Source organism: Rhinolophus sinicus, chromosome 3, assembly GCF_057876585.1.
Source record: "Rhinolophus sinicus isolate RSI-liver-muscle chromosome 3, RSI-T2T, whole genome shotgun sequence".
Lineage (NCBI taxonomy): Eukaryota > Metazoa > Chordata > Mammalia > Chiroptera > Rhinolophidae > Rhinolophus > Rhinolophus sinicus.
In genome coordinates, this window is record NC_142503.1 from 202,011,065 (window position 1) to 202,083,153 (window position 72,089).

Genomic DNA, 72,089 nt, shown 5'->3' on the forward strand with positions numbered 1-72,089 from the left:
AAAATATTACAAAAATAGTTAATGAAAGCAGTCCCTTTGTCTTTATATCCATAAACCTAACTCAAATAGTGGCTGTGCCCAGCTGCCTCTGTCGTCTCCTCAGCCCCGCACAGCTGCCCTCTCCCTCAGGGTTTCTGACACTCTCAGGATGTGGGTCATCTCACTGTGTCCCCTGCACAGTAATACAAGGCTGTGTCGTCAGATCTCAGACTGCTCAGCTCCATGTAGGCTGTGCTGGTGGACGTGTCTGCGGTGATGGTGACTCTGCCCTGGAACTTCTGTGCGTAGCTTGTGCTACTATCTTCAGGGTCTATTAGTCCCATCCACTCAAGCCCTTGTCCCGGGGCCTGTCACACCCAGTTCATCCCGTAGTCAGTGAAGGTGTATCCGGAAGCCTTGCAGGACACCTTCACTGAGGCCCCAGGCTTCCTCACCTCAGCCCCAGGCTGCACCAGCTGGACCTCGGAGTGGACGCCTGTGCAGAGGAGACAGGAGTGGGTGGATCCCCCGAGACTAGCCCAGGTCCCCTCATCAGACAGGGACTGGGGAGCCCCTTACCTGTCGCCACTGCCACCAGGAAGAGGACTGTCCATCTCCAGTCCATGGTGAGGGCTGTGCTGTCAGGACGTCTGTAGGGGAGCGTGTGGCTGTGGGGCGATGCTCTCAGGGCACAGACATGTCCGTATTTAACCCCGCCCACCTGGGCTCATTTGCATATTCATGAGCAGAGGGTTTCATAGCTGAAGACTTGACCCACCTGAGAGAAGCTCAATGATAAAGGACCATGTTCACTTGGCGTCTGAGGGTCCAAGTCCTAGTCCTTGTTGGGGTATATGTGACCCCTGCAGGTCCCTGAATCTGTGCAGACAGAGCTCCTCACACTGAGGAACAAGATACAGAAAGTGGTCCTCACTGAGAACCCACCTTTGAATGACACGGAGACCACCTGAGCCTGTTCTGGACTTTGATCTGAATGTCTCAATCAGGGGGTCAGTGTGTGTCCCCAAATTTTGATATTTTCAAATTGGCAAAACCATCCTTTTCATTGAGATTGTTGGTCATAAGACATCTTGAAGTCCTAGAAAACCCATTTTGAATCGATTTTATTGCCCATCAGTTTGTTAAATTCTCCCAATAGAATAGGATATTTACAGACACTTCAGCAGTTTTTGGCCAAATCTTGTTTTAGATGTTTTTATAAAGAGGAAGGAAGCCCCAGGCCCTCAGAGGAAGCCCTTGCCCCGCTCTCTCCCCACCTGCCCCTGGGGCTGCAGCCCCTGCTGGGTGGGTCCTGAGTCCCCCTGCAGCCCAGCCTGTGCCCTGCAGGGGAGGGTCCTGTCTGGGATCACACACATGACCTCTAGCGTCTCTAGTCCAGTGTTAAATGTCTGTGCCCTGACCTCACAATGCTCCCTCAGGGACACCACAAGCTTTGACCTCAGCTCCAGAATAGTGAATTGGCCTCAGTAAACCCCAATGACTCTGCAGGTTGCCCCCATGGAAGGTCTGGATGAAAACCCCAGGGAGCCCCTTCCCTGGGTCTACTAGTAGCAGTGACACAGCCCTGAGTCCACAAGCTCAGGTGACTTTGGGGACTCTAATCTCTCTTAGGTTCATCTGGTTGACGGTCACGTCTGGCTATATCTGCAGGTGAAGACTCGGAGCTGAAAGGCCACTCTACATCTGGTCATCAGTAGGTCACACTCACACACACACTCACACACACAGACTCACACACACACTCACACACAGACTCACACGCGCACACACACACACACACACTCATATACTCTGTGTCAGATATTTGCAAAGTGGGCCCAATAATTTCCTCTTCCCTGTTCTTAGCACATGAGCAGAGCCCCCACACTGACCTTAGAATTGGGTGTGTGATTTGCTTTGAGAAACAGAACAGAAACAAAAGCACGTCGAAGCAGCAGCTGAAATGTGTCTGCACGTTGGTTTTCCCTGTTCTCCCAGCACTTGGAGCCTGTAGATGCCATTGTGAGAAGGGTTCAGGCTTTTCCTGGGGAGGATCCGACCCAGGTGACACTTGTCAGGTCAGTGCAGCCTACAATGACCTCTCACTGGCATGTGGGGGGGTCACACTAGACCTACAGCACACTGGTCCCCATTCTCAGAGTGCACAGACAGGAGCCCAATGTCAGGACCCTGGAGGGCACTGGACGTGTTGTCTCCCCAGGAGCCAATGCATGTGCTGCTTCAGGAGCAAGGACCTGGAGAAGCAAGCCTGGGGGTGGGGGGTCAGACGCTGTGCACCAGCGTCTGGGAAGCAACAAGTAATAAATGTGAGAAAAACAAATAAAAGCCTCGTATTTCAGATGTGACATGAAGAGTGCTGGTTTCTGGTCAGGTGTGTTGGAGACTTGGAGGTCACGACTCCCACCCACGCCACAAATAAGGAGCTGAAGCACTGAAAATCAGCAACTCTGCTTAGATCCATCAGAGAAGGTACATCACAGGATGTCTTAGTCTGTTCAGGCCGCTATAACAAAGTACCACTGACTGAGTGGCTTATTTCGATAGAAGTTCATTTCTCGTCCCACGTCCAGCCAGGGGCCCCGCTAGGGAGTGCCTGAGCAGAGCCCTGCTGTGAGGAGGACCTGGCCCGCTGGGCCCTATCTGAGACTGTTCTGGGAGGCAGGCTCTTCAGTCTGGCCTGTGATGGAAGGGGCAGCCCCGTGGCCCCCACATTCCTTCAGGGTCGTCCTTCCACTGCCGTGGACAAGAGGTCCTGCCTTCTTCTCAGATGGCTCAGTAATCTCCCCACTGTCTGGACGAACAGCTCTTTGGTCCTGTTGAGATGGCCCGTCCATACTAACGCCTGGTCAAGTTTGTCCACAAGTATAGCAGATACACTCATGCATAGCACATAATTCTTGATAATGATAATAAGTGACCCTGTTACAGGTTAATGTATTTAGTACAAATTTATCATTTTATTTTCAACTGATTTTAGTTGTGTCTTCATTCACCTTAGTTTGTTAAAAAATGTACTTTTTAAAAAAGATTCTATTAATAGAGTGACCACCCACTAATGTGACATATAAGTCACGCTTCTGACCTTTTATTATTTTTATTTTTTATATATTTATTTATTTTTCTATAATAAGTGTTGTTTCCTTCCCCCCCTTAATTTCTGACTGGAAAGATAACTCAACATTGGGCATCATCTTTGTTTTTTATTTATTTTTGCTTTTTTTAAAAGCAGAATTTATTATAGGAATGTGTAATTATTGAATGTCAGGTGTAAAAGCATGCGAGGTCTGACAATTAAGTTATGAACTCATCCTAGAAAAAGTGCTACATCCCTCATTGCTGAATATCACTACGGTCACCGTTGAAGTGCTCCCATTGGGAAGCTATGACCGATGCCAGCACCTCGTCCACCCTTCAAAGCAATTTTGGAACTCTTTTACTGGAATGGCCATCAGAGCTGTCATCGTATTACCCTTGATGTCCTAAATGTCACCATAATGTCTTCCTTTCAATATTTCCTTTCCCATGGGACTTGGTTATTAGAGCTGCTCCCGAGTCAGCTGCCCGACACCATGTACTGTGTGTGTGTGTGTGTGCGCACACGCATGCACGTGTGAACACCAAACATGTGGACTGCCTCGGCCAGGCAGCAGGACCCAGCTTTACAGCTGCCACAGGCCGACGACAGGCCCTCTTCAGCAGCTATTTCACCCCCATTCTGCTGTCACACACTGACACAGCACATGGAGGCTGGAGACACTGATATGACTCATGAAATACTTCAGATCCTGAGATCTACAGATTCCGTTGTGACCCTGTCTGTGAGCCAAGGACCTTTATTTTGTGTGTATGATTAAAGTATTAAAGGGATCCCACAGAAACGGTCAGGACGACGTGGACTTGGGTCTCTGGTTCTTTCTGTCCCTCCATACTCCACCCTAAAACCAGCCATATTACACATTTAGACCCTGTGTTCATATGTTGTGCCCCCTACACCTGCCAGGTGAGAATGGTAGGACGTCCACCTGTGTATCACAAGTCCAAGTTATTTTCAGCGCTGAAGGTCTGATTCCCACTCTTTGGAGACTATGAATTGGAAGAAGTGACCTTAAGTCTCTCCAGGGCAATGGAACGAGAGCTCCCCACCACTGTGCAAACTGCAGGACGTGAACCCCTGAGTCTCTGTGGTGCCTCAGGTACACTGACCACCCAGAGGAGGAGCCTGTGTCATCACTGATGAAAATGCTGCTTTTCTGTAAAGTGAACGACACACAGGGAAAGTCACTCAATCTATTAAAAGGACCGTTCACACTTTCCATCAGATCAATGACAGAGGTGTCATAGGACTGGCCTGTCCCCAGGGACAGGGACTGGTCTGATGGGTTTGCGGAAAGAGCTGCAAAGTGTCCTTTCCTGTTTGTCCATCCTGTTCTGTCTCCTTTCCTCCTTTGCAGATGTCTTAGCACTCAGCTTCCCACCCGTTCTCTCTCTCCACAGCCAGCAGTTCAGCCATCACTACATGACTCTTCCAGGGTTGTTCAAAGGAGGAAATGGTTGAAAGGTTGGGGCCCAGGGAAGGCTCCCCAGGATATCCCACAATGAGGTATAACTATTTAGAATGAGTGACTTGAAAGGCAGCCAGAGCAAGAAGGGCACATGAACCCTCCGTTTTGTCCTCAAATGAAGGAAATAAATCTCCCGTTTGTAAGGGGCTCTCTTTGCTCCATGGATCGTTCCTATGATATCAAGTTCTTGAATCCAAAATAGAAGAAATTCTGAAAATGTGATACATGATGAATCTTCAGATGGAGAGACGGACTGAACCTGTTACTGGACACTGATGCCCACACACCATCCTTGGAACAGCAAGGTAGGGGGGAGATTCTGCTCCAGGGACAAAAGCCACACAGGGATGGATGGGACATGTAGGGACCTGCCATGAGCCCCAAATACAAGGGATGCAGCTCTGATGGTGGAAGGAGCCCTGCAGCCTCTGGGAGACACACAGCCCTGGGGACACTGTGATTTAGACCCAGTTTAGCTCTTTTCTTGAACAGTAAGAGGATAAGTCTGCCTTTCAAACCCGTGTTGTGATGTTTTGGGACAGTTTCCAGAGACACCAACATGCAGGTCCTACACGTCCACACACGACTGTGGATGCCTGTGTTCTCATGACTATTAGGGGCGGGGACATATGTCAGGGCTTCTGTGTTCTCTGTCCTCCATTCTGCTTCCTGCTGTGACCTAGACTGTAATGCAGTTTATCTTCTCTGACCACAGAGAAGGAGCCGCCTGCGACTACTCAAAGGAGAAGGTTCTGGCATCTTTTGAGGACCCAGTTCAGGGACGTCATGTTCAAAACCACATTCATGGTCACATTTACACCATACAAATAAGAAAACACTACAGAAAGTTTAGTTATTTTTTCTCCTCCTGAAATTGGTTTGCCAACACTGAGTGAAAATATTTCATAGATGATTAATCAAAGCAGTTCCTTCATCTCTGTATCGTTAATCCTAAATCAAAGACAGGCTGTGTCCAGCTCTCACTGTTGTCTCCTCAGCCCCGCACAGCTGCCCTCTCCCTCAGGGTTTCTGACACTCTAAGGATGTGGGTCGTCTCACTGTGTCCCTCGCACAGTAATACACGGCTGTGTCCTCAGGTCTCAGACTGCTCAGCTCCATGTAGGCTGTGCTGGTGGACGTGTCCCTGGTCATGGTGACTCTGCCCTGGAACTTCTGTGCGTAGCCTGTGCCACCACTGTTAGGGTTGATCCCTCCCATCCACTCAAGCCCTTGTCCCGGGGCCTGTCGCACCCAGTGCATCCAGTAGCTGGTGAAGGTGTATCCGGAAGCCTTGCAGGACACCTTCACTGAGGCCCCAGGCTTCCTCACCTCAGCCCCAGGCTGCACCAGCTGGACCTCGGAGTGGACACCTGTGGGGAGGAGACAGGAGTGGGTGGAACCCCCGTGACTGGCCCAGGTCCCCTCATCAGCCAGGGACTGGGGAGCCCCTTACCTGTCGTCACTGCCACCAGGAAGAGGACTGTCCATCTCCAGTCCATGGTGAGGGCTGTGCTGTCAGGACGTCTGTAGGGGAGCGTGTGGTTGTGGGGCGATGCTCTCAGGGCACAGACATGTCCATATTTAACGCCGTCCACCTCGGCTCATTTGCATATTCATGAGCAGCGTGATTCATAGCTGAAGACTTGGCCCAACTGAGAAAAGCTTGATGACACAGGACTATGATCAGTGGGCGTCTGAGGGTCCAAGTCCTAATACTTGTTATAGGATATGTGTCCCCTGCCAGGTCCCTGAATCTGTGCTGACAGAGCTCCTCACACTGAGGAACAAACGCCCAGGATGCGATCGTCACTGAGAACCCCCTTTGAATGACACGGAGACCACCTGAGCCTGTTCTGGGCTTTAACCTAAGTGTCTCAAATCGGGGGTCAGGGTGTGTCCCCAAATTTTGAAAATTTCAAATTGGTAAAACCATCCTCATCATTCAGATTGTTGCTCTAAGACATCTTGAAGTCATGGAAACCCCATTTTAAACTTGATTTTATTGCTCATTGTGTTCGGTAAATTCTCCCAATAGGATATTTACAGACACTTCAGCGGTCCTTGCACAAACCTTGTTTTAGATGTTTTTATAAAGAGGAAGGAAGCCCTGGGCCCTCACAGGAAACCCCTTCCCCTCTCCCTCCCCACCTGCTCCTGGGGCTGCAGCCCCTGCTGGTGGGACCTGAGCGCCCCCTGCAGCCCAGCCCGTGTCCTGCAGGGGAGGGTCCTTTCAGAGCTCACAGGGCATGACCTCTAGCGTCTCTAGTCCAGTGTTAAATGTCTGTGCCCTGACCTCACAATGCTCCCTCAGGGACACCATAAGCTTTGACCTCATCTCCGAAAACAGTGAATTGTCCTCCCTAAACCCCAATGACTCTGAAGGTTGTGTCCATGCAAGGGCTTTATGAAACACCCAGGGAGCCCTTTCCCAGGGGCTGCCAGATGCACTGACATAGTCTTGAGTTCCGAAGCTCAGGGGACTTGGGGGCCTTTTATCGCCCTTGGGTTCCATTGGTTGAAGGTCACATCTGACATATATCTGCAGGTGCAGACTCATGGAGCTGATAGCCCATCCACATCTGGTCGTCAGTGGGATACACTCACACACACACCCTCACAGAATCACACACACACACTCACACTCACACACAGAGGCTGAATTTTGTGTTAAGGAACTCCAAATTTCCCTTACCTCTTTGTAGCTAGCACATGTGCTGTGTTCCCACACTGACACTCGGCCTGGGTGTGTGACCTGCCTTGACAAACAGAACAAAAGCAAACATGGCTGATACTGAGGGGACATGGATTGATCCCATTGAAATATGTTCAGGGAACCAGGGTCTGCTGGCTCCTGTCACCCTTCCATTCCTGGATTAAGTGAACCTGATAGGAGCTTAATGAACGATCGGATGCAGTGAAGGGCTAAGTGCACAGGCACCTACTGTGCGTGAGGCGTGTCGCCAACAGGTAAGAGGCGTAACCTCCCCGACCAGCAGGGCTTGCTGTCCATTTGAACTCAGGACCAGGTGTCCATCAAGACTTTAGAAGAAAACACACGGTCAGCTCCCTGGGAAAGACCTTCGAGGGGCTGCTGACCACCTGCACTGCCGTCCAAGGAACAGGGAAGGCCCCCTGCATCCATGCAGCCCACTCTAAATAGACCCAGGTCTTCACACCAAGACCACTGGAGGCTGTCCCTGCAGGTGACCTGAAACCTGGCATTGCCAGGCCCACTGGCCAGGCCACAGAGCAGATGGCTCCAGGTTGTGACAGCTTTCCCAAGGTCACAGGTCGGGAGACTTGCCTTTCATTTCTTCATTAAAATAACCATCATGTACACTTTGTGAAAATGTAGGAAGCAGTTCTCTTATGAGTTAACATTCCCGCACTTATGAGTCATTGGCTGTAAGGCTGCCTGGGGAGTGCGTGTCTCTTTCTATCCACCTTCATCTCTGCGTTTCCACTATGACTCCTTTTCAACCTGTGTCCCGCTTTTATTAACTGTCTATTTTTCAATAGGTTGTGACGACACCAAACGCCCTCTTATGCCAGTTTACCAAACCCTGGTGACATTAACTAACCAATGTGATTGCTGATTATGTCGGCACCTCAATAGTGCAAAAGCACCAGGCTTTGTTGCTGCCGATGTGAACACCTGGGGGACCGGGGACATACTGGTGACAGACAGGGTGTGGTATCCATGACAACACAGACATCACTAGGCCTCTTCTGCTGCTCAGTCACTCAGGCCCAGGGAATTCTACACAAGCTCAAGGACTGTAGCTACTCAGACAAAGACCCATAAGAAAAACGTTCCCTGAGCACTGGAAGCAGATATGACACTGGACGTTCCTGGTGACATATCAGGAAAGCATTGCACCAAACTCTGCGGTCTGAGTCCACAATAGGCATGTCCAAACCTCCCCAGGGGACTAAGTGACTGTAGCACCACCTTCTGGGCCCAGGTGCCTGCCAGCTCACCAGGTGTTTGGTGGCTCATCTGCTCCCCTAAATGACTCCTTATTCCCGCTGCTCCCGAGTCAGCTGCCTGTTACCATGTGCTGTGTGTGTGTGTGTGTGTGTGTGTGTGTGTGTGTGTGCACCAAACCTGTGCACTGGCTCAGCCAGGCGGCAGGACCCAGCCTTACAGCTGCCACAGGCCGACGACAGGCCGTCTACAGCAGCTATTTCACACCCGTTCTGCTCTCACACACTGACACAGTACGTGGAGGCTGGAGACACTGACATGACTCTTGTAAGACTTCAGATCCTGAGAACTACAGATTCTACTGTGACCCTGTCTGTGAGCCAAGGTCCTTATTTTTTGTGTGTGTGATTAAAGTATTAAAGGGATCCCAACAAAACAGAACAATGTGGACTTGGGTATCTGGTCCTTCTGTCCCTCCACACACCACCCTGAAAGCAGCCACATTACACATTTAGGCCCCTGTGTTCATATGTTGTGCCCCACACACCTGCCAGGTGAGAATGGCAGGACGTCCACCTGTGTATCCCAAGTCCAAGTTCTTTTCAGCGCTGAGGGTCTGATTCCCACAGTTTGGAGACTATGAATTGGAAGAAATGACCTTAATTCTCTCCAAGGCAATGAAACAAGAGCTCCCCACCACTGTGCAAACTGCAGGACGTGAACCCCTGAGTCTCCGTGGTGCCTCAGGTACACTGACCACCCAGGAGGAGGAGCCTGTGTGGTCACTGATGAAAATGCTGCTTTTCCGTAAAGTGAATGGGACACACGGAATCTCACTCAATCTGTTAAAAGGATCGTTCACACTTTCCATCAGATCAGTGACACAGAGGTGTCATTGGACTGGCCTGTCCCCAGGGACGGGGACTGGTCTGGTGGGTTTGTGGAAAGTGCTGCAAAGTGTCCTTTCTTGTTTGTCCATCCTCGTTCTGTCTCTTTGTCTCCTTTGCAGATGTATTTGCACTCAGCTTCCCACCCGTTCTCTCTCTCCACAGCCAGAAGTTCAGTTTTCACTACATAAGACTTCCAGGGACGTTCAGAGGAGAAAATTGTTGGGGCCAAGGGCAGGTCCCGAGGATACCCCACAATGGGGTGTAACTACTTAGAATGAGTTACTGAAAAGCAGGCAGAGTAAGAACAGCACCTGAACCCTCAGTATGTCCTCAAATGAAGGAAATAAATCTCCCCTGTAAACTGGGCCCTCCTTGCTCTAAGGGTGAGTGCTCCTAAGGGATCAAGGCCTAGAGCCCCAAAAATAGTGACTATCGCCTTATATGATAAAGGGATTTTGAATATGTGATGCATTACGAATCTTCAGATGCAGAAACCGAGTGGACCTCTTGTATGGACACTGATGCCCCCACACCTTCCTTGGGACAACAAGGTTGGGGTAGATTCTGCTCCAGGGACAAAAGCCACACAGGGATGGATGGGACGTGTAGGGACCTGCCATGAGCCCCAAATACAAGGGATGCAGCTCTGATGGTGGAACGAGCCCTGCAGCCTCTGGGAGACATACAGCCCTGGGGACCCTGTGATTTAGACCCAGTTTAGCTCGTTTCCTGAACAGTAAGAGGATAAGTCTGCCTTTCAAACCCGTGTGTGGTGTTTTGGGACAGTTTCCAGAGACACCAACATGTGTGTCCTACACGTCCACACACGACTGTGGATGCCTGTGTTCTCATGACTATTAGGAGCGGGGACATATGTCAGGGCTTCTGTGTTCTCTGTCCTCCATTCTGCTTCCTGCTGTGACCCTTAGACTGTAATGCAGTTTATCTTCTCTGACCACAGAGAGGGAGCTGCCAGCGAATGCCCAAAGGAGAAGATTCTGGCATCTTTTGAGGACTCAGTCCATGGATGTCATGTTTCAAGTCACCATGATGGTCACATTTACACCATGAAAATTAGAAAACACTACGGAAAGTTTAATACGTTTTCTCCTCTTGGGAGTTGGTTTCCCACACAGAACTGAAAATATTTCATAGATAATTAATGAGAGCACTTCCTTCATCTCTATGTCCATAAACCTAACTCAAATAGTGTCTGTGCCCAGCTGCCTCTGTCGCTTCCTCAGCCCCGCACAGCTGCCCTCTCCCTCAGGGTTTCTGACACTCTCAGGATGTGGGTCATCTCACTGTGTGTCTCGCACAGTAATACACGGCCGTGTCCTCAGATCTCAGACTGCTCAGCTCCATGTAGGCTGTGCTGGTGGATGTGTCCCTGGTCACAGTAACTCTGCCCTGGAACTTCTGTGCGTAGTTTGTGCCACCACTGCTAGGGTTGATCTCCCCTATCCACTCAAGCCCTTGTCCCGGGGCCTGTCGCACCCAGCTCATATAGTAGCTGGTGAAGGTGTATCCGGAAGCCTTGCAGGACACCTTCACTGAGGCCCCAGGCTTCCTCACCTCAGCCCCAGGCTGCACCAGCTGGACCTCGGAGTGGACACCTGTGGGGAGGAGACAGGAGTGGGTGGATCCACTGTGACTGGCCCAGGTCCCCTCATCAGCCAGGGACTGGGGAGCCCCTTACCTGTAGCCACTGCCACCAGGATGAGGACTGTCCATCTCCAGTCCATGGTGAGGGCTGTGCTGTCAGGACGTCTGTAGGGGAGCGTGTGGCTGTGGGGCGATGCTCTCAGGGCACAGACATGTCCGTATTTAACCCCGCCCACCGCATCTCATTTGCATATTCATGAGCAGAGGGTTTCATACCTGAAGACTTGGCCCACGTGAGAGAAGCTCAATGACACAGGACCATGTTCAGTGGGCGTCTGAGGGGCCAAGTCCTAATCCTTGTGGAGGATATGTGTCCCCTGCCAGGTCCCTGAATCTGTGCAGACAGAGCTCCTCCCACTGAGGAACAAGATCCAGAAAGTGATCCTCACTGAGAATCCACCTTTGAACGACACGGAGACAACCTGAGCCTGTTCTGGGCTTTGATCTGAATGTCTCACCCTATGTCTGTCTTCAAATTTTGAAAATTTCAAACTGGCAAATTCATCCTTTTCATCCAGGTTGTTTTTTTGTTTTGTTTTTTGCTAAAGCTCATTGGGGTGACAACTGTTAGGTTTTATTAAGACATAACTGTATTCTTAGAAACTTCAATTTCAGTTAGATTTTACTGCTCATTGTCTTTGGTACATTCTCCCGATAGAATAGGATATTTACAGACACTTCAGCAGTCTTTGCCCAAATCTCGCTTCAGAGGTTTCTAGAAAGAGGAAGGAAGCCCCAGGCCCTCAGAGGAAGCCCCTTCCTTTCCCCTCAACACCTGCTCCTGGGGCTGCAGCCCCTGCTGGGCGGGTCCTGAGCGCCCCCTGCAGGACAATCTGTGCCCTGCAGGGGAGGGACATATCTGGGCTCACAGAACATGACCTCTAGCGTCTCTTGTCCAGTGTTAAATGTCTGTGACCTGACCTCACAATGCTCCCTCAGGGACACTTAAGGTTTTAACATCATGGATGAAATAATGAATGGATATAACTAAACCCCAACGACTCTGCAGGGAGACGTTAAGCAAGTGTTTTATAAAAGACCCAGGGAGCCCCTTCCCTGTGGCTGCCAGATGCACTGACACTGTCCAGAGTCCAGCAGGTCTTGGGAACTTTGAGGGGGGAGGGAGGCTCTTATCTCCTTAACATTCCTCTTCTTGAAGGTGACATCTGGAAATTCCTGGATTGTCATACAGCCCACTCACCTCTGCTGGTCAATAAAATAGACACACACAGAGGGAATGATTTCAGGAGGAATGGACCACAAAGTGTCCTAGTCCCCTATACTTAATACATGGATTTGGGGGCAGAGACCAGAGAGCAGTTTCCAGGCTCTCGGCCTCCCGTGGAAAGGTGCTGGCTCGGGTAGTAGATGCCCGTCAGCTGTGGCTAGATGGCCGTCAGCTGTGGCCCTTGAGCCATTGGCCACTAATATAACTGCCGCGGCTGCATTAGGGAGGGAAGTCGAGGAGAGAGTCGGTCGGTTGGCAGAAAGCAGACAGCAGGTCGCACATCGTGTGAACCCAGCCTCCAGTGAGACTATAGCGGTGTGACTCCCCTGTCTGTGGCTCCGTGGGTGTTCCCCTTTGGCCTCACCATTATCCTGCGTTCTTATGTGGGGAGTGGGAGCAGAGGCCCCGTAGGCCTCCCCACGTGACAAAGGAGCGGGAGACCCCACAGGACACCCTGCATGACAATGGGCTGTCCCCCACTCTGATCCTAGGCCTGGGGTGTGACTCTCTTGTAAATAAAACCCCAGGAAATGTGACACATGCACAGACTTGGGGAGAACCTACATCCTGGCTCTGCTTTTTCTCACAGCCAATGGGCCCTGTGCAGAGGACCCATGAGATGGACCAATCTTGTCCCACAGATTGTTAGAATCAAGGCCCAATCACACTGTTGCCCACTCACAGCACCTGCAGTGGGCGTCCCTTGGAGAACCCATGTCTGCGGGAGGGGAGGCACCTGAGAATTTGGAGGAGGAGGAGGCAGCACTGTTGTCAGCTGACTCAGGTGAGGCTGCTCGTGTGTGTGTGTGTGTGTGTGTGATGTTATGTATCCTTAGGATTAAACACCTGTGAGGTGGTCCCCTGGGTCTGCCTGTGACCTCCTCAAAGGTTCTCCCATGGTCAGCTCACTTCCCTGTGACCCCTCCCTTCACGCCTGCAGCACCCACAGTCTCTTCCTGACTCTGTTACCCTGGTAACTGTGCCCCCTCCCTAGGTCTGACTCTTTGATTTCAAAGAATTAAATGATCTGTATTTCAAAAGGTGACACAACCATGAACCACAGCCTTGGGGTGGGACCCCCAAGGCAGATTCTGGTACGTGTGACCCCACATTCACAGCCGTGGTGAGACAGCCCTAGTCGGTCCATAAAGTGAGACACCACTTCAGTGGAGTCAGGACATGGGACCACGACCCCGTTGGGTACAGAATGAGGGGCATCAGCCAAAGAGGACTGTTTTTCAACCTTGATATCACATGGGATTTGCCCGGCAGGTTGTGGACCAGGTTGGGGCCATCACTCCTTCCTTCTTTCCTGTTCATCACTTTCAGAACGGGAATGTCACCCCTATGCCTGACCCACCATCACATTTTGGAATCATGTCACTTGTCTGGATTCATAGGTTCACAGCTGGAGAGGAATTTTGCCTCAGGATGAATCACAGGTCACGTCACCAGGATCTGATGAGACTGCACTTAAGTGAGACTTTGGACCTTAGCCTTAGAGCTGGTGCTGAAATGAGTACGAATTTTTGGATTGTTGGTTAAAGTTAATGTCTTTGGCATGTGGGGAGGACATATATTTTGGCGATCATACATTCTGGCATATAATTTGTAGGATATTATGGGTCGAATTGGGTCCTTCCAAATTTGTATGTTGGAGTCTTAATGCTCAATGGTGGTGTGTAAAATAGGGCTTTGAGTCGGCAAATAAGGTTACACGAGGTCAGAATGTGGTGGTAGAACTCCAATAGGATTGGAGCATTTTACAAAGAGGAAGAGAGAGATCTCCCTCCATCATAGAAGGCACGTAAGGACTCAGTGAGAACATGGTCAGCTGCGAGCCAGGTCAGACCTGTCACCAGGACCTAAATCAGCCGGGACCTTGATTTTGAACTTTCTAGACTCCACAGCAGTCATAATCAATAACTGTTGTTTAAGCACGTTGCCTGTGGTACTTTTTCCTGGCAGCCCAAGCTGAGTGAGCAACCTTCCTATTTGTAATTATATAAAAATATTTGATACTTTCGTGGAAGGGAACACATATGTAAGTGATTGGTAAATACCAAGTAAAGTGGAGATAAAATAGAGGTAGTAAATAAAGATAAACAACATTAGGAATTCTCTTAGGAAGAGAAAATGAAATATTGTGCTTCTGCATTTTTCTTCTTATAAGAATATATCTTCTAGTAACACGTACATTAAACACATCTGGGTGCCTGTGTGTGTGTGTGTGTGCCTGTGTGTGTGTGTGTGTGTGTGTGTGTGACTGTGTGTATGACAATAATAACATGGCATAAAATAAAGTCATTTATTTAGTCATTGTCTCGTAGGAATCCCAGGGACCTGGTCCTCGAGGCCACGTAAGATGGAGAGAATCAAACGAGGCACCAGCTGCTTCATCCACAGACACTTATGCTTTCCTCTCTTTCTTCTCTTTTCTCCTGAGGACACGAGACTCTACACAGGGTCGGGGACTCAGCCTGGGAACCAGCATTCCTGAAAGCTGCTGAGCGAAGAGGGATGTACCATGTTTTGCTGTGTATAATGTGCATCCATGTTTTGGTCCAAACTCTCAGGGAAAAATCTTTTGTTTTAATTTTTTAATTCACAGTTTTCTTTGTTTACTTACAGGTACTTGATTTTGTATTATAGAGGAATTTCAGCATTTTAAAAACATATTATGATACAAGACATTTTACATAACAAATAATTACAAAACACAGACCGGATACAAGGTACAAGAACTTTTATGTACTGGCAACAAATTTACGATATTTATGCATCACAGAAGGCCAGGATCTCTTCATCGTTGCAAGTTCATCATAAGTTCAACAACATTGACTATCCTATTCCAGGGTCTTATTTTCCATATGGATGGCTTTATTGATTTCTAGTGTTACACAATTAATTCACAAACATAAATAAAGGAATCAAAAACATTTATATAAATATGGAATTAGTACTATTCATGGATAATGCTCATCCTTATTTTTTCCTCACAAATTTGGGCAAAAAAGTGCACATTGTATATGGAAAAATGTAGTATATGTTCTCAGGTGCATTGAGAAAAGAATATTGGGGATTTAAACTCCAATTCAGATTAACTTTTTATGCCAAAAGTTAACTCTTCCTAATGTTATACAAATAAACGTGTGAAATTCATTATTATGCTATATTATTATTATTACTATTGTTATTTTTATTACTTTAGCTGAAGATTCCTAAAACTACCAAGACAGGGACCTGCATTCTGAGAATTTACTGCAGCGTCAGCTGTATGACTCCTGTTCTCAACACAGACCCAATTGAAGAGATGAAGCAAAAATACATATGTATGTATATATATGTTGCCACATGTAAATATCCATTGTGTTTGAATAGTTAATACACTATGTCATTGTTTAGAGTAGATGCAGTGGGGGGTTTCTGGTGGTACATATTTTTAATTAAGTTAAGGTGTGTCATGCAGGGTCTCACTTCGCGCTCCCCACACAAGAACGCAGGATACGGTGAGGCCAAAAAGGAACACCCACGGAGCCATAGGTAGGGGAGACATAGCGCTATATTTTTGCTGGTGGCTGCGTTGGAGACACAGGAGGCAGGAGCCACATGATCTGCAATCCCCCGTCCACTTCTCTGCCAAACAGCCAACCTCTTGCTAACTGCAATCTGCTTGCTAGCTCAGCCACGGCAGTTATATCAGTAGCCAATGGCTAACTGGTCACAGCTGATGGCCATCTACTACGCGAGCCACCACCTTTCCGCATGAGGCCAAGAGCCTGGAAACTGCTGTCTGGGACTCTGTCCCACAAGGTGACTACATGGTGACAGCACACTCCCTCCCTTTGTCCCTCGTTCCCTGTGACACCTGCCCTCAGGCTCCTTCCTGAGCTCAAATGTCACAAGTGCCCCAGGTGATAGGAGCACAGTCTTGTGGACCCCGAGCGCCCCCTGCAGCCCAGCCCTCCTGTCCCCTGCAGGGAGGTTTGTGTCTGGGCTCACACTGACTTCCCCTCACTGTGTGTCTCGCGCAGTAATACACGGCGGTGTCCTCAGCTGTCGGGCTCTTCAGTGTTAAATAAACTTGGCTCTTGGAGGTTTCCCTGGTGATGCTGAGCCGGGACTTAAGCGTTGGGTTATAGTCTGTGCTTCCATCATACCAAATAGCACCAACCCACTCCAGCCCCTTTCCTGGAGCCTGGCGTGTCCAGTGCACATTGTAGCTGGTTAAAGAGAATCCAGAGACAGTGCAGGTGAGGGACAGGGTCTGTGAGGGCTTCACCAGTCCTGGGCCCGACTCCTGCAGCTGCACCTGGGACAGGACACCTGGGGACAAGGAGAATCAGTCTGTCACTCACGTGCAGTCACATCCATCCCACAGACCCGTGTCTGACACCTGAGAGCCTCACCTTGGGGGGCTGTGACCAGGCACAGGAGAAGACCCAGCAGTGTCATCTTCTTCTAGACCACAGCTCTGCCTTCCCCAGAGACCTCAGCCTATGTGAGGAGAGAGCTGGGAGCTCACAGCCCCAGGAGGGTTTTACCCTGGAGCCTGAGGAGAAATTTGCATGTGGGACAGCCTGTTCCTGTAAGTGGGGAGGGACTGAGTCAGGTTCCCTGGTCCTTATGGGGCCCCGTAGGGTCTCTCGTTTGAATTCATACAGCCTCTGAGTCTGGGATGAAAGAGCATATGATCTATAAGATGCATTGAAAAATGTCAAAGTCAAGCCCTACTTCTCTGAGTATAAATTAAATGCTGGACTAGTTGAGTAGATCACCAGGTTTTAAAACTTATGGAGATTTGAAATAATCATTAACGTGATTAGCATTATGTGCAGACACATCCTGACAACAGACTAAATATACGCAGTTAGCAAGTATTTATAGACATCATTGAGATATAATAATATTTTAGTCAATTTTGGTGGAAACATAATCCTGAAATTAAAACCTGCCCTTTCCAAAGTCCTATTTCTTACCGCTTTTCTAAGGTCTGTACTGTCTGTGTCACATCAGGAAACACTTGGCTTATCCAAGGTCCCACGTATTCTGCTCCATTGATGTGTGTCTCTCCCTCCACCAAGCCACACAGTCTTGATTATTGTAGCCACATCACAAGTCTCTTCCCACTTTCAGAAACTCTTCAGTAGTAACTAAAATAACAGGACACTTGGCAGGGTTGGATTCTGGAGCATCCTGAGAAGGGCTGCAGACAGACCTTTGTCTCCATGTCAATCATCTGTAGGTCCCAGGAAGCCCACATCCTGGTCTGAGGACTGGGCCCCCCCCATCCCTTTCTGGTGGACGTCAGGGACATGTGGGTGCCGGCTGTGGGGTCACTGATGACTCAGGGATATGTGCTCATGACCTGCAGCTTCCTCGTTCCCCACTGTCTATTCTGATGCCCAGGGCTGGGGTGTGCTGACCGCTGACCCTTTGTAACATAGGTTAAAGGTCAATGAAGCCCGTCCCAGGACAGGGCTGAGCCTGCTCTCTCTCTTCTCTTCTCAAGGAGGTTCCCAGAGTCTAAGCTCAGCTCCAGAGGCCTATGGGCAGGTGCTCTGACCCCACAACACCCCTAACCTGACAGAAACACCTACCTTTGCCCACAGTTTAGGACAGGAGGTGCTGACTCTTTCCAAATGAAGCCACAGAGAGGCGCAGAGACACACAGGAAACCTACGTGACATCGAGGTTTCCAACTGATTGCTGTGCCCAACCGAGATACGCAATCATAAAGACAAGTAGTCACAGAACGTGTCTATAACCCCCTCTCAATACCAGACCTTCCTGCTTTAGTACCAATAGGCTGCATTCTTTCATGAGATGTCAGTCAGGCATGGCCTCCAGAGGACACACAGGAGGGGACCAGGGGCAAACCGAGTTTATCACACTCACAGGTCCTACAAACAGGAAGCTCGGGGCCATGTGAGACCACATGGAAGGACCAGGGTGGTCAGCAGGCAGGAGACAGGGAGCGAGGGGCAGCTGAGGACCTGGTCTCACTGGCCTTTCCCTGGGACAGGAGGGGCAGGCAGGTGACCAGCTTTGGATGGACCAGGTGAGTAATGACACTAGCTCAGAGATGAGGGGCGTCTCCCTGTGCCGGGCACCTGGGCCTGGGATGATGAAGGCAGAGGAAGTGTGTCCTGGTGTGCGGGCCAGAGCGAGCCGGTGCTCTGGGTGGGTTAGTGTGTGTGTGAAAGGCCTGCTCCAGCCTGGGCTGTGCTGCTCTGAGGACTGGGGACCCACGAGGGGCTGTCTCTCCCCAGCAGGAAAGGTCTGTAAAGATGTGGAAACATGATAAGTAGATAAGGTGATAAAATGCATGAACACACACGATGCAGGAGGTGCCTGTCTGCATTCCCAGCAGCTGCTCCTTGCTCTGTTCTGTCCCCATTTTATGTGGGAAAACCATGTGTCCTCTGTCCTGTACAGTGAACCATGAAGACAGGCCTGGGAAACAGATTCACACCCCCAGGAGTCTCCTGTTCAGAACCCTGAGCACCCGAAGTATCTGCACCCAAATTCCTCTCCAGACTAGGGGTTCAGCTCCCCTCTGCTTGTCAGCTCGGGCTCAGGCTTCATGTGGGCGTGTGGGTGGGGGCTGTAGGCTGGACACTGTGTGCTGGGCGGGGGCTCCTATAAACGCGTGGGTCTAGTGTGTGAGTTCTCTTCCCCTCCCCCATGATTCATTTCTATTTGATAAAGTGGATCAACCCATATTTATCCAGGACACAATGGGGTGCACGAGAGAAGGCTAGCTTCTATAAAAACAGATCTAACAGGTGGAACGGCCTACACGACACAGTGAATTAATCCTGTACACCTTGGATTAGGGATGCTGGGCCGTCCCCATGAGGAGTGGACACAGAAATGTTCTTCAGAGTAATGAGGGACCACTTCTGTGGGAATCTCAAATGCTCCTTAGTTTCTCGGACCAGGAAACTCAGACAGAAATGGAAACATATGGGGTTCCCTAGGGAAATCTCAACAGTTCGTATCACACCCACCTGCATCGACCCCTCTGAATGGATGTCTTCCTGAGTATGGTGAGGCCTTACAGCAAAGACCTTTACGTGGGTCTAAAGCTGAAGTCACCAGCAAACCTCCTGTGCCATGTCAGGGCCCGGTGCATAATCAATGTGACGGACAGTTGTTAAAGTTTAGGAATGTAGTGACCATGAGAGCACAGCAGACACTCTCAGTAACGCACAAATCCTGTTTTTCAGTTCTCTTCAGTTTAATGGTTTAAAATGACTCCCACATCTTTAGCCTCTTTCTGCAACAAGAAAGTGTCTCTTCTTCTTGTGATACCAACTTGGGCTCATCCCAACAGGTGTCCTGGTGCAGGACTGTGGAAGTGACCTGTCCCCTGGTGGTCACGCTGAGCCACACTGGCTGCATGAGGCACGTTGTCATGATTCCTTTCTTTCTATCAAGGGCTTTGGGATGAAAGGCTGACATTTAAGGTCAGTGTTTTCCCTGGAAAGAGAATAGGATGTGAAGACCTGTGGTGAGAACACCTTTCATCAGTTCCAATCCTTTTAATTGCAGAAATGTGTAATATCTGCTTGGCTCCAAAGTGTGATTGTTTGGTGATTAGTCCTAGATGGGCACAACCAAATTGATACTTTTAGAAAAAGTGAGTAAATCTTCAGACAAGTCAGGAAACAATATTTTATGTATTTTCACTGAGAGTAACACTCCATGGTTCTCTATTCTCTATCCAGCCTCCCAAGTGCACTCAGCTCATCTGCCTTTGCTGTGTTTTAAAGTTTCTCCTAAACACACTTCCAGTTGTGGGTTCTGTCCTACTTCATGTGTTTCCCATAATTTAGCTCACAAATATCTGACTATACATATGGGCTGGTCACTGAGACGTGACAAGAGACCAGCACACGCACTACACGTATGTTCCCTGACCTGTCTCAACATTGTGACTCATGAGGTGTCCACCACCATGCTCTGTACAGGGGGCTCTATAAGAATGTCCTGTGTCATAAGGGTTCTGAATTGTTAGTGGTGCCTCGTGGTCAGCAGCCAGCTGTGCCCCCACCTGACACAGGCCTGTCCTGCAATAGTGCCTGTGTCACCATGAGTCGTGTTTCCATCACATGTGAGCTCAGCAGGGCCACCTGGAAACCCTAGTGAGTGTAACCTGCCCTGGGGTGCCCACAAATGGACAGACACATGGTAGATGAACTAGGAGATGACGTGGGGGCACGTGAATGCCCATGTAGTTACTGGACCTCCTTCTGTGACGGGTACTGTGGGCAGAGCTGGGAGTGTGAGCAGGGCTCCAGCCCCATGGAAAACAGGGTCTGGGACAGACTGAGGGAGAATTAGGACAGCAGGTGACAGAAGGTGATGTTGGGGTGGGTTTCAACATCGATTTGACTAAATGAGGAACGAGACATTAAAGGTAAAGTGTTGTAGGGAAGACAGAGACCGTTGATGGTGGAGGTCCTAGGGGACTGAACCCCCATGGTGCCTTGTGTGCCTGTGGGAAGAAGGGTCCCTGTGGGGACACAGTGGGCATGTGGGGGACACAGAGCCTGAGCTCAGCACACAGGGGCCAGGACTGTGCTGGGGTCTCTGTGTGGGAAACGTTTCCCACCACAGCGGAGACGACAGCCCTCGCGATGGTCTCTCTGAGACAACCAGGACACACAGGAATTTGGTGAAGGAAAGGCCCCAGTGACTGGTGATATGTTATTGCAGACAGTTTACACTTTGTTGGCTGCTGAAAATAGGAGACATTAGAGTCACAAAGATGGTTCAGACTTGTCCCTGAGGGCAGCTGAGAAATTTCAGAGGAAATCTCTGTCCCCACACCTGCTCCTGGGCTGCTCCTGTGCTCGGTGTGTCCCGAGCGCCCCCTGCAGCCCAGCCCCCCTGTCCCCTGCAGGGAGGTTTGTGTCTGGGCTCACACTGACTTCCCCTCACTGTGTCCCTCGCACAGTAATACACGGCCGTGTCCTCGGCTCTCAGGCTGGTCATTTGCAGATACAGCGTGTTCTTGGCGTTGTGTCTGGAGATGGTGAATCGGCCCTTCACGGAGTCGGCGTAGTAGGTGCTACCACCACTACTAATGGCTGAGACCCACTCCAGCCCCTTCCCTGGAGCCTGGCGGACCCAGTACATGGCGTAGCTACTGAAGGTGAATCCAGAGGCTGCACAGGAGAGGCGCAGAGACCCCCCAGGCTGCACCAAGCCTCCCCCAGACTCCACCAGCTGCACCTCACACTGGACACCTGCAAACACAGACAGGTCCTGGTCAGGAAACTGTCACACATCCACTGTTTCTCTCACTCATATTCTCTCACATACTCAGCGTCTCCTGTTCTCCATAAATTACCTCTTAAAACAGCAACAAGGAAAACCCAGCTGAGCCCAAACTCCATGGTGCGTCGTCTGTGCTCAGTCCTGATCATGGAATGGGGACACCTGGGGATCCCGGGGCTGGGGCTCCTGTCCCACAGCTGCAGGGTCAGGGCTGGGCTGGTTTTCATCAGCAGAGGGGCCCCTATTTGCATGTCCTCCTTCCATATAGGGAGCTCCGGGGTTGGACACCTACACAAGGTGGGGCCTCATGCAGGCCTGAGTGTCCTGGTTAGTTGGTGGGCACGTAAGAGTTCAGGAAAACATGATTTATTACACATGACGGTGCTGGAGTGAGTGCTCAGCACCCATTACCTCATTTCACTTGTATGTGAGCACCCAGAACAAGTGACCGAGGTATCAATCCACCTTCATGTTGCAGAGGTGAAGCTACACACGGCCGCCCAGAGGAGCCGTGTGACGTGTCCAAGGGCACATATCATCTGAGAGGGAGCCCTGTACCCTCCCCATGGACCCCACTGCTCCCCCATCCCACTCCAGGGCAGGGATGGACATGCCAGGTGAGGTTCCAGAACCTCTTTCCTGTAATGGGAACATGTGTGATATTTCTGCATGGTAGTATTTACCTAAGAATGTAGAGAATTAGGGTTCATGCAGATGCAGTTTTTCATAAGTATGACCTTTTGTACATTGTTGTCTGTCTGTAAGTCTTTCCTCACCAATTTTCTATTTTTACCTTGTAGTGGCTTCAATGATGCATATTTGACCACAGTAAATGGCCCAGATCAAGAGGATGCAGGTATTACCTGAATCAATAGGCATTTTATTGGACCTGGAAGCAGGAGCACGAGTAGGAACAGCCCCACCCATTGTCCTCTCACTGGGTCATTCCCAGTGTTCCAGCTGAGGGACTTGTGGTGATGCCCAGCTCAGGGGGCTTCTCGTGCAGCAGACTAGCAGGCAGGGAAAGAGCCACCACAGCAGGGACAAGGTACCCTGTCAGTAGTGTGGGGCTGTGACTTCACAGTGGGGAACAAACATGTTTAACTCTTAGTGCAGTCATGTGGGTTTATTTGGAAATGTTCTATTTTGATGCATATGGACATGTGCCATCTCAATATACAATTGAGTGAACGATACTAAATCCACTGGTGAGTGAACATAGCAGTGGGAAGATGAAAATGTATATTGTCAGCCACATTGTATCCAGTGAAATGTCCTCATGCATATTCCTCGAAGCAGAAAAGTAAAATAACACCTAAATTATCCTTGCTGAAACATACGGACTCACAATCCACCAGGATCCCCAATCTGTTTATATTTTAAGTTAGATCCCTAATTGTATTTCAAAGTCATGTCAATTCTGACAACGTCATGGTGTGTCCTCACCCGTCTGCAGCATCCCCACACCACGTCACTGCCCTGTGGAAACAGCCCCCTGGGTCTCCACCAGGACACTGAGGAGGAGGACACCTGCCCTCACCTCCCAGCACCGTCAGGCCCAGACCTCAGTGTTTGCCTCCTGAGCTGCACATGCTGAGCTATACGGGCAGCTGGACAGCAGTGAGGGGTGGATGTGCTCCTCTTCCTGGGAGATGATCCTGGGGTCTGGGGACACGTGTGCCCCTGGGAAAGGGGCCCCGGGCTGCACATCCTGTGAGAGTGCACTCGGTGTACACGTGGTGGTGGTGCCCTCGCCCCTGGGTACCTCTGGCTTCCTGACCTTCAGGGAGACCAAGGAGACGGACGTGTTGACAGGATGCTTTTCTATCCCTGGGACTTGGAGATGCTGAGAAGTTGGAGAGAGAGTCATGGAGCTGATGGAGAGGCTGTGGGTTTTCAGTAACCACAAGGGCCATTTCCACAGAGTCTCTCTGCCTAGACAGCCATGAAAAAGCTTCAACAATTAATACAATAGAATAATTGGTGAAGTCAATTAGGAATACCCAACATCAGGAGGAATGCTGTTATTTAAGGTTGATTATTCATCTATGACATAGAAGTCCCTGCTGTCCCACACTCATGGCTGTTACATGATTATAGGAGAGGAAGTGATCGCAGTGCCTGGCCCTTGGGAACTGTGCACATCACCATGACGACAGCGTATTCTAAATAGGAAAGTACAGTACGGGGGATACAGTCAGCAGGATTGTGACGACTGTGTAGTGTCAGATGGGCAGTCGCTTATTGGGGGTTCCCGTCATAAATTATATAAATGTCTAACCACTGTGCTGTACACATGACACTGATATAAAACAGTACAGGACGTCAACTATAGTTTGAAATTTCGTCACGTAGATGTGTAGTGCAGCATGTGGAATATAGTCAACAAAGTTCTAATAAGAAAAGAAAATGGAGGACACTTCTGCGTTTCCAGAACGTTTAGAAAACAGTTTCTGCTGCGCGAATGTCAGTAGGAGGTTTAAGGAGCACGGAGACCAAACCCTGACAGGACAGCAGCCCTCAGCCAACTCCTCCCGGACGTGAATTGAGCGCGTCCCGAGCGCCCCCTGGTGGTGCACGTGCGCCTTTGTCCCAAAGCCCCTGCAGACAGACTGTGTCCCCTCCCCTTTATCCAGCATCAGTGTGGGACCCTTGGAGCACTAGTGCTGTGTACCCTCCTGTGCACAGACTTTTTCATTACCTGACCCCTCCATTTCATCTCTTTGGAATGCAAGCGTCCGTAACTCTTACCCTTTGCCTGCCCTGCTGTTCTGTTTTAAGAGACAACTTGTCTTTTAGTGTCACAGACAGAGAGGATTTTACCCCAGGATAGAGCCACCAAATTATGACCCATAACTGATTCAGAGATTGTATTTGGGACTTTTGAGATGATGGTGCTCATACATTTCAGACTGGATTTCATGTTTTCATGAATTAGCTTTTGAGGGGGTGTTGGCATGTTGTAGCTGTAATTGGCCTGGGTCCTGGAGGTGACTGTTAGGAAGCTGAGGGAGCACTGAGAAGGTCTGAGTCACGCTTGGACTTTGTGAACGTAACATGGGAAAAGGCCTTTGTCATACTTGGTTCATTTAGGCACCAGGGGAAGCAAAGGTTTTCCTGTGTTATCCGAGTGACTCCTAATTCAACCACAGTGTTCATAGCAGAGGGAGGCAGAGGGAGATTAGATCCAGGAGAAGAAAGCAATGTGACCTCTGATGGAAGGTGACCTCCTCCTGGTGTGACGTTGGAGGACCAGGACATGGCAGGCAAGGAAAGCACCTCTAGAAGCTGGAAAATGAACATAAACAGTCTTTACCATTCTATTCCATCTGGGCTGCTATAAAAAGTTCCATATCCTGGTACATTATAAAGAACAAACATTTATTCCCCTCAGTTCTGCAGGTGACAATCCAACACCGAGACCCCACATGGTCACCACTGGTGAGGGCCCTCTGCCTGGTTCACATCCGGTGGCTTCCTGCTGCGTCCTCACAGGGTGGGAGGGACAAGTAAACTGTCTGGGGCTCATTAGAGAGGCTCTGCTCCCCATCCTGAGAGCTGCACTCTGATGACCTAGCCCCCACCCAAGTCCCCACCTGCTAACACAACCTCTTGGGGTTTAGGATTTCAACACACTCATTGTCAGACCACAGCGCTTCCCCAGACCCTCCGGGGCATGTGTGGTCCTGCCAACACCTTGATGTCTCACAGTGAAACTGCCTACATGCTCTGAGCCCCAGAGTGTGAGGGAATAAATGTGACTAGAGTTGAGCCCCGAGTGTGAGGTAATTAGATTCAGTTTTCCTCGGAAAGTAACAGGCTGGACTGAGTCTCACATCATCAAGGGTCTCCCCCTGTTGCTCCCTGTTGTGTGAGGACCCCAGGACTCCCCAGGGCAGGGACACCCGCAGGTTAGGGTCTGAGGGGAGAAGCCTCTCAGGAACTCACCCCTGCAGGAAATGCTGAGGGGACTGTGAGCTGACGTAGACTGTGCTTGACCGGAAACATCTACCACCCATGGGGTTTGCACCACGTGACATGATGGTCAATCACATGTCACGTGTGTGTTGGTTGATCACAGGTGGGGAGCAGAAATTCACCCTTGAATTCTATATGTACACTTTCTCCCAAACTCATTTCCATTTTTCACAAATAGGGGAAAGTGAGAGAAAGTTATAGGGAGACACTGCAGGCCAATCCCAGATCGTCCCACCAAGTGATCCCAGGTGATGCCTGAAATAACCTCCCTCACTCAGAGAACACGGAGGCTCCAGATGTGCCCACTGCAAGGACAGTGACACATGACAGGTCCTTTCAGGAAAGGCTTTCCCTAGTTCTTCCTTGAGGATGTTTGGACACTGGAAACCTTTCCCTGAATGACTGAGGTGCCCCTGAGAGCCTCACCCCTCGTCTCAGGTTCCTGACTCTGCATGACGAAGTCAGGAGTCTCACTGCCCCTGTTGTCTCCTCAGCCCCGCACAGCTGCCCTCTCCCTCAGGGTTCCTGACACTCTCAGGATGTGGGTCATCTCACTGTGTCCCTCGCACAGTAATACACGGCCGTGTCCTCAGATTTCAGACTGCTCAGCTCCATGTAGGCTGTGCTGGTTGACGTACCCCTGGTCATGGTGACTCTGCCCTGGAACTTCTGTGCATAGCTTATGCCACCATTGCCTCCATAGACCCATCCCATCCACTCAAGCCCTTGTCCTGGGGCCTGTCGCACCAATTGCATCCAGTAGCTGGTGAAGGTGTATCCGGAAGCTTTGCAGGACACCTTCACTGAGGCTCCAGGCTTCCTCACCTCAGCCCCAGGCTGCACCAGCTGGACCTCGGATTGGACACCTGTGGACAGGAGACAGGAGGGGGTGTAACCCCAATGACTGGCCAGGGCCCCTCATCAGCCAGGGACTGCGGAGCCCCCTACTTGTAGCCACTGCCACCAGGAAGAGGACTGTCCATCTCCAGTCCATGGTGAGGGCTGTGAGGTCAGGACGTCTGTAGCGTGTGGCTGTGGGGCCATGCTCTCAGGGCACAGACATGTCCACATTTAACCCCGCCCAACTCCACTCATTTGCATATTCATGAGCAGTGTGATTCATAGCTGAAGACTTGGCCCACCTGAGAGAAGCTCGATGACACAGGACCATGCTCAGTGGGCATCTGAGGGTCCAAGTCCTAATACTTGTTATAGGATATGTGTCCCCTGCCAGGTCCCTGAATCTGTGCCGACAGAGTTCCTCCCACTGAGGAACAAACACCCAGGATGCGATCGTCACTGAGAACCCCCTTTGAATGACACGGAGACCACTTGAGACTGTTCTCGGCTTTAATCTAAATGTCTCAAATCGGGGGTCAGGGTGTGTCCCAAAATTTTGAAAATTTCAAATTGGTAAAACCATCTTTGTCATTCAGATTGTTGCTCTAAAGACATCTTGAAGTCCTAGAAAACCCATTTTAAATTTGATTTTATTAAACGTCGATCAAAATGGTGGCGAGGGTGAGCCTCTGTAAATCTCCCCTGGAATTTACAACTAATCAAACAAACATAACTCCACAAAGGTCTCCCTGCACAGCAGACAGGCAAGATGAAGAGGCCCACTACTAAATTCACCTAAAGGTGGGCAAATCATGTGAGCAGGGGAGGAGGGAAGGGAGAAGTAAGGAGACGGAGACCCGCGGGTGCAGGACGCAGACCAAGCTCAGTGCTCCCAGCTCACTGCATCCCAGAACTACCGCAGCTGGGGGGCGGGGGGCGGGGAGGGAAGAACTCAGACTGCTAGGGCTCCGCTTATGGACCACAGGGCTGAGGGGCAGTATATAACACGGCTGAACCCAACGCTCATGGCAGAGACCTCGGAGAAAAGACTGAGGGAAAAAGGCTGAAAACGGTGGTTTAAGCCTTCACTGCCGAGCAGAGAACAGAAGCCTTAGGCACTGAGACTAGCCGCTCCCTCCCTCCCTACCCTCCCAGAGCTCACCCTGCCCCCACCTGTCCGGTGCTAGAAGCTGAACAGTAGCAGTGACAGATCAAAAAAACAGAATATTTGCTGTTCTGAGAACTGTGGACTGCAAACACAGATTCGCAGCCCAACTAGTTCTGGCAAAGGGGAGGGAGCTGTGGAAGCAAGACCGGCTGTGGTGGTGGTCACCGCCATTGCTCTGGGCCACCTCTCACAACTCACCCCGCCCCTGGCCCCACCTATCTGGATCCCTGCAGGAGTAAACAGAACTGCTGAAACATACGGGCTCTGAATCTGGTGCAGGAAGAGCTTTGGAACATCAAAAGCTCTCCGCATAACCACACGGACACTGTGCCTTGTGACCCGGGAGAACTATTAACAGAGGAGAAGCCCATCTCCCGGGGAATCCCCCCATTGTGTGAGAAGCTGGAATAGTTGCAGAGAAAACATAGCACAACCATGTGAGAGAGAAAAAAAGGCTGCAGTTGGAGAGAAAATAAAACATTCTACCAACAAGTACTGGAAAACAAATGAAAGACCGTTTCATATCAACCTGTTGCAGAAGCCACTCCTGTAGATGTCTAGGAAGAGAAATAATAAATCAGTAACCGCCATGAATCACCATGGCGACAAGACAGCTCAGAAAGAAAGTGAAAAGTCTCCAGAAAATCAACTTAAAGATATGGATATATGTGACTTAAATGACAGAGGATTCAAGGTTGCAGTTCTGAAAAAGTCAACAAGATGCAGGAAAACATAGAAAGGCAGTTTAATAAACTCAGAAACACAATCATAGAACAACATGAACATTTTACCAAAGAGATTGACATTTTTAAAAAGAACCAAATAGAATTTCTGGAGATTAAGAACTCAATAGAAGAAATGAAGAAAGAAACAGCCAGCTTAGATAGTAGACTTAACCAGATGGAGGAAAGAATCAGTGACATCAAAGATAGAAACCTGGAAATTACATAGATGGAAGAAGAAAGAGACTTGAGACTTAAAAGAAATGAAAGAACTCTACAAGAACTTTCTGACTCCATCAGAAAGAGCAATATAAGAATAATGGGCATACCAGAAGGAGAAGAAAGAGAGAAGGAAACAGAGAGTATATCCAAACAAATAGTTGATGAGAATTTCTCAAATTTGTGGACAGAACTGAATCCCCGAATCCAAGAAGCAAATAGAACACCTAATTACCTCTAATTACCCCAACAGGCCTTAATCAAGACACATTGTATTGAAGCTGTCTAAAATCAATGACAAAGAGAATTCTCAATGTAGCCAGGGAAAAGAAGATGGTAACCTACAAAGGAAAGCCCATCAGATTAGTATGAGAGTTCTCAGCAGAAACTCTACAAACCAGGAGGGAGTGGAAACAAATATTCAAACTATTGAAAGAGAGAAATTATGAGCCAAGAATAATATACCCAGCAAAGATATCCTTTAGATAGGAAGGGGGGATAAAGACCTTTCCAGACATACAGAAGCTGAGGGAATTTTCTAATACACGACCTGCACTATAACAAATACTAAAGGAGGCTATTCAACCAGCGTTAACATGGACAATTTGTGGCAACCAAAACATAAAAAGAGGGAGAGTTAAGTTCTGAACCGTAATATGGGAATGGAGAAAGTAAGCGTGCTGAAGAAAATGGAATACTCTAAATATCAAACTTTCTTTTACATCAACTTAAGGGCAACCACTCAAAAAAATCCAGGACTGAAATATATACTGTAATAAAAGAAGAAACGGAGGGAAATATCATAGAATACCACCACACAGAAATAATACACAACAGCAAAAAGGCAAAGAAACAACGGAGATACAGTCTTACCAGAAAACCAAAGATAGAATGATAGGAAATCCTCACATATCAATAATCATCCTAAAGGTAAATGGACTGAACTCACGAACAAAAAGGCACAGGGTTGCAGATTGGATCAATAAACTAAACCCAACCATATTCTGTCTCCAAGAGACACATCTCAGCTACAATGACAAACCTAGACTTAAAGTGAAAGGGTGCAAATTGACATCTCAAGCAAATGGTATCCAGAGAAAATCAGTTGTAGCTCTACTGATATCAGAAGAAACAGACTTCAGGGTGAAAAAGGTAACAAGAGACAAAGATGGACATTTCGTAATGGTAAAAGGGGACTGTACAACAAGAAGACATAACAGTCATCAATATTTATGCCCCCAATCAGGGAGCACCGAAATATACCAAGCAACTACTAACAGAACTAAAGGGAGAAATTGACCAAACACAATTATACTAGGGGACCTAAATACATCATTGACAGCTATGGATAGATCATCCAAACAGAAAATAAATAACGAAATAGCAGCCCTAAATGACACATTAGATGAAATGGACATAATTGACATTTATAGAGCACTTCATCCTAAAACATCAGACTATACATTCTTTTCTAGTGTACACGGAACATTCTCAAGGGTAGACCATATATTGGGACATAAAACTAACCTCAGCAAATTTAAGAAGATTGAAATCATACCACGTATATTCTCTGATCACAAGGCTTTGAAATTGGATATCAATTGCAAAAAGAAAGCAGGAAAAAACACAAATACATGGAGATTAAATAAAATACTTTTAAAGAATGACCGGGTCAAACAAGAAATTAGAGGAGAGATCAAAATATACACAGAAACAAATGACAATGAAAATACATCCTACCGCAATTTTGGGAATGCAGCAAAAGCAGTTTTAAGAGGGAAATTTATATCATTACAGGCCTATCTCAAGAAACAAGAAAAATCCCAAATAAATAACCTCATGTTACACCTTAAAGAACAAGAAAAATAAGAACAAGTGAAACCCAAGGTCAGTAGAAGGAAGGAAATAACAAAAATCAGAGCAGAACTAAATGAAATAGAGAACAAAAAGACAATAGAAAAGATTAATGTGACAAAGAGCTGGTTCTTTGAAAAGATTAACAAAATTGACAAATCCTTGACTAGGCTCACTAAAAAAAGAGAGAGAGAGAGAGAAGACACTAATAAAATCAGAAATGAAAAAGGGGAAGTTATCACGGATGCCACAGAAATACAAAGGATCATCCAGGAATAGTATGAAGGACTATATGCCACCAAATTCAATAACCTAGAAGAAATGGACAAGTTCTTAGAAACATATAGCTTCCTAGGCTGAACCATGGAGAACTGGAAAATCTAAACAGACTGATCACCAGTAAGGAAATTGAATGAATCATCCAAAACCTTCCCCAAAGCAAATGGCTTCACTAGTAAATTCTACCAAACCTTCAAAGAGGATCTAACACCAATCCTGCTCAGAGTCTTCCAAAAGTTGAAGAAGAAACAGTACTCCCTAACTGATTTAATTAGGCCAATATTACCTTGATACCAAAATCTGGTAAGGACAGCACAAAAAAAGAAAACTACAGACCAATATCTCTGATGAATACCGATGCAAAAATCCTAAATAAAATCCTAGCAAATCAAATACAACAATGCATTAAAAAGATTATTCATCATGACCAAGTGGGGTTCATCCCCGGGGCACAAGGATGGTTCAACATCCGCAAATCCATGAATGTGATACATCACATAAACAAAATAAAGGACAAAAATCATATGATTATATCAATTGATGCAGAAAAAGCATTTGACAAGATACAACATCCGTTTATGATTAAAACACTTAATAAAATGGGTATAGAAGGAAAATACCTTAACATAATAAAGGCCATATATGACAAGCCCTCTGCTAATCTCATAATTAATGGAGAAAAACTGAAGCCCTTTGCTCTACGTTCAGGAACACGACAGGGATGTCCCCTATCACCTCTGCTTTTCAACATAGTGTTGGAAGTCCTTGCCAGAGCAATCAGGCAAGAGAAAGAAATAAAAGGCATCCAAATTGGGAATGAAGAAGTTAAATTATCACTCTTTGCAGATGACATGATGCTATATATAGAAAACCCTAAAGACTCCACCAAAAAGCTATTAGAAAAAATCAACGAATACAGTAAAGTTGCTGGCTACAAAATCAACGTACAAAAGTCCATTGCATTCCTATATACTAACAATGAAATCTCAGAAAAAGAAATACAAAAAAACAATTCCTTTTGCAACTGCAGCAAACAGAATAAAATACCTAGGAATAAACTTAACCAAGGATATGAAAGACCTATATGCTGAAAACTATAAGACATTTTTGAAAGAAATTGAAGAAGACACAAAGAAATGGAAAGACATTCCGTGCTCATGGATTGGAAGAATCAACATTGTTAAAATGGCCATATTACCCAAAGCAACATACAGATTCAATGCAATCCCCATCAAAATCCCAAAGGCACTTTTTAAAGAAATAGAACAAAAAATCATCAGATTTGTTTGGAACCACAAAAGACCCCGAATAGCCAAAGCAATCTTAAGAAAAAAGAACTATAATGGAGGTATCACACTTCCTGGCTTTGGCTTGTACTACAGGGCTACAATAATCAAAACAGCATGGTATTGGCAGAAAAACAGACACATAGACCATGGAATAGAATTGAGAACCCAGAAATAAAACCACATAAATATGGACAGATTATTTTTGACAAAGAAGCTAAGAACATACAATGGAGGACAGACAGCCTCTTCTATAAATGGTCCTGGGAGAATTGGATAGCCACGTGCAAAAGAATGAAACTGGACTGCTATCTGTCACCATGTACCAAAATTAATTCAAAATGGATCAAAGACTTAAGCACAAGACCTGAAAAAATAAACTGCATGGAAGAAAACATAGGTACTAAACTTGTGGACCTTGGGTTCAAAGAGCATTTCATGAATTTGACTCCAAAGGCAAGGGAAGTAAAAGCTAGAATAAATGAATGTGACTATATGAAACTTAAAAGCTTCCGCACAGCAAAAGAAACCATTGACAAAATAAAGAGGCAACCAACTGAATGGGAGAAGATTTTTGCAAACAGTGCCTCCGATAAGGGGCTAATAACAAAAATATACAAGGAACTCATGAAAGTCAACAACAAAAAAACAAACCACCCAATTGAAAAATGGGCAGAGGACCTGAAGAGACATTTCTCCAAAGAGGACATACAAATGACAAATAGACGTGTGAAAAAATGGTCATCACTAATCATCAGAGAAATGCAAATCAAAACCAGAATGACATATCACCTCACCCCAGTCAGAATGGTTATCATCAACAAGACAAATAGTAACCAGTGTTGGAGAGGCTGTGGAGAAAAAGGAACCCTCATACACTGTTGGTGGGAATGCAGACTGGTGCAGCCGCTATGGAAGGCAGTGTGGAGGTTCCTCAAAAAATTACGAATAGAATTGCCATATGACCCAGCAATCCCTCTCCTGGGTATCTACCCAAAAAATCTGAAAACATTTAGAGATAAAGACACGTGTGCTCCAATGTTCATTGCAGCTTTGTTTACGGTGGCCAAGACATGGAAACAACCAAAATGTCCTTCGATAGATGAATGGATAAAGAAGTTGTGGTATATATACACAATGGAATACTATTCGGCGGTAAGAAAAGATGAAATAGGAACATTTGTGACAACATGGATGGATCTTGAGAGTGTAATGCTGAGTGAAATAAGTCAGACAGAAAAAGCAGAGAACCATGTGATTTCACTGATATGTGGTACATAAACCCAAAACAACAAAAGAACAAGACAAACAAATGAGAAACAGAAACTCATAGACACAGACAATAGTTTAGTGGTTGCCAGAGGGTAAGGGGGGTGGGGGGTGGGGGGTGGGAGATGAGGGTCAGGGGGATCAAATATATGGTGATGGAAGGAGAACTGACTCTGGGTGATGAACACAATGGGATTTACAGATGATGTAATACAGAATTGTACACCTGAAATCTGTTTCTTTCTTAACCCTTCCCCACCCCTTCTCGTTCGTTCACTGCCTGTGTTGCACTGGACGCGACAAGAGCACAGCATTCACTCTCAGTAATGCACAAATCCTGTTTTTCAGTTTGCTTCCAATGAATGGCTTCAAAACGATTGCCACACATTTAGCCTCATTCTGGAAGAACAGATTGTCTCTTTTTCTTGTGATACCAAATTGGACTCATCCCACCAGGTGTCCTGGTGCAGGATGGTGGATGTGACCTGTCCCCTGGTGGTCACGCGGAACCACACAGCTGCATGAGGCAGGCACATTATCATGATTCTTTCCTTCCATCAAAGAGTTTGAGATGAAAGGCTGACATCTAAGGTCGGTTTTGCTCAAAGAAGAGAATTGGATATGGAGACAGATGATGAGAACACCCTTAGCACTCACAGTTCTTTTTAATTGTAATAATTTGAAGATAGCTGTTTGGTTTGATATATTGGGGGTACCAAAATGTACACACATGACTTGTATTCATCTTTTGTTATTGGTATATGTTGAGTATCACAATTTTAATACACTTTTTTCTTTCTTAAAATGTGTATATATGGTTTTGGCACCCTCTATATGTTCATTTTTTGTAGCTACTTATTTAATTCTACAATCAAATTGATTGAAACTTTTAGAGAATGTGAGTGAATATAAAGTGAGAAAACAATATTAAAAAAATATGTACTGAGAGTAATACTCAATTCTTCGCTATTGTTTGTACAACTCCTTAAGTACACTCAGCTCATATGCCTTTGCTATATTTTTAATTCAATGTCCTAAACAATCTTTCAGTGGTGGGTTCGCTGTCAGTCCTATTGCATGTCTTTCCCATAACTGTAGCTCACAAATATCTGACTCTGCACATGGACTGGTCACTGTGACATGAGAAGTGACCAACACACCCACTGTGCTCCCTGACCAGTGTCTCGACAGAGCCACCCATGAGGTGTTCACCGTGATTCTCTCTAAATGTGGCCCATTGGGGTGTCCTGTGTCATAACGCTTCTGACTTGCTAGTGGTGCCTGGAGGTCAGCAGCCAGCTGTGTCCCCACCTGACACAGGCCTGTCCTGCAATAGTGCCTGTGTCACCATGAGTCATGTGTTCCCAAGACATGCGGGCTCAGCAGGGCCCCCTTCAGACACAGTGAGTGTAACCTGCCCTGGGGTGTCCACAAATGGACACACATGTTAGATGGATTAGATGACATGGGGACACGTGAATGCCCACGTATTTACTGGACCTCCTTCTGTGACGGGTACTGTGGGCAGAGCTGGGAATGTGAGCAGAGCTCCAGCCTAATGGAGCTCAGGGTCTGGGACAGAGTGAGTGAGAGTTAGGACAGCAGGTGACAGAAGGTGATGTTGGGGTGGCTTTCAACCTCCACCCGAGTAAATGAGGAATGAGAGGCTGACGAGACGTAGGGAGGACAGAGACCGTGGGGGGTGGAGGTCCTGGAGGCTGAACATGATCCCGTGGGGCCTGTGTGCCTGTGGGAAGAAGGTGCCCATGTGGGGACAGCGTGGGCATGTGGGGGGCAGAGAGTCTGAGCTCAGCACACAGGGACCTGGACTGTGCTGGTGTCTGTCTTTGTGTAAAGTGTTTCCCAGCCACAGGGAAGAGGTGAGTCTTCAGGGTGGTCACTTTATCAAGAAATAATTAGATGATACACAGTAACTTGGTGAAGAGGTTGTCCTCAGTCACTGATATGTCATCTGCAAACAGGCAATGTCCGTGTTTCACTTGTCTGCAGTGAGAATATGAGAAAACAAGCCACAGAGAAGAAGAAAGTGTTGTCCCTGGGGGCTGCTGAGCTCTTTGAAAGGAAATCCTTGCTCCAAATAAAGAGCCTCTTCCCCACCCAGGTGCACACCTGCTCCCTGTCTCTCTTGAGCGCCCCCTGGTGTCCTCAGCACCCCCTTCAGCCCAGCTCCCCTGACCCCTGCAGGGAGGTTTGTGTCTGGGCTCACACTGACTTCCCCTCACTGTGTCCCTCGCACAGTAATACACGGCCGTGTCCTCCGTGGTCACAGAGCTCAGCTGCAGGGAGAACTGGTTCTTGGACGTGTCTCTGGAGATGGAGGTGCGGCTCTTGAGGGACGGGCTGTAGTTAGTGCTCCCACCATAACTAATGTACCCGATCCACTCCAGTCCCTTCCCCGGGGGCTGCCGGATCCAGCTCCAGCAGTAACCACTGGTTGTGATGGAGAATCCAGAGACAGCGCAGGTGAGGGACAGGGTCTGCGAGGGCTTCACCAGTCCTGGGCCCGACTCCTGCAGCTGCACCTGGGACAGGACACCTGGGGACAAGGAGAATCAGTCTGTCACTCATGTGCAGTCACACCCATCCCACAGACCCGTGTCTGACACCTGAGACCCTCACCTTGGGGGGCTGTCACCAGGCACAGGAGAAGACCCAGCAGTGTCATCTTCTTCTAAACCACAGCTCTGCCTTCCCCAGAGACCTCAGGCCTGTGTGAGGAGAGAGGTGGGAGCTCACAGCCCAAGGGGGGTTTTACCCTGGAGCCTGAGGAGAAATTTGCATGTGGGGCAGCCTGTTCCGATAAGTGGGGAGGGACTGAGTCAGGCTCCCCTGGTCCTTATGGGGCCCAGTGGGGTCTCTCTCTTGAATTAATTCAGTCTCTGAGTCTGGGATGAAAGATCCCATGATCTATAAGATACACTGAAAAAAGTCAAAGACAAGCCCTACTTTTCTGTGCATAGAAGAAATCCTGGAGCAGTGGAGTATATCACCCAGGTTCAATACTTATGGGTATTTGTAATAATTATTAAAATGATTAGCATTATGTGCAGACACATTATTACAACCAACACATTAAAGATATTCACAGTTCCCAAATGTTCATAGATAAAAATTCAACTAAATTAAAATTTTGATGTCAGCTTTCTTGTAAATATACCAAAAACACAAACAGTCCTTCCCACCCTATTGTTTTGAGCTCATATGACTTCATTTTTGCCTAAGTAACTGCCTCCCTGCACAGTCAGGCTTGGAGGCTCCTCATTACAGATGTTGGACATTTTTTTTTCCTGCCACTTTCTATCTTACATTAATTTAATTTAATTTTTTTTTAAATTAAAGTTTATTGGGGTGACAATTGTTAGTAAAGTTACATAGATTTCAGGTGTACAATTCTGTATTACATTTATACTGTGGTTTGTCTCACTTCTCGTTAAGCAGTAAATATTCTTTCCATATTCTATACACTGCTTTATAAGATATTTGTCTTATTGTAGTTTATAATGTGCATCATATATTACTTTTCTTGAAATACAATTCTTTTTTTTCTTTTTCTTTTCAAATTTTTTATTTATTGGGGTGACAATTGTTAGTAAATTACATAGATTTCAGGTGTACAATTCTGTATTACATCATCTATAAATCCCATTGTGTGTTCACCACCCAGAGTCAGTTCTCCTTCTATCACCATATATTTGATCCCCTTTACCCTCATCTCCTACCCCCCACCCCCCACCCCCCTTACCCTCTGGTAACCACTAAACTATTGTCTGTGTCTATGAGTTTCTGTTTCTCATGTGTTTGCCTTGTTCTTTTGTTGTTTTTGGTTTATATACCACATATCAGTGAAATCATATGGTTCTCTGCTTTATCTGTCTGACTTATTTCGCTCAGCATTATAATCTCAAGATCCATCCATGTTGTCACAAATGTTCCTATTTTATCTTTTCTTACCGCCGAATAGTATTCCATTGTGTATATGTACCACAACTTCTGTATCCATTCATCTACCGAAGGACATTTTGGTTGTTTCCATGTCTTGGCCACCGTAAATAAAGCTGCAATGAACACTGGAGCACACGTGTCTTTATGGATAAATGTTTTCAGATTTTTTGGGTAGCTACCTAGGAGAGGGATAGCTGGGTCATATGGTAATTCTATTCATATGTTTTTTTGGGGGGTGGAAGGGGAACAGGACTTTATTGGGGAACAGTGCGTACTTCCAGGACTTCTTTTTTCCAAGTCAAGTTGTCCTTTCAATCTTAGTTGTGGAGGATGCCATTCAGCTTCAAGTTGTTGTCCTTTCAGTGTTAGTTGTGGAGGGCACAGCTCAGCTCCAGATCCAGTTGCCATTGCTAGTTGCAGGGGGCGCTGCCCACCATCCTTTGCAGGAGTCAAACCGGCAACCTTGTGGTTGAGAGGACGCGCTCCAACCAACTGAGCCATCCGGGAGCTCAGCGGCAGCTCAGCTCAAGGTGCCGTGTTCAATCTTAGTTGCAGGGGGCGCTGCCCACCATCCCTTGCGGGAGTCGAGGAATTGAACTGGCAACCTTGTGGTTGAGAGCCGGCACTCCAACCAACAACTGAGCCATTCGGAAGGCAGCTCAGCTTAAGGTGCCGTGTATAATCTTAGTTGCAGGGGGCAGAGCCCACCATCCCTGCGGGACTCGAGAAATTGAACTGGCAACCTTGTGGTTGAGAGCCCACTGGCCCATGTGGGAATCAAACCAGCAGCCTTTGGAGTTAGGAGCATGGAGCTCTAACCGCCTGAGCCACCGGGCCGGCCCTATTCGTAACTTTTTGAGGAACCTCCACACTGCCTTCCATAATGGCTGCACCAGTCTGCATTCCCACCAACAGTGTAAGAGGGTTCCTTTTTCTCCACAGCCTCTCCAACACTGGTTACTCTTTGTGTTCTTGATGATAGCCATTCTGATTGGGGTGAGGTGATATCTCATTGTGGTTTTTATTTGCATTTCTCTGATGATTAGTGATGTTGAGCATTTTTTCATGTCTATTTGCCATTTGTATGTCCTCTTTGGAGAAATGTCTTTTCAGGTCCTCTGCCCATTTTTCAATTGGGTTGTTTGTTTTTTTGTTGTTGAGTTGCATGAGTTCCTTGTATATATTGGATATTAGACCCTTATCGGAGGCACTGTTTGCAAAAATCTTCTCCCATTCAGTTGGTGGTCTCTTTATTTTGTCAATGGTTTCTTTTGCTGTGCAGAAGCTTTTAAGTTTCATATAGTCCCATTCGTTTCTTTTAGCTTTTACTTCCACTGCCTTTGGAGTCAAAGTCATAAAATGCTCTTTGAACCCATGGTCCATAAGTTTAGTACCTATGTTTTCTTCTATGCAGTTTATTGTGTCAGGTCTTATGCTTAAGTCTTTGATCCATTTTGAATTAATTTTGGTACATGGTGACAGATAGCAGTCTAGTTTCATTCTCCTGCATGTGGCTTTCCAATTCTCCCAGCACCATTTATTGAAGAGGCTGTCTTCCCTCCATTGCATGTTTTTAGCTTCTTTGTCAAAACTTATCTGTGCATATTTATGTGGTTTTATCTCTGGGTTCTCAATTCTATTCCATTGGTCTATGTGTCTGTTTTTCTGCCAATACCATGCTGTTTTGATTATTGTAGCCCTGTAGTACAAGCCAAAGTCAGAAAGTGTGATACCTCCATTATTGTTCTTTTTTCTTAAGATTGCTTTGGCTATTCGGGGTCTTTTGTGGTTCCAAACAAATCTGATGATTTTTTGTTCTATTTCTTTAAAAAGTGCCATTGGGATTTTGATGGGGATTGCATTGAATCTGTATATTGCTTTGGGTAATATGGCCATTTTAACTATGTTGATTCTTCCAATCCATGAGCACGGAATGTCTTTCCATTTCTTTGTGTCTTCTTCAATTTCTTTCAAAAATGTCTTATAGTTTTCAGCATATAGGTCTTTCACGTCCTTGGTTAAGTTTATTCCTAGGTATTTAATTCTTTTTGCTGCAATTGCAAAAGGAATTGTTTTTTGTATTTCTTTTTCTGAGATTTCATTGTTGGTATATAGGAAGGCAATGGACTTTTGTGCGTTGATTTTGTAGCCGGCAACTTTACTGTATTCGTTGATTGTTTCTAATAGCTTTTTGGTGGAGTCTTTAGGGTTTTCTATATATAGCATCATGTCATCTGCAAAGAGTGACAATTTAACTTCTTCATTCCCAATTTGGATGCCTTTTATTTCTTTCTCTTGCCTGATTGCTCTGGCAAGGACTTCCAACACTATCTTGAAAAGCAAAGTTGATAGGGGACAGCCCTGTCCTGCTCCTGAACATAGAGCAAAGGGCTTCAGTTTTTCTCCATTAATTATGAGATTAGCAGAGGGCTTGTCATATATGGCCTTTATTATGTTAAGGTATTTTCCTTCTATACCCATTTTATTAAGTGTTTTAATCATAAATGTATGTTGTATCTTGTCAAATGCTTTTTCTGCATCAATTGATATAATCATATGATTTTTGTCCTTTATTTTGTTTATGTGATGTATCACATTGATGGATTTGCGTATGTTGAACCATCCTTGTGCCCCGGGGATGAACCCCACTTGGTCGTGATGAATAATCTTTTTAATGCATTGTTGTATTCGATTTGCTAGAATTTTATTTAGGATTTTTGCATCGGTATTCATCAGAGATATTGGTCTGTAGTTTTCTTTTTTTGTGCTGTCCTTACCTGGTTTTGGTATCAGGGTAATGTTGGCCTCATAAAATGAGTTAGGGAGTACTGTCTCTTCTTCAATTTTTTGGAAGAGTTTGAGCAGGATTGGTATTAGATCCTCTTTGAAGGTTTGGTAGAATTCACTAGTGAAGCCATCTGGTCCCGGACTTTGGCTTTTGGGAAGGTTTTGGATGACTGATTCAATTTCGTTACTGGTGATCGGTCTGTTTAGATTTTCCAGTTCTTCATGGTTCAGCCTTGGAAGGCTATATGTTTCTAAGAACTTGTCCATTTCCATCTTTGTCTCTTGTTATCTTTTTCACCTTGAAGTCTGTTTCATCTGATATCATTATGGCTACACCTGATTTTCTCTGGGTACCATTTGCTTGGAGTGTCAATTTCCACCCTTTCACTTTGAGTCTATGCTTGTCCTTGTAGCTGAGATGTGTCTCTTGGAGACAGCATATGGTTGGGTTTAGTTTTTTGATCCAATCTGCTACTCTGTGCCTTTTTATTGGTGAGTTCAGTCCATTTACATTTAGGGTGATTATTGGTATGTGAGGATTTCCTGTCATTCTATCTTTAGTTTTCTGGTAAAGCTGTGTCTCCATTGTTTCTTTGCCTTTTTGTTGTTGTCTATTATTTCTGTGTGGTGGTATTCTATGATGTTTCCCTCTGTTTCTTCTTTTATTTCAGTATATATTTCAGTTCTGGATTTTTTTTGAGTGGTTACCTTTAAGTTTATGGAAAAGAAAGTATGATATTTAGAGTATTCCATTTTCTTCAGCATGCTTACTTTCTCCATTCCCATATTCCGGTTCAGGCCTATACTCTCCCCCTTTTTGAGTTTTGGTTGCCACAAATTGTCCCTGTTGATGGTGGTGGAATAGCCTCCTTTAGTATTTCTTGTAGTGCAGGTTGTGTATTAGAAAATCCCCTCAGGTTCTGTATGTCTGGAAAGGTCTTTATTCCTCCTTCATATCTAAAGGATATCTTTGCTGGATATATTATTCTTGGCTCATGGTTTCTCTCTTTCAATAGTTTGAATATTTGGTTCCACTCCCTCCTGGCTTGTAGAGTTTCTGCTGAAAAGGCTGATGATAATCTAATGGGCTTTCCTTTGTAAGTTACCGTCTTCTTTTCCCTGGCTGCCTTGAGGATTCTTTCTTTGTCGTTGATTTTAGACAGCTTCAATACAATGTGCCTTGGAGAAGGCCTGTTGGGATTGAGGTAACTAGGTGTTCTATTTGCTTCTTGGATTCGAGGATCCTGTTCTGTCCACAAGTTTGGGAAGCTCTCATCAACAATTTGTTTGAATATATTCTCTGTTCCCTTCTCTCTCTCTTCTCCTTCTGGTATGCCCATTATTCTTATATTGCTCTTTCTGATGGAGTCAGAAAGTTCTTGTAGAGTTCTTTCATTTCTTTTAATTCTCAAGTCGCTTTCTTCTTCCATCTGTGTCATTTCCAGGTTTCTATCTTCGATGTCACTGATTCTTTGCTCCATCTGTCAACTCTACTACCTAAGCTGGTTATTTCATTCTTAATTTCTTCTATTGAGTTCTTAATCTCCAGAAATTCTATTTGGTTCTTTTTTAAAATTTCAATCTCTTTCGTAAAATGCTCATGCTGTTCTTTGATTGAGTTTCTGAGTTCATTTAACTGCCTATCTGTGTTTTCTTGCATCTCGTTGAGTTTTTTCAGAACTGCAATCTTGAATTCTCTGACATTTAAGTCACATATTTCTGTATCTTTAAGTGCCTTCTCTGGAGATTTTTCACTTTCTTTCTGAGCTTCTTGCTGCCTTGGTTATTCATGGCGATTACTGGTTTACTATTTCTCTTCCTAGACATCTACAGGAGTGACTTCTGCAACAGGTTGATAGGAAGAAGTCTTTCTTTTGTTTGCCAGTACTTGTTGGTAGAATGTTTTATTATTTCTCCAACTGCAACTTATTTTTCTTCTCCCACACGGTAGTGCTATGTTTTCTCTGCACTATTCCAACTTCTCACACAATGGGGGGATTCCCTGTGAGACGGGCTTCTCCTCTGTTAATAGTTCGTCTAGGTCACAGGGCGCAGTGTCCCGGTGGGTATGCGGAGAGCTTTTGATGTTCCAAAGCTGTTCCAGCTCCTGATTCAGAGCCCGTATGTTTCAGCAGTTCTGTTTACTCCTGCAGGGATCCATCCAGATAGGTTGGGTCAGGGGCGGGGTGAGTTGTGAGAGGTGGCCCAGAGCAACGGCGGCGACCACTACCACAGCCGGTCCTGCTTCCACAGCTCCCTCCCCTTTGCCGGAACTATTTGGGCTGTGAATTTGTGTCTGCGGTCTACAGTTCTCAAAATAGCAAATATTCTGTTCTTTTGATCTGACACTGCTACTCTTTCGCTTCTAGCACCTGGCAGGTGGGGGCGGGGCGAGCTCTGGGAGGGGAGGGAGGGGGCGGCTAGTCTCAATGCCTAAGCCTTCTGTTCTCTGCTTGGCAGTGAGGGCTTAAACCACCTTTTTCAGCCGCCCTCTTCCCTCAGTCTTTTCTCCGAGGTCTCTGCCGTGAGCGTTGGGTTCAGCCGTGTTATATGCTGTCCCCTCAGCCCTGTGGGCCATAAGCGGAGCCCTAGCAGCCCGAGTTCTCCCCTCTCCCGCAGCTGCGGTAGTTCCGGGAAGCAGCGAGCTCGGCGCACTGAGCTGGGTCTGCGTCCTGCGCCCGCGCGGCTCCGTCTCCGCGCGCTTCTCCCTTCCCTCCTCTGCCACTCGCGCGATTCTCCCACCTGTAGGTGATTTCAGTCGGTAGTGGGCCTGTTCGTCTTGCCTGTCTGCTGTGCAGGGAGTTCTTTGTGGAGTTTTTGTTGTTCGATTCTTTGTAAATTCCAGGGGAGCTTTACAGAGGCTCACCTCACGCCGACATTTTTCTGGAAATCCTCTCACCACATATTTTTTTATTCAGAGTGAGCCATCGTCCACACCTGTCACTCAACTGAGACCCCACTGAGGCAGAATCTCCAGCAGCTACTTGTCCTCATCTCTGCACTGGTCGCCATGGTTGGTTCCTGCTTCTCCCTGAAATTCTCTCCTTTCCGGATGCCGCACCAGCTGAATTCTCCTGATCTGTCCCCTTCCCTAGGCCGCTCTTCTGGTTCCAGGCACCCCCTGCCCAACACGAACAGGCACAGTAAGGCCATACTGATCTCTCTCTCTCTCTCTCTCTCTCTCTCTCTCTCTCTCTCTCTCTGTCTGTCTCCATTTTTTAAAACTCTTTTTTAGCTGCTTGCGGTGGTTTTAGATGTTACTTCCATTCAAGTGGCTTCTGTACTGAATCACCTTCTCAGACATATTTCATTAAACTTCATCTCCATGTTGCGAGCGCCTGTAAGGCAGTCACCACACTTCAGTCTCTTTCTGAAAGCCAAGGGGACATTAACCCCTCGGCAGGGCCCCACGTCCCTGTGTGGTACTCGTGACGTGAGTGGGGAACAAAGTCCCGGCACACAGGTTCACATAGCGTGAGTAACACAGCTTCATTTGGGAGCCGATGTCCCTCCAGAGGCCAATGCTCTGCTAAGCACAGAAGGTTATACAGAATAGAACAGAATTTAATAACTAAGGAACCCAGTCCCAGAGTCAATTGAGGTGGAGAAGGCCCCTGGTTCGGGGGAGACAACTGGGCCCACGACAGTCTGAGGGGAGCTGGTCTTGCAGGGAAGAGCTTTGGAGAGGCCCGGCGTATCCCAGCTTGCACCTCGCAGAGGACTCTGTCGGATAGTGTCTCGCTCAGAGCCTCACGGAGGGTCCTAGCCGAGCGCCCAGTCAGACCACTCACAGCATTGCTCTGCAGTTCTGCTTTTGTCCTCTTTTCCTTGGACTTGTTTACTTCTTAGGTGATAACCAGAGCTTGTTTCCAGGAGTTTTTTATCTCTTAGGTGATAACCAGAACTTGTTTCCAGGAGTTTTTACCTCTTAGGCGACAACCAGAAGTTGCTTGGCTAATGTGTTTATCACCCAATTTTGCTATGGTCAGTTTCACACAAAAACATGTTTTTCACTTCACTCTTATCCATCTCAAACATGTGGCCATAGTCCTGTCCCTACTAGGAAACAACTGGTTTTGCAAACCTCAATCCAACATAAGCCTTTGCTGTATTTTAAATCTTCCTCCTGAACGTACTTCCACTTGGGGGCCTGTCTCAGTCCTACTTCCTGTCTTTCCCATAACTTTAGCTCACGAATCTCTGATCTACGTATGGGCTGCTCACTGAGACATGGAGTGACCAGCGCATCCACCCTGTTCTCTGTCCTTGTGTCCTTTGTGTCACCAGAGCCACCCATGGGGTGTCCTCCACGGTGCTCTGTACAGGAGGTTCCATCGAGATGTCCTGTGTCATGAGGCTTCTGCATTGTTAGAAAATCACACAGGTCAGCAGCCAGCTGTGCCCCCACCTGACACAGGCCTGTCTTGCAATAGTGACTGTGTCACCATGAATCATATGTTTCCATGACATGTGGCCTCAGCAGGGCCACCCTCAGACCCAGTGAGTGTAACCTGTCCTGGGGTGTCCACAAGTGGACACACATGTTAGATGAATTAGATGACATGGGGACACGTGAATGCCCATGTGTATACTGGACCTCCTTCTGTGACGGGTACTGTGGGCAGAGCTGGGAGTGTGAGCAGAGCTCCAGCCCCATGGAGCTCAGGGTCTAGGACAGAGTGAGTGAGAATTAGGACAGGAGGTGACAGAAGGTGATGTTGGGGTGAGTTTCAGCCTCCACCTGAAATATGAAGACAGTAGGTTAATGTTGAAATGTAGGGAGGACGGAGGATCCTGGGTAAACAGTCCTGGAGGCTGATCCCCTGTGGGGCCATGTGTACCTGTGGGAAGGACGTGCCATGTGGAGACACTGTGGGCGTGTGGGGGGCAGAGAGCCTGAGCTCAGCACACAGGGGCCTGGAATGTTCTGGGGTCTATATTTGTGGGAAATGTTTCCCTACCACAGGGGAGATGATTGCGTTCAGGATGGGTTCTCTATGACAAAACTAGGATGCTTGGGAATTTGGTGAAGTAAAGGTCCCCAGGGACTGGTGACATGTCATTGTAAACACTGTTTCTACTGTGTTGGCTGCTAGAATAGAAGACATTAGAGTCAGAAATGTGATTCAAGACTTGTCCCTGGGGCAGCTGAGAAATTTCAGAGGAAATACATGTTTCTAAAGGGAGTCCCTTCCCCCCACTAGGTCTCCACCTGCTCCTGGGGCTGGTCCCTGTGCTGGGTGTGTCCTGAGCTCCCCCTGGTGTCCTGAGCGCCCCATGCAGCCTAGCTCCCCCTCTCCCCCCACCCCCCGCCGTCCTCTGCAGGGAGGTTTGTGTCTGGGCTCACACTGACTTCCCCTCACTGTGTCTTTCGCACAGTAATACACGGCCGTGTCTTCGGCTCTCAGGCTGGTCATTTGCAGATACAGCGTGTTCTTGGCGTTGTCTCTGGAGATGGTGAATCGGCCCTTCACGGAGTCGGCGTAGTATTTCTGACTTCCATCATACCATATAATTGCCACCCACTCCAACCCCTTCCCTGGAGCCTGGCGGACCCAGTGCATGCCATAGCTACTGAAGGTAAATCCAGAGGCCGCACAGGAGAGGCGCAGAGACCCCCCAGGCTGCACCAAGCCTCCCCCAGACTCCACCAGCTGCACCTCACACTGGACACCTGCAAACACAGAGACGTCCTGGTCAGAAACTGTCACACATCCACTGTTTCTCTCACTCATATTCTCTCACATACTCAGAGTCTCCTGTTCTCCATAAATTACCTCCTAAAACAGCAACAAGGAAAACCCAGCTGAGCCCAAACTCCATGGTGTGTCGTCTGTGCTCAGTCCTGATCACGGAATGGGGACACCTGGGGATCCCGGGGCTGGGGCTCCTGTCCCACAGCTGCAGGGTCAGGGCTGGGCTGGTTTTCATCAGCAGAGGGGCCCCTATTTGCATGCCCTCCTTCCATATAGGGAGCTCGGGGTTGGACACCTATACAAGGCGGGGCCTCAGTGCAGGCGTGAGTGTCCTGGTTAGTTGGTGGGCACGTGAGAGTTCAGGAAAACATGATTTCTTACACGTGATGGTGCTGGAGTGAGTGCTCAGCACCCATTACCTCATTTCATTTGTATGTGAGCACCCAGAACAAGTGACCGAGGTATCAATCCACCTTCATGTTGCAGAGGTAAAGCTACACACAGCAGCCCAGAGGAGCCGTGTGACGTGTCCAAGAGCACATATCATCTGAGAGGGAGCCCTGTACCCTCCCCATGGACCCCACTGCTCCCCCATCACACTCCAGGGCAGGGATGGACATGCCAGGTGAGGTTCCAGAACCTCTTTCCTATAATGGGAACATGTGTGATTTTCTGCATTGTAGCAGTTACCTAAGAATGTGGAGAATCGGGGTTCATGCACATTAACTTCATAAGTGTGACATTTTGCACATTGTTGTCTGCTGCATATAGGTCTTTCCTCACCAATTGTCTATTTGTTTACTTGTAGTAGCTTTAATGATGCATATTTGACCACAGTAAATGGCCCAGATCAGCGTGATGCAGGTATTACCTGAATCTATAGGCATTTTATTGGACCTGGAAACAGGAGCACGAGTAGGAACAGCCCCACCCATTGTCCTCTAACTGGGTCATTCCCAGTGTCCCACCTGAGGGACTTGTGGTGATGCCCAGCTCAGGGGGCTTCTCGTGCAGGAGACTAGGAGGCACGGAAACAGCCACCATGGCAGGGACAAGGGACCCTGTCAGTAGTGTGGGGCTGTGACTTCACAGTGGGGAACGAATATGTTTGACTCTTAGTGAACAAAGAAGGGTATATTTGGAACTGCTCAGTTTTGATGACATACGGACAAGTGCCATCTCAATATATAATTGAGTGACTGATAACTAAATCTACTGGTGTGTGGACATAGCAGTGGGAAGATGTAAATGTATATTGTACCTAGTGAAATGTCCACAGGCATGTTCCTTGAAGCAGAAAAACAAAATAACCCCTTAATTCTCCTCTGACTGAAAATCCACCAGGATCCCCAGTCTGTCTATATTATAAGTTAGATCCCTAATTGTATTCTAAGTCAATATCAATTCTGAAAACGTCATGGTGTGTCCTCACCCGTCTGCAGCATCCCCACACCACGTCACTGCCCTGAGGAAACAGCCCCCTGGGTCTCCACCAGGACACTGAGGAGGAGGACACCTGCCCTCACCTCCCATCACCGTCAGTCCCAGACCTCAGTGTTTGCCTCCTGAGCTGCACATGCTGAGCTATACGGGCAGCTGGACAGCAGTGAGGGGTGGATGTGCTCCTCTTCCTGGGAGATGATCCTGGGGTCTGGGGACACATGTGCCCCTGGGAAAGGGGCCCCGGGCTGCACATCCTGTGAGAGTGCACTCGGTGTACACGTGGTGGTGGTGCCCTCGGCCCTGGGTACCTCTGGCTTCCTGACCTTCAAGGGGACCAAGGAGACGGACGTGTTGACAAGATGCTTTTCTATCCCTGGGACTTGGAGATGCTGAGAAGTGAGAGAGAGTCATGGAGCTGATGGAGAGGCTGAGAAGTGAGAGAGAGTCATGGAGCTGATGGAGAGGCTGTGGGTTTTCAGTAACCACAAGGGCCATTTACACAGAGTCTCTCTGCCTAGACTGTCATGAAAGAGCTTCAACAAGTTAATATAATAGAATAATTGGTGAAGTCAATTAGGAACACCCGACATCAGGAGGAATGCTGTTAGTTAAGGTTGATTATTCATCTATGACATAGAAGTCACTGCTGTCCCACACTCATGGCTGTTACATGATTATAGGAGAGGAAGTCATCACAGTGCCTGGTCCTTGGGAACTGTGCACATCACCATGACGACAGCGTATTCTAAATAGGAAAGTACAGTACGGGGGATACAGTCAGCAGGATTGTGACGACTGTGTAGTGTCAGATGGGCAGTCGCTTATTGGGGTTCCCTCCATAATTTATATAAATGTCTAACCTCCATAATTTATATAAATGTCTAACCACTGTGCTGTACACATGAGACTGATATAAAACAGTATTGACGTCAACTATAATTTGAAATTTAGTCACGTAGATGTGTAGTGCAGCATGTGGAATCTAGTCAACAAAGTTCTAATAAGAAAAGTAAAGGGGGGACACTTCTGCATTTCCAGAACGTTTAGAAAACAGTTTCTGCTGCGTGAATGTCAGGAGGAGGTTTAAGGAGCACGGAGACCAAACCCTGACAGGAGAGCAGCCCTCAGCCAACTCCTCCCGGGACGTGAATTGAGCGCGTCCCGAGCGCCCCCTGGTGGTGCGCGTGCGCCTTTGTCCCAAAGCCCCTGCAGACAGACTGTGTCCCTTCCCCTGTATCCAGCATCAGTGTGGGACGCTTGGAGCCCTAGTGCTGTGTACCCTCCTGTGCACAGACTTTTTCATTACCTGACCCCTCCATTTCATCTCTTTGGAATGCAAGCGTCCGTAACTCTTACCCTTTGCCTGCCCTGCTGTTGTGTTTTAAGAGACAACTTGTCTTTTAGTGTCACAGACAGAGAGGCTTTTACCCCAGGATAGATCCACCCAAATTATGACCCATAACTGATTCAGAGATTGTATTTGGGACTTTTGAGATGATGGTGCTCATACGTTTCAGACTGGATTTCATGTTTTCATGAATGAGCTTTTGAGGGGCTGTTGGCATGTTGTAGCTGTAATTGGCCTGCGTCCTGGAGGTGACTGTTAGGAAGCTGAGGGAGCACTGAGAAGGTCTGAGTCACGCTTGGACTTTGTGAACGTAACATGGGAAAAGGCCTTTGTCATACTTGGTTCATTTAGGCACCAGGGGAAGCAAAGGTTTTCCTGTGTTATCTGAGTGACTCCTAATTCAACCACAGTGTTCATAGCAGAGGGAGGCAGAGGGAGATTAGATCCAGGAGAAGAAAGCAATGTGACCTCTGATGGAAGGTGACCTCCTCCTGGTGCGACGTTGGAGGAAGAGGACATGGGATGCAAGGAAAGCACCTCTAGCAGCTGGAAAATAAAAATAAACAGCCTTTACTATTCTGTTCCATCTGGGCTGCTATAAAAAGTTCCATATCCTGGTAAATTATGAACAACAAACATTTATTCCCCAGAGCTCTGCAGATGACAATCCAACACCCAGGCCCCACATGGTCACCACTGGTGAGGGCCCTCTGCCTGGTTCACATCCGGTGGCTTCCTGCTGTGTCCTCACAGGGTGGGAGGGACAAGTAAGCTGTCTGGGTCTCATTAGAGAAGCTCTGATTCATTTCCTGAGGGCTGCGCTCTGATGACATACCCCCCCAAGCCCTAACTTGCTTACACAACCCTCCCTGGGGCTTAGGATTTCAACACACAAAATGAGGGAACACACAGTTTTAGACCAAAGCCTCCCCCAGATGCTTTGGGTCATGTGTGGTCCTGCCAACACCTTGGTATCTTCCAGTGAAACTGCCTACATGCTCTGAGCCCCAGTCTGTGAGGGAACCTATGTGAGTAGATCTGAGCCCCGAGTGTGAGGTAATTAGATTCAGTTGTCCTGGGAAAGTAACAGGCTGGACTGAGTCTCACATCATCCAGGGTCTCCCCATGCTGCTCCCTGTTGTGTGAGGACCCCCAGGACTCCCCAGGGACAGGGACACCCGCAGGCTGGGGTCTGAGGAGAGAAGCCTCTTAAGGAACTCACCCCTGCAGGAGAGGCTGAGGGGACGGTGAGCTAATGTAGACTGTACTAGACCTGACACACCTGTCACCCATGATGTTGTCACCACGTGTCATGATGGTCCTCCCAGGTGTCATGTGTGTGGTGCTTGGGCACAGGTGGGAAGTAGAAATTCACACTTCATTCTATACTCACTTTCACCCAAAACATAGTTCTGTTTTTCTGAAACAGGGGAAAGAGAGGGAACTTGCTATGGAGACCATGCCATCCAATCTGCCTCCCACCAAGTGATCCCAGGTGATGCCTGAACTAACCTCCCTCATTCAGAGAACACGGAGGCTCCAGACGCGCCCTCTGCAAGGACAGTGACACATGACAGGTCCTTTCAGGAAAGGCTTTCGCTGGTTCCTCCTTGCAGGATGTTTGGACCCTGGAAACCTCTCCCTGAATGACTGAGGTGCCCCTGAGAGCCTCACTCCTCGTCTCAGGTCCCTGACTCTATGTGAGGAAGTCAGGAGACTCATCGTCCCTGTCGTCTCCTCAGCCCCGCACAGCTGCCCTCTCCTCAGGGTTTCTGACACTCTCAGGATGTGGGTCATTCACTGTGTCCCCTGCACAGTAATACACAGTTGTGTCCTCAGGTCTCAGTCTGCTCAGCTCCATGTAGGCTGTGCTGGTGGACGTGTCCCTGGTCCTAGTGACTCTGCCCTGGAACTTCTGTGCGTAGCTTGTGTAACTATCTGAAGGGTCTATTTCTCCCATCCACTCAAGCCCTTGTCCCGCGGCCTGTCGCACCCAGTGCATATAGTAGTCGGTGAAGGTGTATCCGGAAGCCTTGCAGGACACCTTCACTGAGGCTCCAGGCTTCCTCACCTCAGCTCCAGGCTGCACCAGCTGGACCTCGGAGTGGACACCTGTGGGGAGGAGACAGGAGTGGGTGGAACACCTGTGACTGGCCCAGGTACCCTCATCAGCCAGGGACTGCGGAGCCCCTTACCTGTCGCCACTGCCACCAGGAAGAGGACTGTCCATCTCCAGTCCATGGTGAGGGCTGTGCTGTCAGGACGTTGGTAGGGGAGCGTGTGGCTGTGGGGCGATGCTCTCAGGGCACAGACATGTCCGTATTTAACCCCGCCCACCTGGACTCATTTACATATTCATGAGCAGAGGGTTTCATAGCTGAAGACGTGACCCAACTGAGAGAAGCTCAATGACACAGGACCATGCTCAGTGGGCGTCTGAGGGTCCAAGTCCTAATCCCTGATGGAGGATATGTGTCCCCTGCCAGGTCCCTGAATCTGTGCAGACAGAGCTCCTCCCACTGAGGAACACGCCTCCCCAGGACGTGAGAACCCCTCTTCAAATGACACGGAGACCACCTGAGACCGTTCTGTGCTTTGTTCTGAGTGACTCAATCCTAGGGTCAGTGTTTGTCCCCAAATATTGAAAATTGCAAATTGGTAATACCGTCCTTGTCATTCAGATTGTACCTACGAGGGGCTGCTGACCACCTGCACTGCTGTCAAGGAACAGGGAAGGCCTCCTGCATCCATGCCGCCCACTCTAAATAGACCCAGGTCTTCACCCCAAGACCACTGCAGTCTGTCCCTGCAGGTGACCTGAAACCTGGCACTGCCAGGGCCACTGGGCAGGCCCCAGAGCAGATGGCACCACGATGTGACAGCTTTCCCAAGGTCACAGGTCAGGAGACTTGGCTTTCACTTATTCCTTAAAATAACCGTCATGGACACTCTGTGAAAATGTAGGAAACCATTCTCTTATGAGTTAACATTCCTGCACTTATTAGTCATTGGCTGTGAGGCTGACTAGGGAGTGTTTGTCTCTTTCTGTCCACCTTCATCTCTCCATTTCCACTATGACCTCTTTTTCAATTCTTGCGCTGCTCTTATTAACCGTCTCTTTTTCAACAGGTTGTGCAGACACCAAACACACTTTTATGCCAGTTACCAAACCCTGGTGACATTAACTAACCAATTTGATTGCTGGTTATGTCAACACCTCAATAGTGCAAAAGCAACAGGCTTTGTTCCTGCCGATGTGAACACCTGGTGGACAGGGGACATGCTGGTGACAGACAGGGTGTGGTGTCCATGACAACACAGACATCACTTGGTCTCTTCTGCTGCTGAGTCACTCGGGCCCAGGGGATTCTACACAAGCTCAAGGACTGTACTTACCCAGAGGGGGACACAGGAGAAAAACATCCCCCGAGCATTGGAAGCAGATAAGACAGTGGACATTCCTGGTGACATATTAGGACAACATTACAATCAAAGTCTGTAGTCCACAGGTGACACGTTCAATCCTCCCAAGGAGACTAAGTGACTGTAGCACTACCTTCTGGTCCCAGGTGCCTGGCAGCTCACCAGGTGTTTGGTGGTTCAGCCCCACCCCATGTGACTTGGTTATTGCAGCTGCTCCCAATCAGGTAGCTGCCCGATACCATGTACTGTGTGTGTGTGTGTGTGTGTGTGTGTGTCTGTGTGTGTGTGTGTGTGTGTGTGTGTGTGCACCAAACCTGTGCACTGGCTTGGCCAGGTGACAGGACCCAGCCTTATAGCTGCCACAGGCCGACAACAGGCCCTCTACAGCAGCTATTTCACACCTGTTCTGCTCTCACACACTGACACAGCACGTGGAGGCTGGAGACACTGACATGACTCATGAAATACTTCAGATCCTGAGAACTACAGATTCCGCCGTGACCCTGTCTGTGAGCCAAGGACCTTTATTTTGTGTGTATTATTAAAGTATTAAAGGGACCCCACCCAAACTGTCAGGATGACATGGACTCGGGTATCTGGTCTTTCTGTCCCTCCACACGCCACCCTGAAAGCAGCCACATTACACATTTAGGCCCCTGTGTTCATATGTTGTGCCCCACACACCTGCTAGGTGAGAACGGTAGGACGTCCACCTGCGTATCAAAAGTCCAAGTTCTTTTCAGTGCTGAAGGTCTGATTCCCACTCTTTGGAGACTATGAATTGGAAGAAGTGACCTTAAGTCTCTCCAGGGCAATGGAACGAGAGCTCCCCACCACTGTGCAAACTGCAGGACGTGAACCCCTGAGTCTCTGTGGTGCCTCAGGTACACTGACCACCCAGAGGAGGAGCCTGTGTTGTCAACGATGAAAATGCTGTTTTTCTGTAAAGTGAACGGGACACACGGAAACTCACTCAACCTGTTAAAATGAAGCATTCATACTTTCCATCAGATTAATGACGCAGAGGTGTCATTGGACTGGCCTGTCCCCAGGGACGGGGACTGGTCTGATGGGTTTGCGGAAAGAGCTGCAAAGTGTCCTTTCCTGTTTGTCCATCCTGTTCTGTCTCCTTCTCGCCTTTGCAGATGTCTTAGCACTCAGCTTCCCTCCCGTTCTCTCTCTCCACAGCCAGCAGTCCAGCCATCACTACACGACTCTTCCAGCGTTGTTCAAAGGAGGAAATGGTTGAAAGGTTGGGGCCCAGGGCAGGCTCCCCAGGATACCCCACAATGGGGTATAACTATTCAGAATGAGTTACTTGAAAAGCAGGTAGAGAAAGAAGGGCTCATGAACCCTCCATTTTCTCCTCAAATGAAGGAAATTAATCTCCCCTGTGTGAGGGGCTGTCCTTGCTCCAAGGTGGGTACCTATGATATCAAGGTCTTGAACCCAAGAAATAGAAGAAATTCTGAAAATGTGACACATGATGAATCTTCAGATGGAGAGACTGACTGGACCTCTTGTATGGACACTGATGCCCACACACCGTCCTTGGGACAACAAAGTAGGGGGAGATTCTGCTCCAGGGACAAAAGCCACACAGGGATGGATGGGACGTGTAGGGACCTGCCATGAGCCCCAAATATAAGGGATGCAGCTCTGATGGTGGAACGAGCCCTGCAGCCTCTGGGAGACGCACAGCCCTGGGGACACTGATTTAGACCCAGTTCAGCTCTTTTCCTGAACAGTAAGAGGATAAGTCTGCCTTTCAAACCCGTGTGTGATGTTTTGGGACAGTTTCCAGAGACACCAACGTGCAGGTCGTACATGTCCACATACGACTGTGGATACCTGTGTTCTCATGACTATTAGGGGCGGGACATATGTCAGGGCTTCTGTGTTCTCTGTCCTCCATTCTGCTTCCTGCTGTGACCCTTAGACTGTAATGCAGTTTATCTTTTCTAACCACAGAGAGGGACGTCATGTTCCAATCCACCATCAGGGTCATATTTACACAATGAAAATAAGAAAACACTACAGAAAATTTAGTTATTTTTTATCCTCCTGGGAGTTGGTTTGCTAGCGTAGAACTGAAAATATTTCATAGATAATTAACGGAAGCATTTCCTTCGTCTCTATGTCCATAACCCTAAGTCAAAGAAAGGCTGTGCCCAGCTGCCTCTGTCATCTCCTCAGCCCCGCACAGCTGCCCTCTCCCTCAGGGTTTCTGACACTCTCAGGATGTGGGTCATCTCACTGTGTGTCTCGCACAGTAATACACGGCCGTGTCCTCAGGTCTCAGACTGCTCAGCTCCATGTAGGCTGTGCTGGTGGATTTCTCTACGGTGATGGTGACTCTGCCCTGGAACTTCTGTGCGTAGTTTGTGTAACTATCTGAAGGGTCTATTTCTCCCATCCACTCAAGCCCTTGTCCCGGGGCCTGTCGCACCCAGCTCATCCAGTAGCTGGTGAAGGTGTATCCGGAAGCCTTGCAGGACACCTTCACTGAGGCCCCAGGCTTCCTCACCTCAGCCCCAGGCTGTACCAGCTGGACCTCGGAGTGGACACCTGTGGGGAGGAGACAGGAGTGGGTGGATCCCCTGTGATTGGCCCATGTACCCTCATCAGCCAGGGACTGGGGAGCCCCTTACCTGTAGCCACTGCCACCAGGAAGAGGACTGTCCATCTCCAGTCCATGGTGAGGGCTGTGCTGTCAGGACGTCTGTAGGGGAGCGTGTGGCTGTGGGGCGATGCTCTCAGGGCACAGACATGTCCGTATTTAACCCCGCCCACCTCAGCTCATTTGCATATTCATGAGCAGAGGGTTTCATAGCTGAAGACTTGGTCCACGTGAGAGACTCAATGACACAGGACCATGCTCAGTGGGCGTCTGAGGGTCCAAGTTCTAATCCCTGTTGGGGGATATGTGTCCCCTGCAGGTCCCTGAATCTGTGCAGACAGAGCTCCTCACACTGAGGAACAAGCCCCCCCAGGACAAGATTCTCACTCAGAACCGCCCTTTTGAATTTCACTGTGACCATCTGTGCCTGTTCTGGGCTTTGATCTGAATGTCTCAATCCGGGGTTCAGTATGTGTCCCCAATTTTTAAAATTTCAAGTTAGTAAAGCCATTTTTGCCATTCAGATTTTTGCTGTAAGACATCTTGTTGTCATGGAAACCCCAATTTAAGTTTGATTTTATTACCCCTCATATTTCGTAAATTCTCCCAATACAGTGGGATATTTACTGACACTTCAGCAGTTTTTGGCCAAACCTTGTTTTACATGTTTTTATAAAGAGGAAGGAAGCCCCAGGCCCTCACAGGAAGCCCCTCTCTCGCTCCCTCCCCACCTGCTCCTGGGGCTGCAGCAGGAGTTGGGTAGGTCGTGAGCGCCCCCTGCAGCCCAGCCTGTGCCCTGCAGGGGAGGGTCCTGTCAGGGCTCACAGGACATGACCTCTAGCGTCTCTAGTCCAGTGTTAAATGTCTGTGCCCTGACCTCACAATGCTGCCTCAGGGACACCGTAAGCTTTGACCTCATCTCTGGAAACAGTGAATTGGCCTCCCTAAACCCCAATGACACTGCAGGGAGACCTTAAACAAAAGTTTCATAACCACCAGGGAGACCATTCCCTGGGGCTGCCAGATGCACTGACACAGTCCTGAGTCCAGAAACTAAGGGACTTTGGGGGCCTCTTACGTCCTTTAAATTCCTCTGGCTGAAGGTGACATCTGAGAATCCCACATTATCTCACAGCCCACTCTACCTCTGCTCATGAATAGATTAGACACACATAGAGAGTGGACGATTTTAGCAGTAATGAACCCCTAATTGTCCTTTCGCCCTGTATGTAATACACGGGCCATCCCCCAATCTGACCCAAGGCCTGGGTGTGTGACTTCTCTTGTCAATAGAACCCCAGGAAATGTGACACATGCACACACTTGGGAAGAACCTACATTCTGGCTCTGCTTTTTCTCACAGCCCATGGGACCCCTGCAGAGGACCCACGAGATGGACCAATCTTGTCCCCCAGATTGTTAGAATCAAGGCCCAATCACACTATTGCCCACTCACGGCACCTGCAGAGGGCGTCCCTTGGAGAACCCATGTCTGCAGGAGGGGAGGCACCTGAGAATTTGGAGGAGGAGGAGGCAGCACTGTTGTCAGCTGACTCAGGTGAGGCTGCTCGTGTGTGTGTGTGTGTGTGTGTGTGTGACATTATGTATCCTTGGGATTAAACACCTGTGAGGTGGTCCCCTGGGTCTGGCTGTGACCTCCTCAAGGGCTCTCCCGTGGTCAGCTCACTTCCCTGTGACCCCGCCCTTCCTGCCTGCAGCACCCACAGTCTCTTCCTGACTCTGTTACCCTGGTAACTAAGCTCCCTCCCTAGGTCTGTCATAGGTAAGAATCCCACCCACTACTCAGAATACAGTTCTGGAAATGTCTTTCCCCTGGAGGGTCTGCCTGAGGGAATTTCTGGGTGGATTTCTCAGTGTTCGTCCTCCCCTCCCACTGTCAGGGACATGAGGGGACCTACATGCATCCTCCCTGGAGAACTTGGACGTATCTCGAGGGAAAGCCCCCAGAGGTGTGTGGTGTGGCCCCAGGACCCCTCCCCCACAGCAGCCCCCCTGTGTGCTCCATCCACTCAGAATACTCCCCTGGAAGTGCTCCTACCAGCTTGAGCCTCCAGCAGCTTCTGCTCCAGGTGAGCAGAGTCACCTGGACTCGGGATGTGCCTGTGTTTCCAGTTATCACAGTGGATGCTGTTTGTCATGTGGGAGACCCTGCTCTCTGCACCATTTGTCCTGCGAGGCGGTCTGCGGGGTCTCTAGTCCCGCTCCCCACATAAGAACGCAGGACATGGTGAGGCCAAAAAGGAACACCCACGGAGCCATAGGTAGGGGAGTCATACCACTATAGTCTCGCTGGAGGCTGGATTCACACGACATACGACCTGCTGTCCGCTTTTCTGCCTGCCAACCGACCCCACTTGCTAACAGCAATCCGCTCTTGCTAGCTCAGCCACCATCTCCTTGCTAGCCCCTATTTTATGCGAGTGTAGCCACAGCAGTTATATTACTGGCCACCTGGTCATTGGTTCTGCTATGGCAGCTTTAGCAGATGAGATGGATTTTTGGTACTGAGGGTGGGGAGTTGCTGTAACAAATACCTAAGAAGGTGTTAGTGGCTTTGGAAGCAGGTGATTGGTAGAAGGTGGAAGGCTTTTCAAGTGCACACGTGAAAATTCCAAGATTGCTGTGAAGGGACGTTAAAGGTGACTGTGCTGAGAGCTCAGAAAGAAGACCGGAGAGCTGTCGAGAAGGCTCCATATTCTAAGAGAATACATAGGTCGTCATGAACACAGTGGGGGTTGAAATGTGGACCTGAGAAGCCATCCTGCAGAGGCTCAGAGGGAAATGAGGAGCAGGTCATGGGTCCCTGAGGAATGTGATCCTTGTTATAAGGTGTCGAACAGCTTGGCTGAGCTGTTTCCTGTGTTATGTGGAAGGTAGACCTTGTGAGCAATGGGACTGGATGCTCCGCTGAGGGGATTTCTAAGCCAAGTGTAGGAGGGGCTTGGCTCCTCTTACTGCTTCTAGTAAAAGGTGAGGAGAGACTGATGGATTGAGGGTGACAGTATTAATCAAATGTTAATCAGAATTTGGAGATTTGAAACAACGTCAGCCTATCCATATAACCAAAATCGAGAAAGCTTGCTGTGAAGAGAGCACAAAAACTGTTGCTGTAAAACCCTTTGATAAATAAAGTCATGGGCACGCCTCATGGTTTCATCAGGTGTCTCAGTATAAGCCAGGAGTAGAGATGAGGTTATACCAGCAGATACACTGTCATTTAATCATACACAGGGACAAGGGGTGTGACAGAAAGAAGGTTTATTTGAATTCTACATAACAGGATCATAACTCATATTGGCAGTGAAGATGCAATATCATGTAAGTAAAGGAAATAATGACCCTTAGAGGTCATCAGGGCTGACTCTTTCATTTCAAAGATTTAAATGATCTTCTCTATTTCAAAAGGTGACACAACCAGGAACCACAGCCTTGGGGTGGGACCCCCAAGGCAGATTCTGGTACGTGTGACCCCGCATTCACAGCCGTGGTGAGACAGCCCTAGTCGGTCCATAAAGTGAGACACCACTTCAGTGGAGTCAGGACATGGGACCACGACCCCGTTGGGTACAGAATGAGGGGCATCCAGCCAAAGAGGACTGTTTTCTAACCTTAATATCACATGGGATTTGCCTGGAAGTCATTGGACCTGGTTGGGGCCATCACTCCTTCCTTCTCTCCTGTTCATCACTTTCAGAACGGGAATGTCTCCCCTATGCCTGACCCACCATCACGTTTTGGAATCATGTCACTTGTCTGGATTCATAGGTTCACAGCTGGAGAGGAATTTTGCCTCAGGATGAATCACAGGTCACGTCACCAGGATCTGATGAGACTACACTTAGGTGAGACTTTGGACCTTAGCCTTAGAGCTGGTGCTGAAATGAGTACAAATTTTTGGATTGTTGGGTAAAGTTAATGTCTTTGGCATGTGGGGAAGGCATCTATTTTGGCGATCATACATTCTGGCATATAATTTGTAGGATATTATGGGTCGAATTGGGTCCTCCCAAATTTGTATGTTGGATTCTTTTTTTTTTTTATTACCATTTTTTCTCTAACATGTCATGAATATATTTTTTTTAATTAAATTTATTGAGGTGACAATTGTTAGTAAAATTACATAGATTTCAGGTGTACAATTCTGTATTACATCATCTGTAAATCCCATTGTGTGTTCACCACCCAGAGTCAGTTCTCCTTCCATCACAATATATTTGATCCCCCTTTACCCTCATCTCCCACCCCCCTTACCCTCTGGCAACCACCAAACCATTGTCTGTGTCTATGAGTTTCTGTTTCTCATTTGTTTGTCTTGTTGTTTTGTTGCTTTTGGTTTATATACCACATATCAGTGAAATCACATGGTTCTCTGCTTTTTCTGTCTGACTTATTTCGCTCAGCATTACACTCTCAAGATCCATCCATGTTGTCACAAATGTTCCTATTTCATCTTTTCTTACCGCCGAATAGTATTCCATTGTGTATATGTACCACAACTTCTTTATCCATTCATCTATCGAAGGACATTTTGGTTGTTTCCATGTCTTGGTCACCGTAAACAAAGCTGCAATGAACACTGGAGCACACATGTCTTTATCTCTAAATGTTTTCAGATTTTTTGGGTAGATACCCAGGAGAGGGATTGCTGGGTCATATGGCAATTCTATTCGTAATTCTTTGAGGAACCTCCACACCGCCTTCCATAACGGCTGCACCAGTCTGCATTCCCACCAACAGTTCTTAATGCTCAATGATGGTGTGTAAAATAGGGCTTTGAGTCGGCAAATAAGGTTACACGAGGTCAGAATGTGGTGGTAGAACTCCAATAGGATTGGAGCATTGAACAAAGAGGAAGAGAGATCTCCCTCCATCATTGAAGGCGTGTAAGGACTCAGTAAGAGCGTGGTCAGCTGCGAGCCAGGTCAGACCTTTCAGCAGGACCTAAATCAGCTGGGACCTTGATTTTGAACTTTCCAGCCTCCACAGCTGTCAAAATCAATTATTGTTGTTTCTTCTTATAAGAATATATCTTCTACTAACACATACATTAAACACATCTGTGTGTACTTGTGTGTGTGTGTGTGTGTGTGTGAGACTGTGTGTATGACAATAATAATAACATTGCATAAAATAAAGTCATTTATTTAGTCATTGTCTCTTAGGAATCCCAGGGACCTGGTCCTCGAGGCCACATAAGATGGAGAAAATCAGATGAGGAACCAGCTGCTTCATCCACAGACACTTAGGCTTTCCTCTCTATCTTCTCTTTTCTCCTGAGGACACGAAACTCTATATAGGGTTGGGGACTCAGCCTGGGAACCAGCATTCCTGGAAGCTTCTGACCAAAGAGGGATATACTTGATTTTGTATTATAGAGGAATTTCAGCATTTTAAAAAGATATTATGGTACAAGAAATTTTACATAACAAATAATTACAAAACACAAGAACAGATATAAGGTACAAGAAATTTTACATAACAAATATTTACAAAACACAGACCGGATACAAGGTACAAGAAATTTTATGTACTGGCAACAAATTTACGATATTTATGCATCACAGAAGGCCAGGAAGTCTTCATCGTTGCAAGTTCATCATAAGTTCAACAACATTGACTATCCTATTCCAGGGTCTTATTTTCCATATGGATGGTTTTATGGATTTGTAGTGTTACACCATTAATTCACAAACACAAATAAAGGAATCAAAAACATTTATATAAATATGGAATTAGTACTATTCATGGATAATGCTCATCCTTATTTTTTCCTCATAAATTTGGGCAAAAAAGTGCACATTGTATATGGAAAAATGTAGTACACGTTCTCAGGTGCATTGAGAAACGAATATTGGAGATTTAAATTCCAATTCAGATTAACTTTTTATATCAAAAGTTAACTCTTCCTAATGTTATACAAATAAACGTGTGGAATTTATTATTATGCTATATTATTATTATCACTATTATTATTTTTATTATTTTAGCTGAAGATTCCTAAAACTACCAAGACAGGGACCTGCATTCTGAGAATTTACTGCAGCGTCAGCTGTATGACTCCTGTTCTCAATACAGACCCAATTGAAGAGATGAAGCAAAAATACATATGTATGTATATATATGTTGCCACATGTAACTATCCATTGTGTTTGAATAGTTAATACACTATGTCATTGTTTAGAGTAGATGCAGTGGGGGGGTTTCTGGTGGTACATATTTTTAATTAAGTTAAGGTGTGTCATGCAGGGTCTCACTTCGCGCTCCCCACACAAGAACGCAGGATACGGTGAGGCCAAAAAGGAACACCCACGAAGCCATAGGGAGGGGAGACATAGCGCTATATTTTTGCTGGTGGCTGGGTTGGAGACACAGGAGGCAGGAGCCACATGATCTGCAATCCCCCGTCCACTTCTCTGCCAAACAGCCAACCTCTTGCTAACTGCAATCTGCTTGCTAGCTCAGCCACGCAGTTATATCAGTAGCCAATGGCTAACTGGTCACAGCTGATGGCCAACTACTACGCAAGCCAGCACCTTTCCGCATGAGGCCAAGAGCCTGGAAACTGCTGTCTGGGACTCTGTCCCACAAGGCGACTACATGGTGACAGCACACTCCCTCCCTTTGTCCCTCCTTCCCTGTTACACCTGCCCTCAGGCTCCTTCCTGAGCTCAAATGTCACAAGTGCCCCAGGTGATAGGAGCACAGTCTCGTGGACCCTGAGCGCCCCCTGGTGTCCTGAGCGCCCCCTGCGGCCCTGCCCCCCTGTCCCCTGCAGGGAGGTTTGTGTCTGGGCTCACACTGACTTCCCCTCACTGTGTCCCTCGCACAGTAATACACGGCCGTGTCCTCGGCTCTCAGGCTGGTCATTTGCAGATACAGTGTGTTCTTGGCGTTGTCTCTGGAGATGGTGAATCGGCCCTTCACGGAGTCGGCGTAGTATGTGCTACCACCACCATAATTAATGGATGAGACCCACTCCAGCCCCTTCCCTGGAGCCTGGCGGACCCAGCTCATGTAATAGTTACTGAAGGTGAATCCAGAGGCCGCACAAGAGAGGCGCAGAGACCCCCCAGGCTGCACCAAGCCTCCCCCAGACTCCACCAGCTGCACCTCACACTGGACACCTGCAAACACAGAGACATCCTGGTCAGAAACTGTCACACATCCACTGTTTCTCTCACTCATATTCTCTCACATACTCAGAGTCTCCTGTTCTCCATAAATTACCTCTTAAAACAGCAACAAGGAAAACCCAGCTGAGCCCAAACTCCATGGTGCGTCGTCTGTGCTCAGTCCTGATCACGGAATGGGGACACCTGGGGATCCCGGGGCTGGGGCTCCTGTCCCACAGCTGCAGGGTCAGGGCTGGGCTGGTTTTCATCAGCAGAGGGGCCCCTATTTGCATGTCCTCCTTCCATATAGGGAGCTCGGGGTTGGACACCTACACAAGGGCAAGGCCTCAGTGCAGGCGTGAGTGTCCTGGTTAGTTGGTGGTCACGTGAGAGTTCAGGAAAACATGATTTATTACACGTGACGGTGCTGGAGTAAGTGCTCAGCACCCATTACCTCATTTCACTTGTATGTGAGCACCCAGAACAAGTGACCGAGGTGTCAATCCACCTTCATGTTGCAGAGGTGAAGCTACACACGGCAGCCCAGAGGAGCCGTGTGATGTGTCCAAGGGCACATATCAGCTGAGAGGGAGCCCCTGTACCCTCCCCATGGACTCCACTGCTCCCTCATCCCACTCCAGGGCAGGGAAGGACATGCCAAGTGAGGTTACAGAACCTCTTTCCTGTAATGAGAACATGTGTGATTTTCTGTGTGGTAGTATTTACCTAAGAATGTGGAGAATCTGGGTTCATGGAGATGTAATTTCACAAGTGTGACATTTTCATGTTATTGTCTGTCTGTAAGTCTTTCCTTACCTTTTGTCCATTTATTTACTTGTAGTCGGTTTAGTGATGCATATTTGACCATAGTAAACGGCACAGAGCAGGAGGATGCAGGTCTTACCTGAATCTCTAGGCATTTTATTGGACCTGGAAGCAGGAACACGAGTAGGAACAGCCCCACCCATTGTCCTCTAAGGGCGTCATTCCTCGTGTCCCACCTGAGTGACTTGTGGTGATGCCCAGCTCAGGGGGCTTCTCGTGCAGGAGACTAGCAGGCACGGAAAGAGCCACCATAACAGGGACTAGGGGCCCTATCAGTAGTGTGGGGCTGTGACTTCACAGTGGGGAACAAACATGTTTAACTCTTAGTGAACAAAGGAGGGTATATTTGGAACTGCTCAGTTTTGATGACATATGGACAAGTGCCATCTCAATATATAATTGAGTGACTGATAACTAAATCTACTGGTGAGTGAACATAGCAGTGGGATGATGTAAATGTATATTGTCAGCCACATTGTATCTAGTGAAATGTCCACATGCATGTTCCTCGAAGCAGAAAACTAAAATAACCCCTTAATCCTCTTCTGACACCTACTGACTGACAATCCACCAGAATCTCCAATCTGTCTATATTATAAATTAGATCCCTAATTGTATTTCAAAGTCATGTCAATTCTGTAGGAATGCATGGAATCTCCTCACCAGCCTGCGGCATCCCCACACCACGTCACTGCCCTGTGGAAACAGCCCCCTGGGTCTCCACCAGTTCACTGAGGAGGAGGACACCTGCCCTCACCTCCCATCACCGTCAGGCCCAGACCTCAGTGTTTGCCTCCTGAGCTGCACATGCTGAGCTATACGGGCAGCTGGACAGCAGTGAGGGGTGGATGTGCTCCTCTTCCTGGGAGATGATGCTGGGGTCTGGGGACACATGTACCCCTGGGAAAGGGGCCCCGAGATGCACATCCTGTGAGAGTGCACTCGGTGTACACGTGGTGGTGGTGCCCTCGCCCCTGGGTACCTCTGGCTTCCTGATCTTCAAGGAGACCAAGAAGATGGACGTGTTGACAGGATGCTTTTCTATCCCTGGGACTTGGAGATGCTGAGAAGTTAGAGAGAGAGTCATGGAGCTGATGGAGAGGCTGTGGGTTTTCAGTCACCACAAGGGCCATTTACACACAGTCTCTCTGCCTAGACTGTCATGAAAGAGCTTCAACAACTTAATATAATAGAATAATTGGTGAAGTCAATTAGGAACGCACAACATCAGGAGGAATGCTGTTATTTAAGGTTGATTATTCATCTATGACATAGAAGTCCCTGCTGTCCCACAGTCATGGCTGTTACATGATTATAGGAGAGGAAGTCATCGCAGAGCCTGGTCCTTGGGAACTGGGCACATCACCATGACGACAGCGTATTCTAAATAGGAAAGTACAGTACGGGGGATACAGTCAGCAGGATTGTGAAGACTGTGTAGTGTCAGATGGGTAGTCGCTTATTGGAGGTTCCCTTCATAAATTAAATAATGTCTAACCACTATGCTGCTCACCTGATACTAATATAAAACAGTATTGGTCATCAACTATAGTTTGAAATTTAGTCACGTAGATGTGTAGTGCAGCATGTGGAATATAGTCAATAAAGTTCTAATAGGAAAAGAAAAGGGGGGACACTTCTGTGTTTCCAGAACGTTTAGAAAACACTTTCTGCTGCGTGAATGTCAGGAGGAGGTTTAAGGAGCACGGAGACCAAACCCTGACAGGAGAGCAGCCCTCAGCCAACTCCTCCCGGGACGTGAATTGAGCGCGTCCCGAGCGCCCCCTGGTGGTGCGCGTGCGCCTTTGTCCCAAAGCCCCTGCAGACAGACTGTGTCCCCTCCCCTTTATCCAGCATCAGTGTGGGACGCTTGGAGCACTAGTGCTGTGTACCCTCCTGTGCACAGACTTTTTCATTACCTGACCCCTCCATTTCATCTCTTTGGAATGCAAGCGTCCGTAACTCTTACCCTTTGCCTGCCCTGCAGTGTGTTTTAAGAGACAACGTGTCTTCTAGTGTCACAGACAGAGAGGCTTTTACCCCAGGATAGAGCCACCAAATTGTGACCCATAACTGATTCAGAGATTGTATTTGGGACTTTTGAGGTGATGGTGCTCATACATTTCAGACTGGATTTCATGGTTCAATGAGTCAGCTTTTGGGGGATGTTGGGAGGTTCTAACTGTAATTGGCCTGTGGGAGGCGTGTGAATATGTGGGGGGCAGAGGGAGCTCTGAGATGGTCTGAGTCAGGCCTGGACCTGTGAGTGTTTGATGGGAAAAGGGGCTTTGTCATTCTTGGTTTATTTAGGCACCAGGGGAAGAAAAGGTTTCCTGTGTTTTCTGAGTGACTCCTGATGCATCCACAGTGCTCATAGCAGAGGGAGGCAGAGGGAGATTAGATCCAGGAGAAGAAAGCAATGTGACCTCTGATGGAAGGTGACCTCCTCCTGGTGTGACGTTCGAGGAACAGGACCTGGGATACAAGGAAAGCACCGCTAGAAGCTGGAAAATAAAATAAACAGCCTTTACTATTCTGTTCCATCTGGACTGCTATAAAAAGTTCCATATCCTGGTACATTATAAAGAACAAACATTTATTCCCCACAGTTCTGCAGGTGGCAATCCAATACCGAGGCCCCACATGGTCACCACTGGTGAGGGCCCTCTGCCTGGTTCACATCTGGTGGCTTCCTGCTGTGTCCTCACAGGAAGGACAAGTAAGCTGTCTGGGGCTCATTAGAGAGGCTCTGCTCCCCTTCCTGAGGGCTGCACTCTGATGACCTAGCCCCCCCAAGTCCCCACCTGCTAATACAACCCTCCATGGGGGTTAGGATTTCAACACACACGTTGTCAGACCACAGCCTCCCCCCAGAGCCTCCAGGGTGTGTGTGGTCCTGCCAACACCTTGATATCGTCCAGTGAAACTGCCTACATGCTCTGAGCCCCAGACTGTGAGGGAATCAATGTGAGTATATCTGAGCCCCGAGTGTGTGGTAATTAGATTCAGTTGTCCTGGGAAAGTAACTGGCTGGACTGAGTCTCACATCATCCAGGGTCTCCCCACGCTGCTCCCTGTTGTGTGAGGACCCCTAGGACTCCCCAGGGACAGGGACACCCGCAGGCTGGGGTCTGAGGAGAGAAGCCTCTTCAGGAACTCACCCCTGCAGGAGAGGCTGAGGGGACGGTGAGCTGACGTAGACTGTGTTTGACCTGGCACACCTGTCACATATGACGTTGTCACCAGGTGTGTGATTCTTCTCCCGGATGTCATGTGTGTGGTGCTTGATCACAGGTGGGAAGTAGAAATTCGTGCTTAATTCTATACTCATTTTCCCTCAAAACATAGTTCTGTTTTTCAGAAATAAGGGAAATGAGAGAACGTCCTAAGAAACTCTAGAGTCCAGTTTCATAATCTACCTGCCACTAAGTGATCCTACGTGATGTCTGAATTAACATCCCTCATTCAGAGAAGAACCATGTTCCAGACCTGTGCTTTCCAAGGAATTTGAGACATGATAGGGTCCTTTCAGGAAAGGCTTTCCCTGGTTCTTCCTTCAGGTCGTTTGGACCCTGGAAACCTTCCCCTGAATGACTGAGGTGCCCCTGAGAGCCTCACTCCTCGTCTCAGGTTCCTGACTCTGTGTGAGGAAGTCAGGAGACTCACCGTCCCTGTCGTCTCCTCAGCCCCGCACAGCTGCCCTCTCCCTCAGGGTTCCTGACACTCTCAGGATGTGGGTCATCTCACTGTGTGTCTCGCACAGTAATACACGGCCGTGTCCTCAGGTCTCAGACTGCTCAGCTCCATGTAGGCTGTGCTGGTGGACGTGTCCCTGGTCACGGTGACTCTGCCCTGGAACTTCTGTGCGTAATTTGTTTCACTATCTGAAGGGTCTATTTCTCCCATCCACTCAAGCCCTTGTCCCGGGGCCTGTCGCACCCAGTGCATATAGTAGTCAGTGAAGGTGTATCCGGAAGCCTTGCAGGACACCTTCACTGAGGCCCCAGGCTTCCTCACCTCAGCCCCAGGCTGCACCAGCTGGACCTCGGAGTGGACACCTGTGGGGAGGAGACAGGAGTGGGTGGAACCCCCGTGACTGGCCCAGGTCCCCTCCTCAGCCAGGGACTGGGGAGCCCCTTACCTGTAGCCACTGCCACCAGGAAGAGGACTGTCCATCTCCAGTCCATGGTGAGGGCTGTGCTGTCAGGACGTCTGTAGGGGAGCGTGTGGCTGTGGGGCGATGCTCTCAGGGCACAGACATGTCCGTACTTAGCCCCGCCCACCTCATCTCATTTGCATATTCATGAGCAGAGGGTTTCATAGCTGAAGACTTGACCCACCTGAGAGAAGCTCAATGACACAGGACCATGTTCAGCGGGCGTCTGAGGGTCCAAGTCCTAATCCCTGATGAAGGATATGTGTCCCCTGCCAGGTCCCTGAATCTGTGCAGACAGAGCTCCTCCCACTGAGGAACAAGCCCCCCCAGGACATGGTCCTCACCGAGAATCCACCTTTGAATGACACGGAGACAACCTGAGCCTGTTCTGGGCTTTGATCTGAATGTCTCATCCTGTGGTCAGTGTCTGTCTTCAAATTTTGAAAATTTCAAACTGGCAAATTCATCCTTTTCATCCAGTGTTTTTTTTTTTTTTTTTTTTTTTAACTAAAGCTCATTGGCGTGACAACTGTTAGGTTTTATTAAGACAAACTGTATTCTTAGAAACTTCAATTTCAGTTAGATTTTACTGCTCATTGTCTTTGGTAAATTCTCCTGATAGAACAGGATATTTACAGACACTTCAGCAGTCTTTGCCCAAATCTTGCTTTAGAGGTTTCTAGAAAGAGGAAGGAAGCCCCAGGCCCTCAGAGGAAGCCCCTTCCTTTCCCCTCAACACCTGCTCCTGGGGCTGCAGCCCCTGCTGGGCGGGTGCTGAGCGCCTCCTGCAGGACAATCTGTGCCCTGCAGGGGAGGGACATGTCTGGGCTCACAGGGCATGACCTCTAGCGTCTCTAGTACTGTGTTAAATGTCTGTGACCTGACCTCACAATCCTCCCTTAGGGACACTCTAAGGTTTTAACATCATGTATGAAATAATGAATGGATATAACTAAACCCCAACGACTCTGCAGGGAGATGTTAAGCAAGTGTTTTATAAAAGACCCAGGGAGCCCCTTCCCTGTGGCCACCAGATGCACTGACACAGTCCAGAGTCCAGAAGGTCTTGAGAACTTTGAGTGGGGAGGGGAAGGAAGCTCTTATCTCCTTAACATTCCTCTTCTTGAAGGTGACATCTGGAAATTCCTGGATTGTCATACAGCCCACTCACCTCTGCTGGTCAATAAAATAGACGCACACAGAGGGAATGATTTCAGGAGGAATGGACCACAAAGTGTCCTAGTCCCCTATACTTAATACATGGGTGTGGGGGCAGAGCCCAGAGAGCAGTTTCCAGGCTCTCGGCCTCCCGTGGAAAGGTGCTGGCTCGGGTAGTAGATGCCCGTCAGCTGTGGCTAGATGGCCATCAGCTGTGGCCCTTGAGCCATTGGCCACTAATATAACTGCCACGGCTGCGTTAGGGAGGGAAGTCGAGGAGAGTCGGTCGGTTGGCAGAAAGCAGACAGCAGGTCGCACATCGTGTGAACCCAGCCTCCAGTGAGACTGTAGCGGTGTGACTCCCCTACCTGTGGCTCAGTGGGTGTTCCCCTTTGGCCTCACCATGTTCTGTGTTCTTATGTGGGGAGCGGGAGCAGAGGCCCTGCAGGCCGTCCCACACGATAAAGGAGCGGGACCAGAGATCCCGCAGGACACCCTGCATTGCAATGGGCCGTCCCCCACTCTGACCCTAGGCCTGGAGTGTGACTCTCTTGTAAATAAAACCCCAGGAAATGTGACACACGCACAGACTTGGGAGGAACCTACACCGTGGCTCTGCTGTTTCTCATAGCCCATGGGCCCTGTGCAGAGGACCCATGAGAAGGGCCAATCTTGTCCCACAGATTGTTAGAATCAAGGCCCAATCACACTATTGCCCACTCCTGGCACCTGCAGTGGGCGTCCCTTGGAGAACCCATGTCTGTGGGAGGGGAGGCACCTGAGAATTTGGAGGAGGAGGAGGCAGCACTGTTGTCAGCTGACTCAGGTGAGGCTGCTTGTGTGTGTGTTGTTATGTGTCCTTATGATTAATCACCTGTGAGGTGGTCCCCTGGGTCTGGCTGTGACCTGCTCAAGGGCTCTCCCGTGGTCAGCTCACTTCCCTGTGACCCTCCCTTCCCGCCTGCAGCACCCACAGTCTCTTCCTGACTCTGTTACCCTGGTAACTATGCGCCATCCCTACGTCTGTCCTAGGTAAGAATTCCCAACCGTCACTCAGAATAGGGTTCTGGAAATGTCCTTCCCCTGGAGGGTCTGCCTGAGGGAAGTTCTGGGTGGATTTCTCAGTGCTTTGTCCTCCCCTCCCCTTGTCAGCGACATGAGGGGACACACATGCATCCTCCCTGGAGAACCTGGATGTGTCTGGAGGGAAAGCCCCCAGAAGGGTGGGGTGTGGCCCCGGGACCCCTCCCCCACAGGAGTCCACCCGTGTGCTCCATCCACTCAGAATACTCCCCTGGAAGTGCTCCTACCAGCTTAAGCCTCCAGCAGCTTCTGCTCCAGGTGAGCAGAGTCACCTGGACTCTGGATGTGCCTGTGTTTCCAGTTATCACAGTGGAGGCGGTTCCTGCAATTTTAGTTCTGTGATGGGTTCAGGAGACATAACTGATATTCATTGTCTCCAGGTTCTCTTCTAAGCATGGGAGTGCTTATTTCTAAGATCTTTAATGTTGGTGCAGAAAGCAGATAGACTTCACAGGTCATCTCTGACCTGTTACTAGAGGTGGGAACCTCACCTCACTAAGTGTAACAGGCACCTGGACAGACATAAGTGAACATGGCATCACTGAAAGTCTTAGCAAATTCAAGTCCCTCCCAGGAAGCTGGAACATGAAAAGTACAACAGGCCAGGAACCTGTTAAGCCTCAGGTGATGTCACACTTGAAAGGGCATCCGTGTCCCTGGCTGGACCCAGGAGGTGCCCCTGCAGCCTCACACTAGGGACAGGAGCTCTCACTCCTTAATCACAAACTGAACAGTGAGAACGCTGTTTCCCAGGTGCGTGCAGAGCAGGGTGGGGAGATGGAGGTGCCCTTGGCTTCCAGGATGCACTGGACACGTGGCCCCAAATCCCATCTGAGAGGCTCTGATCCAAGTGTGAGGACGTCTCATTAGCTCTGCCTTCTGAAACCTGTGGTCGTGTAGGGTGATCAGGAATGTGACTTATTTCCTTCTGGTCATGAAACCTGCTGCACAGATATGCTAACCCATGCGTGACAACCTTTTGTGTGTGTGTGTGTGTGTATGACAGTAATAAACTTCTATAAACAGAGTCATTATTAAGTGTCCCTTAGGGGTCCACAGACCTGGTCCTCGATGGCCACATAACATGGAGAAAATCAAGTGAGGCGCCAGCTGCTTCACCCATGGACATGCCAGGCTCTCCTCTCCTCACTGTCTTTCCACCTGAGGACACCAGGCTCTGCGTCAGGTTGGGGACTTGGCCTGGGAACCAGCATTCCTGAAAACTGCTGCGTGAGGAGGAATATGTATGTTTTCAGGTTTTGTCAGAAAACCATGTAGGCGTCCTAAATTCCAATTCAGACTAATTTTTTTTGGCATGTGTTAACCCTTCTTAATATAAACAATTAAACACTTAGAATTTCTTCTTCTTACTACTATTATTACTGTTATTTTGCCTTGGGATTTAGAAGACAAATAAGAGAGGGCCCTACATACTGAGAGTCTCCTGCACAGTGTCAGTTGTATGCGATCCTGTTCACACTACAGACCCAATTTCAGAGATGAAGCAAACAACACATAGACGTACATATTTGTGTGTGAAATATGTAAATGTCTACTGTGTTCAAAGTATTAATACACCTGCCATTGTTTAGAATAGATGCAGGGCAGGGACTCCAGGGGCTAGATGTTGTTATTTAACGTAAGGAGACTCCACGTGGTGACAGGACTACCTCCCCCTGTCCCCTACCTGCCTGTTTCACCTGCCCCCAGGCTCCTTCCTGAGCTCAAATGTCACAAGTGTCCCCCGTGTTCTGAGCAGAGCCTCGTGCATCCTGAGCGCCCCCTGGTGTCCTGAGCGCCCCCTGGTGTCCTGAGCGCCCCCTGCAGCCCAGCCCCCCTGTCCCCTGCAGGGAGGTTTGTGTCTGGGCTCACACTGACTTCCCCTCACTGTGTGGCTCGTACAGTAATACACGGCCGTGTCATCGGCTTTCAGGCTGGTCATTTGCAGATACAGTGTGTTCTTGGCGTTGTCTCTGGAGATGGTGAATCGGCCCTTCACGGAGGTGGCGTAGTATTTCTCACTTCCATCAGGTTTAATACGCGACACCCATTCCAGCCCCTTCCCTGGCGCCTGGCGGACCCAGTTCATCCAGTAGCTACTGAAGGTGAATCCAGAGGCTGCACAGGAGAGGCGCAGAGACCCCCCAGGCTGCACCAAGCCTCCCCCAGACTCCACCAGCTGCACCTCACACTGGACACCTGCAAACACAGAGACGTCCTGGTCAGGAAACTGTCACACATCCACTGTTTCTCTCACTCATATTCTCTCACATATTCAGAGTCTCCTGTTCTCCATAAATTACCTCTTAAAACAGCAACAAGGAAAACCCAGCTGAGCCCAAACCCCATGGTGTGTCGTCTGTGCTCAGTCCTGACCACGGAATGGGGACACCTGGGGATCCCGGGGCTGGGGCTCCTGTCCCACAGCTGCAGGGTCAGGGCTGGGCTGGTATTCATCAGCAGAGGGGCCCCTATTTGCATGTCCTCCTTCCATGTAGGGAGCTCCGGGGTTGGACGCTGACATAAAGCACATGGTCAGAGTGTAATCTGTTCACGGGAACATGTCTGGTAAGAATTCACCCCCGTATCTGGGCTGGTGAATCTCCCACTGGACCCAGCTGCTCCCCGAACCAACTCCAGGGCAGGTGGACATGCCCAGTGATGTCAGGACCACCTCTCTGGACACAAGATCGTGCTGCAATGCTCATAGAAAGACCAGGCAGCAAACAAATCATAATAGAAAACATAGAGAAAGGGTAAAATTAAAGTGACATGCCATGAAGGTCACCAGTACAGATCACAGCAAGGGGAACCAACCATGACAACCAGAGGAAGAGTTATAGACACAGGTGGGTGCAGGCTGGGGACACAGGTAGTTGCATCTGACAATTATTTCCCTGTAAAGAGCTCACAACATAAACTAAGAGCAGAGTTGAACCTGGAGCAAGCGGACCAAGTGTCTGAGGAGACGGGAGCGTCTGTAGGCTCAGTGGGGAAACAGAAGCACGACCCCCACAGAGAAGCAGAGCCGTGCCACGGGGTGTATTCAGTTCTGGAGTCTGGGGCTGTCTATGTAGCAGCGTCACTGTCCCCATTTCTGTTTTATTCTCTAGACCCCATGTAAGACCAGCTTCAAAGGTCGTGCACAGAGATGAAACTCAATCATAACGAGGCATTTTCTGTAGTAGGTACATATAAATAATAAGGAGTAGAGGTTATGGGAATTCAGTTATTAAAAATTAATTGAAATATATTTGATGTATTGTGTAAATTTAAGG

General features: G+C 48.2%; 2 pseudogenes and 2 gene segments (V, D, J or C); all 4 read right to left on the bottom strand.

The window, feature by feature from the left end:
• Positions 1-20,516: 20,516 nt before the first annotated feature.
• On the bottom strand, positions 20,517-21,745 carry LOC148758722 (immunoglobulin heavy variable 3-23-like). The segment is given in 3 exon segments: positions 20,517-20,543; positions 21,223-21,530; positions 21,635-21,745. Coding segments are annotated over 3 exon segments (411 nt in total).
• Positions 21,746-26,085: 4,340 nt separating this feature from the next.
• Positions 26,086-35,905, bottom strand: LOC141570471 (putative V-set and immunoglobulin domain-containing-like protein IGHV4OR15-8 pseudogene; annotated as a pseudogene). The gene is made up of 3 exons (XR_016020832.1): positions 35,817-35,905; positions 35,410-35,733; positions 26,086-26,405 (listed from the first exon to the last, which is right to left on the bottom strand). The product of XR_016020832.1 is annotated as a putative V-set and immunoglobulin domain-containing-like protein IGHV4OR15-8 pseudogene (transcript).
• An 8,751-nt stretch (positions 35,906-44,656) lies between these two features.
• On the bottom strand, positions 44,657-46,666 carry LOC148758723 (immunoglobulin heavy variable 3-33 pseudogene; annotated as a pseudogene).
• Positions 46,667-50,146: 3,480 nt separating this feature from the next.
• Positions 50,147-50,654, bottom strand: LOC148758724 (immunoglobulin heavy variable 1-46-like). The segment is given in 2 exon segments: positions 50,147-50,525; positions 50,609-50,654. Coding segments are annotated over 2 exon segments (420 nt in total).
• Positions 50,655-72,089: the final 21,435 nt, after the last annotated feature.